Source organism: Magnolia sinica, chromosome 14 (assembly GCF_029962835.1).
Source record: "Magnolia sinica isolate HGM2019 chromosome 14, MsV1, whole genome shotgun sequence".
Taxonomy (NCBI): Eukaryota; Viridiplantae; Streptophyta; class Magnoliopsida; order Magnoliales; family Magnoliaceae; genus Magnolia; species Magnolia sinica.
Window position 1 is genome coordinate 49,665,864 of NC_080586.1, and position 72,089 is coordinate 49,737,952.

At 41.7% G+C, this 72,089-nt stretch overlaps 1 protein-coding gene across 1 annotated transcript; it reads left to right on the forward strand.

Annotated features, from left to right (window-relative positions):
• Nucleotides 1-10,090: 10,090 nt before the first annotated feature.
• On the forward strand, nucleotides 10,091-37,745 carry LOC131225483 (probable 26S proteasome non-ATPase regulatory subunit 3). Its single transcript, XM_058221011.1, has 9 exons — nucleotides 10,091-10,262; nucleotides 18,326-18,412; nucleotides 18,502-18,692; nucleotides 23,415-23,552; nucleotides 23,662-23,798; nucleotides 35,480-35,534; nucleotides 35,611-35,721; nucleotides 36,284-36,523; nucleotides 36,999-37,745. Exons 1-9 carry the CDS (start codon nucleotides 10,238-10,240, stop codon nucleotides 37,509-37,511), a joined length of 1,497 nt encoding a protein of 498 aa, XP_058076994.1. The 5' UTR covers nucleotides 10,091-10,237; the 3' UTR covers nucleotides 37,512-37,745.
• Nucleotides 37,746-72,089: the final 34,344 nt, after the last annotated feature.

Genomic DNA, 72,089 nt, shown 5'->3' on the forward strand with positions numbered 1-72,089 from the left:
ATGCACGATTGATGCGTGCAGGTGGCGCCAGGACGCAGTCGCAGCCATAGTCTCGTTGTAGTTGGAGCGTGCAGCCGAGCTTCTGGAGTTCTGTTTCTTTTGTTACATTGTATTTTATTTTCTTTCAGTCGTATTGTACTTAAAAAGTTTTTGATCATAGTGGATTTTGTAGTGGTGTTCTTGTGCTTATTGATTGTGGGTTATGCTTTTGTTATGCTCATTATGAATCAGACTAATGATTTGAAACCCTCCTTGTAGTATCCCAGGATCGGAACCTGGTAAATGGGTGTCGGGATCCGAGAATGGGGTTCTACGGAGGCTGTCGGCACCGGATTCGGTGATCGGGAATTTTGTGAGCCCGGTTTCCGAGTTCGGGGCGTGACATGTGGAGTTAGAACATAGGGCTTACTGGGCGATCAAAAATCTGAACTTCAATTTAGACAACGCTCACTTGCTACGCAAAGTTCAATTAAATGAACTCGAAGAAATCCTGAATGATGCATATGAGAAGGCGAGAATTTATAAGGATAGGATGAAGGTGTTTCATGACCAACACATTCTTCAGAAATCATTGACACTAGGTTAGAAAGTCCTCTTGTAAAATTTTCGATTACATCTCTTTCCAGGCAAACTCTGATCTCGTTGGACCAGTCCTTTCACTGTTATTAATGTCTATCCTTATGGGGCCGTCGAGATAAAAGATTCGAACAATGGCAATGAATTCAAAGTAAAAGGACATCAATTGAAGTCATTTGATGAGAAATTTGATTCAGAGGACATGTCCATATCTCTTATTGATCCTATTTACTAGGATTGACCTCCTAGTATGACAGAGATATAGGTAGGTTTATCACTTTCATAGGACTAGAGTAGTTTGCTTCCAATGTTTTAGGATAGTTTGCTTCTGCTATTTTAGGATAGTTTGCTTTTCGGTTGTTAAATTTTTGTGCTAACCCACCTTCACGCTAAGATTTTATGGAAAAAGCTTCAAAATTCCTTCATCAGGTACTATCTTTCCATTACTTCTCCCTCAATTATGTTGTCTCTTTTTGCAAATCATGCTTATTTCTTTTACATTGAGGACATGTAGATTTTAGGTTAGGGTGGGACATTAGGTATGTTTTGACCAAATTTGAAATTTTTTCAATGTTTATCTATTTAGAAAGCGATAAGTTGTGTATTTAAGAATGTTTTGAGTATGATGATAAGATAGAGAGTAAATTTTGAATTGTTGGAGTTTGATCATCTAAGTAATGTATCGATTACAGTTCTTGTGCTCAATTGATTAAGAGGAAGTTTGAATATCATGTTAATCTAAATCACAAGACACGTTCAAATTGTTTCCTATAAAAATGCTAGAATTTCTAATTATGAGTGTGTAAATCATTGGTAGATGGTGAGAATCAAGTCTAGAGAATTTTATCCACTTTAAAAGATGAAAAGAACCAGTTAAAAAACAGTGAGATCGACAAAAAGGTCATGTATGGTGAAAAGACCTGAAAAGACTGGAAAAGAATGCAAGAATAAAGCAAGGTCTGTAAAAGAATGAATTTAAAAAAAAAAAAAGATTGACCATTGATATAAAATCAAAAACTGGAAAAAGAAGAAAAATGGGATAAGTTCGAAATCAGTACTCAAGTTCTCAATTAATCTTGATATGCTAAGCATGGCTAGCATGATGTAAGGATAGTATCCTTATAAAAAGTAATTTGATCTTCACCACGCACATTGAAAAACTTGATATGCGAACTATGCTCTGACTTAATGGATAAAGAACTTATTTGATTAATTGCTTATATGATTCAACTCTAGGTTTTCAAAATCTCACTTTCTCATCTTGAGTCTACTCATTCATACTTGATTACATAAAAGATTGTTTTCTAAAAAAGGTTTGAACATTGCGCATTAAAGTGCATTTTTCGCATACTTTGCTCGGCACTAGCAAAATGTTGATTGGGGATTGTGTTGAGGGTCAAATATTGCATATTAGACCCCATGTATTACTTGATTTTATGAACATGATAATGTTTAATATTTTATTTTAATCATGTTTGTGTTTGCAAGGTGAATTTAAGAGATTAGATTGAAAAGGATGCTAAAAGCATGGATTTTACTCTCAAGAATCACCAAGCCAAGGATTGGATCTTAGACGACTAAGAATGAAGAATTCACATGCCAAAGATCCAAGAAAACCAAGTCAAGAATGAAGAGAATTGAAGTTTTAAAATAAATTTTTGTGATCCTCGACTAGTCCTAGCTCCTGCTCAACTAGTCCTGGCTCCTGCTCGACTAGTCCTGGCTCCTGCAAGACTAGTCGAGGCTCCTGCTCGACTAGTTAAGGAAACTTCAACTCGAACTCCAGCAACATCAGATTCTAAATTCACTCAATATTTGACCAGTCGAGGGTGGTCCATGACTAGTTGGAGGTGGCCCTCGACCAGTTGAGGGTGGTCCACGACTATTTGAGGGTTACGCAAATTTTGCGCGAACTGCGTAAATTTGAGGTGATTTTCGAAAATTTCCAACTTGGTGCGAAATTTGGAGTTACAAAACTATAAATAGGAGTCTCGAGGGCATTCCTAGGCATCTTCTAGGGTTTGACGAGTGGAGCAAGAGTGTGGAGAAGCCGTCGCTAAGAGTTTTTCTTCTCTTTCCTTAGTAGTTTTTATGCTTTTCTTAAGAGTTCTTAGTTCAATCATATTATAGTTGGCTAAACCTCTTAGCTAGGGCTAAGAGGTAAAGCTTGCAATGTGATTAAGATGTTTTCTTTCTTTTGATTCATGTTTTATTGAACTCTCTTGGGTTCTAGTTTGATTATGAAGGAATATGTCACGCCCCAAACTCGGAAACCGGGCTCACAAAATTCTTGATCACTAAATCCGGTGTTGAAAGCCTCCGTAGTACCCGTTTTCGGCTCCCGGTGGCTATACGCCAGATTCTGATCCTGGGATCTTATAAGGAGGATTTTTTTTAGGTACATTTATCTCGTAAGAAGCATAATCACAAGTTTACCCAAATCACAAAGGCAACATCATTATCACATATCCACTAATATAAACAGTTGAATACAGTGCTGAAAAGGAAATACATATATCAAAAAATCAAAGTTCCAGAAGACAGCTGCACTCTCTAAGCTCAACGCTACTGCAACCTAACGCCACCTGCACGCATCTATCATGCATAAGCTTATAGAAAGCTTAGAGGATGGTGAAAGTGTGTGCTCAAGGTAAGTGCCAAGTATGCAATATCAGAGCAATGCAGAAACATGCTGGTAAGTCCATAAATAGCATCAGCCTTATCCAAGCTATGCGATGCAAAAACATAATAAGCCAATATCATATATTGAGGAAGCAATGTAGATCAGCTATGCAAGGCGGAGACATAGTAAGCCAAATATTAAATACCGAGGATGCAATGCAATATGTAAATCCTAACGAGTCCACGAATACCGTTAGCTTCATTTAGGACATATAAATGCAGAAACATAGCAATTAAAATGTCATATGCCGTGGATGTAATGCAATATGTGGTGTGAATAAAATAACCAAGTTGGAGTGTGAAGTCGAGATGATAGTACGTAGTATTGCAGACTATGGGGTCCATCACAAGGGACTTCTATCCAAACCAACATCATACCTAAATTTGAATAGCCAAACTCAATATGGTAGACTCCTGATCTCAGGTTGGTCGCGCGCTCCAACCGAAATCCTATCCATTGCGAAGGTATACATAACAATTAGTTGCACACCACCAGCCCGAGTAGATAGTAAATGAATGAATGAATGAGTAAAATTCTGAGTATGCAACTCATGCTCAATAAGTCCACACATTAATATCGTACTTCTTTGGGATCATCATTGGGGTCTAGTATACTCTATGCCACTTGCTGCCTCACCAAGCGCACAACTGGGTAAGTAGAAGAGACCTCACCATCCGCCTACCAATATCCGTCCGGCTCGTCAATAGTGGACCCATTCTTTAAGTTGGTCAGACTTAGCCTAACATTGCCTACTCCCTCAGGCAGGTAAGGCCACAACCCCTCCCAACCGACCACGACATAGTGGGAAGAGTGGCCTCCTAGTATTCGGCACTCGGCGCTCATGTCTTCCACTCGGTCTAGACGTTGGAGCATCCCCTGGCCACGGGAGTTTAGGGACTTTCACCCATGGACATCTAAAGTGCCCATATGCTCAAACCAAACATTTTTGGTGTCCCATCTGGCCATCCATAATATGCCTGTGGAGGCCGCAGCCTTGATGTCGCTAGGGCACCAAATGATCATGCCACAAAATGTGAGACGCATGAGCCATACCATCCAATCATGCATCAAACCTGTGCGTACCGCGTGCTCATATGGAACAACTCCGTCTCTCAGGGAGTCTCATAAATAATCAGCTCAACGGCACATGCTATGCTCAATCACTCCTCATAACAAGCATACGAATGATGCGTATAGGAATGTATCATGAAGTATACTAAGCATGGTTATAATCACCTACATCATGGTGGGCTTGTATAAGGTGGCCCATGGCCCATAATAATGAACGAGTGGCGTGCACACAATCACATACACATGGTGGGTCTCACACATCACAATTGGGCCTCGTACATACAAGGGGCCTCACACAATCACAGTGGGCCTCATATAATCACAATGAGCCTTGTACAATCGCAATAGGCTTCATATAATCACAATGAGACTCATATAATCGCAATAGGCCTCATACAATCACACAATGGGCCCTATACAATCACGATGGGCCTCACATAGTCACAATAGGCCTCAAACAATCACAATGTTATGCTAACACATACTCAGTGTGTATACCAATCATAGTCGTAATCAATAACCAGCCTATATATATATATATATATATATATATATATAGGGGTTTATAGAAGGACAGCAGATCTAATCCATAACATGAGGATCGGTCCTCAACAGTGGATATACCAAACCTGATACCATCGATCTTTCCACCTACGGTGATGATGTACTCTCCTCATATCAAGGATGGGCCTAGATGGCCTACTCATATCAAGAATGGGCCTAAGAACAAGGAGCGAGCTTCCTTACCCGTTCCATCACGTAGCAATCTGGGCTTCCCAAGGGCTCAATAAACACAAGGTGGGCCACATTCCCTATGGAAGGCTTGGTATGAATACAAGATGAGCTCTACGGCTTAGGTGGTCCTACGGGGTATGGTGAAAAGTATAAATATCAAATGGGGGCCCAACGGATTAGGATAGCCTAATCAAGGGAAAGATCGGTAATATAATCATCAATGGGGGGGCAATGGTTTGGGTTAGCCCATTAAGGGGAGGTGAGAATGGGCCTAACAATAGGCCCTAGGGAGAGTTACAATATGGACATCTAACCATCATTGCTCATACAACGTAGACATTAAACCATCATTACTCCCAAAGCATGACACATTTTATATCAACTAGGAACATGGATGGGCATCATAAACATCATTACATACATCTTGGTGGAATCACACATCACAATGAGCCTCATATACATCACCTTGGGCCTCACACAAGGGCTTTATATACATCGCATTGGGCCTCACTCATGGGCCTCATATAGATCACATTGGGCCTCATACTTAGGCCTTAAAATACATCACAGTGGGCCGCATCACATATGCCTAATACACATTACAATGGCCTGCATCACATGGGCCTAATGGGACATTCATAATGGGCCACATACAATCGCAATGGGTCTCACACAATCACAATGGGCCTCATCACGTAGGCCTAACATACATCACACTGGGCCTCATCATATGGGCCTCAGATATCTCAATGGCCATATACAATCTCAGTGGGCCTCAAATACATCATATTGGGTCACACACAAGGACCCATGGGTTAGGCACAAGGGATGGGTAGTGAGCTTGTAATACATACATTAAGGTGGGCCTAATGGGGCAGCCTATAACCCAGGAAAAATGGATGGACAGCCTGAATCATACATCACGGCGGGCCGCACAAATGGACGGCATAGTGAACAGATACATACACCGAGGTGGGTCTCACGTCCAAGGGATGAACGGCGGGGACAAAACAGATACACCATGGTGCATCCCATGGACGGACAACAGGGATAAGACAATTACATCATGGTGGTCCCCACCATTGTCAAAGGCATGGATGGTGTGAATATACATATGCCATCAAGGTGGGCCCTACTCAGCACCGTCCAAATGGATGGTGTGGATACAAGACACATTAATGTGGGCCTCGCCCGTTTAGGACGGACGGACGACTTAAATAAAACACATATATAATGGTGGGGTTCCACAACACATCCATGTACGAACGGTGTGCATACAAAACACTTACATCAATGTGGGTCCCACATAACTTGTTGACGTCATGGGGCCCACTGATGGATGGTATATATGAAGCACATACATTGTGCGGTGGGTCTCACAGAATTTGCTAACGTCCAATACAGCAGTAAGCTGCTGCTGGTGCTGGGCCGTCCATTAGATGAACGGCTAGGATATAACACATCCCTCATGGTAGGCCTCACACACATGGCAGGTGGGTGCCACATGTGCATCACAGCGGGCCCACCGTCCAGCTTATCTGGACGGCAGAGATAGAACACATACATCATGAGGGGCCCCACAGAACTTGCTGACATTATTACACCAGCTATACAAGGTACACCAGCCAATCCATTTTCCACAGCAAGTGGGTCCCACCTGGGGCCCACCAGATATACATTGTATATAGATATTATATATATATATATATATATATATATATTTAAAACTAACGTCCAGCGTCCAGTGTCCAGCAAGCTGGACGGCCTAGACACGGGCATCATCAAGTGGGGTCCACGTATGGACGGTCCAGGTGAAAAACAGATGGACGACATGGAATGGAATACATACATCATGTGTGGCATCCACGCCCAGTTGACTGGATGGTGTGGACTGCCACACATGCAGCGGGCCCCACCGTTCATATCTCACGGACGGCGTGGATACAAAGTATACATCACGGTGGGATTTCCACCATCCATGGTGTGGATCTAATCCATTCTTCAAGGTGGGCCGCAATAGGAAAAATAGAGAGAGAGAGAGAGAGAGAGAGAGAGAGAGAGAGAGAGAAACGTGAGATGGAGGGAACTCCGCCACTATGAGCCCTCCAAGATTACAATCTACACATCAAGATGGGTCCCAAAATAGGATTCATACCATTAATCGGTGGGCCCCACTTGGTTCATCACAAAAATTGAAATCTATTCCTATAAAACACCCACCGATTTCTCTCCTTCTTGGCTCCTTGGACTCCTAAACTCCTTGGCTTTCCCTTTGATGGAAGTTGAAGAGATTTAAAGGGTGGAGATGAGAGTTGAGGGGGTAGGAAGTGGGCCTTGATCTTGGGTTCTCTCCTTAGAATTTTCTCTCATAGTACCTTGGAAATGGTAGAGAGAATGAGATAAGATGGATGAGAGTGAGGAATGGGTGTTCTAAGAAAGAGATGGGTAGTGTAAGGAAGAGTTGACTTTGGGAATGGGAGAGGGATGGGTTGCTTGTCTTTATTGGTAAGAAAGGGATGGGTTGTGTACTTGCTTGTACTTGATTGATTGATGTGATGTTTGGGTAGAGATTCTCTCAGAATTCGCAATGCGCGGCATGTCTTTGGAATATACGCGGGCCCACGACTCCTAGCCTGGGTATCGCATCGGTGCGCAAGATGCGGCGTTGGAACCGTGGCGACGTCGCGGTCACAAGGGTATAAGTTTTGAGTCAAGCCGACTTAGATCTATGAGATGCGACTTAGGATCGTGCGCAAACGCTGTCGACAAGTTGCGAGTTTTTGAAATTTGACAGGGAGGACCGCGCAAGCCTATGGAACGGTACGAGCTAGGATATGAGTCTTATAAAATATTTTTAGTATTTAACAGTTTGTTGTGACAAATTACAATATATCTGCGATAGCTTGAGATATCTTTTTTTCTTGAATTGAGATTGTGAAATTAGAAAATTTCGTTGTTCACCATTATCTCTTGGGCATGTGAGGATGATGGAATCCCTCCTAACCTTCACAATTCTCTTATAATTAGTTGTGTGATTGGTAGATCCTGTTGTTTGCCTTATCTCCTGTGCATGGTTAAGTGATGGAATCACTTCCAAATCCTCACAACTCTCATCCATTGATGATTAAGATCCATGAGAAGTTCAGAGATCTGGCAAATCTCTTCGTCCTTGAATTAAGAAAAGTAGCATCCTAAGAACCTACAAGTGAATCCTTGGAAACCCTAGTTTCCCACCTTTGAATTTCTTAAGTTTTTCATTATATCTCTCACAATTACTCTCTATACTTTCAGATTTAAGTTTACATCTTCTTCTAGTTCTAATTCTAGTTGCTTTCAGAAGACACACAAGTTCAGTCCCCGTGGATTCGACTTCGGTCTTACCAAGATTATTACTACATCGCGACTCTACACTTGGGGATGTGAACAAACAACCATACAGAAATAAACAATGCAGGATGATCTAATTAGGTGTCGGAAAATGAGGTCGGGTTTGTGGATGAAACTCAGGACCAATGGCCAAATTTGGCAGAAGACAAGTTGGTTGCATTAGACGACTGAAATGATTTTTAGATTTATTTTAGGAGTTTTAGTTTTCATTTATTTTAACTACTGACTGTTTAATTAAATTTGAAAATGCTTATAGTTATCACTTTGTTATATGATGATTGATTAATTGATTTGAATAAAGTCTAAAATGGGTGGACTTATATTAGTTTTGATAGTTTATTTGATGAATGAGAATGTCATGGATGAAATGTTATTAAGTGAAGTGGAAATAGTTAGGTCTGTGAATGTTAACGTAATAATGATTTAAAATACATGTAATTGTGCCTCTTTTATAACTGTATGATGGGTGTATTTATATACACTTAGTGTACACATCATGAAATGTAACTCGGGTATGAGGGTACACACTTTGTATCCGTAGTGTGGGGCGTGACATTTATGACTTATCTAATTCTTAGTTTAGCATAAGGATTGGCCCTGACCATTATTGTGTTGGCCTTAATTCAACTATCTATCTTAAACTAAGATTTTATTTATTAGTAGAAGATTTTTTAAGATTTTACCTCTCTAAAGTTTGTCAAATGTGAATACTTAATTATAGACTATACACATTTCATACGTCATCCAAACATACACAATTATTTATGTATAAATAATTTATAAATGTGAAGTGCTTGCAACCAAACAATCCCTTATTTTACAAAGGTATTCATTTGCTTGTAAAAATTATTCACTTATTTGGATGGACGATTAAATGGTAATGATTATATATTTAGAAATACTATGATATTTTGACGGTCCAATTTCACGTTTAGGATCAAAATTTTTCTTTTATAAAATCACTATGTTAAGTGAAACTTGTATTTGGTGAATCATAAAATAGTAATCAAACATATTAGACACGGGACATATGCATGGACTGCCCGGATAAAACACAACACTGGGGCCACGCATGTGGTATATTTCGAAATCCAGGGAATGGATTGACGCGAATATCTTCCTGCTAAAGCCTTTCGATATGCTGGGAGGCTAGGTGGGGCCACAGTAATATCTGTGAGAAATCCACACCGTCCATCCATTGTGGGAGCTCGTTTTAGGACATGCTACCAAAAAAGAGGTGGGTCAAGAACCCAAGTGTGCTGGACGAGAGGTAAAACCGGATAAGAGTTTCCTACCGTTGAAACCTTCCTGAGATCTACCTTCATATTTATATGCCATCCAAACCGATCATAAGGTCGTTTCCACTTGACTGAAGTGAAAACACCGAAAACTTCTTCCGATATGAAACTCTGTGGCCACACGAATGTTTCAAACGGTGGTCACTGTTTCCTCTCGTAAGGCCCACTTGAGTTTTGGATACACTTCATTTTTGGCCGCGTATTCTAAACTGAGCTCCGATAACGGATGGACGGTGTGGATTTATCACAAACATCACAGTGGTACTCACTTAACATCCCAGCGCAGCAACTTCCTGCGAAAGAAATCCCCACCTATTCCCTTCCTAGACTATAGAGATCTATCCACCGTCTTCCGATCTTCTTCGTCGCTTTATTCTCTCACGGGCTTAGCTCTCTCCTACGTTTTCGAATCTACTTCGTCTCTCTCATACACTCGCTCTCTTCCCTTCGCAGGCGACAGCTTCTTGGCAGCCCATCTTCGCGGGCTATGGCTGCTCCACAACCCCCCTCAGGTAAGCACTTCTTCGTTAATTTGCGGGATCCACCGTTTACGTCTGCAAACCGTTTGCACTTTGCACTATGCACGCACATCACAATCTGATTTCTGCACTTTGTTTTTGATTTTCTGATCGCCAACGGTCGCACGTATCCCCCATCGTGAAGGTTCTAGGTTTTCGTGGGGCTTATCCTTTGCTTGTGATATACGGTTTGCCATTTACACGGTTATTGCAGTTCACAGATCCCGGCAATGAAGATGGCTGTTGACGCTGTAGTCCACTCATAATTATAAAATAATTTTATTGGAAAAAAAAAACATGACCTTTTAACATTTATCAATAATTTTAATTTATAATTATATAACATTTCTCATTGAGATAAAAAAGATTCACCCGAATCACTGCTTTGAACAGACCATGGCAAATTTTATCAGTGGAATGAGTTGTGTATGAGTCCTGAGTTTGCCAAACCCTTGATATGACAAGGACCATCATGGATGGTTTGCTCACCTTCCCATCTTGCAATCCTAACATGCCAAATGGTATGGAAATATAAGAGAAATATGGTAACCGTCCGCATTCATCTGAAAGGAGGTCCCGTTTTGGGAGCTATGAGCCAATGGTCTACTCAACCATGATGCTCACTTGTAGAAGCCGAAGACTGATCAATGCTACCCACAACCTTTGGTCAAGGACCGTATTAATAAGGTTTTCTTGCAGCATGCCTCCCTAAACACACAATGCACCAGCACGTGCTGAACATATGACACGTGCATTAGGAGGTGGTGGGTACTATTGAAAATATCAAGCTGGTCACACAACATCTCAACATTTGTACAAAGACAATAGCTAGTCTAAAGGACTTGCTTACGATCACATTGAACACATTGGGGGATTACAATGTGTGAAGGTGAAGGTGCAGACGAGCGATTGTAAGGGGTAAGGGGAGTCCTAGGGATGTGGAGAATGTACGAAGTTCTTTTTTTCTTTTTGAGAGGTAATGAAAAGTTTATTAGAAGCCACAAACAAGGCGGAAAAGAATACAACAGAAAAAGAAACTAAAGATCCAGAAGGGCTACAATGTCACAAGGATCCAAATCCTTCTGACCCGACGCCCATTCTATCATCCAAGTCACCGCCTTTCGAAAAATTCGATTTGCCGGTTCCGACATGTTCTCAAAACACCTCCTATTTCTCTCTCTCTCTCTCTCTCTCTCTCTCTCTCTCTCTCTCTCTCCCCTTTTGAAAAATTCAATTTGCCAGTTTTGAAAATTTTAATGCAGAGAATGTTCCAAGTTCTCAACTTACAAGTTCATAGGTGCCCCTCAGTTAGGCCAACCTTGCCAAGAACAATGCTTTTACTATGTTTGTGAATCATTTCCTGGAGGAATAGTAAGAAACTAATCTTGTACGACACATTGGAAAATCAGGTAGCATATTTGAAGTGGTGATCCCTAGACGAAAATGGTCGATGGAGATTACAGGAAAGGGGTAACTTCTGTGCAGAAGAATGGGGCTGCAAAGGAGTGATTCATGTTGGTAGGGGAGCAATCAATGTTCACTAACTCAATTAGGCAGGGGAAATCCTATGGGGGTAGTTGATGTTGATATTTTGACTGGTAGTGCGGCTCATAATGTTCCTTAGCCTTTATTAAGGTTTCAGTAATGTGGTCTAGGAAGAGTGCCCGGGTGGAGGAAATTGATGAAAAAACCATTGTGATGATCTCTCTCTCTTTTTTGAGGAGTTGTAGGTGGACTTCGACAAGTCTTGTGATCACGGTCCAACATGGTGATTGTTCTCTGTTGAGGTTTTGGCTTGGTTGAAGGAAGATGGGGTTGATGGAAGGTGAGTTCTAGATTTGATGCCCCAATCCCTTTAATTCATGGGTTCAATTGTCTGACCATATTGATTTGCAAAGAATGTTGGCTGTCGACGAGTTCTTTGAAGGTCCAATAAAATTCTTCCGACATTGGATTAACATTAGTGGCATCCTGTTGTAGCTCTGGTTGGAGGAAGTCCTATTGATAGGCTTGTGAGGTTTGGGTCGACAGTGGGTATGTCTTGCTTCTTTAGCTTTTGAAATAGGGGCAAAAATGTCAATGTGAGCGTTGGTTATGCAAAGGCCTTTACAGATGGTTAGCACGTGGAGGGTATATTGGTAGGTTCAACTTTGTTTGAGGGCCATTTTGGGCAATAGTTTTTCTCTTTGGGCCATGATGTGGAAAAGTGTGAGTCCTCTAAGGTGCTAGCGCACCAAACTTGGCGAAGGTGGCAGTTCTATCTAGGTCTCCTTCGAGACTACTTTTTGTTTAATGTCTCTTTTGTAGAATCACAGAGGTTGCCACATTTCTCCCCTCGTTCCGCTTCTACAATAATGGAGGCGATTGGGAGGAGGAGCTCTCCCTTTGTGGTGGTTCAGGAGGAAGATCTTTGCTACAATGGGAGCATTCTCAGGGTGAGTTCTATGCCAACTCTTTCCTCGGGTTAGCTTCTTCAAAGTGACAACCAGGTAAGCCATGACCTTTCTTAGTTAAGGTTGGATTTGGGTAGTTCAATCTCTAGGGGAATCCAATGTTCGCTTCATCGAAGTTCCTCTTCTTTTGAGGGGAAATCGAGGTGTCTTATGGATTTTGCAAGAAAGCTTAGAAGCTTTTTTATTTGCATCCTAATGACTAGGGTTCCATTGCTTACAATAGGAAAAGGCAAATACAATCTCATGGATATTTAGTGGATAAGAGAGTGCATGTAAGAAGTTGGTAGAGGGTTGTGGCGGTTTCAATGGAAGTAACAATGACGACATTGTGGCGATTTTCAAGTTGTTAGGAGAGAGGGGGGAGATAATGAAGAGGAAGTAGGGGAGGAGTATATGTAAAAAAATCCATTTTTTACAAGGTAACGTCCATTTATTAAGAGAGCCTGCTAAAGAAAAACTAAGGCAGGAAAAAATTTACAATTCATACAAAGAAAGAAGATTACAATTATCCATGGCTTTTAATCCAAATGCCCACCACGACATCTAACTTGACTGATGCAGGACACATAATTTAATGCTAGCATGCAACGTGGAGATTTTGAAAGAGTTCATAAAGTAATTCAATTAACAAAAGATGCTAACCTACCAAGTAATTAAGAGTAGACCATAGGAAATAAAATATAATTTAACCTAAGTCACATGCCCGCATGCTAAGAAATCAATTAAAACTAGGCCCGATGGAAGGATAGAACTTCCAATTTAGCATAAGCACGTTCCACACTCAAGAGACAAATTTGTAGGTTTAATGATTAGGGCTAGGAATGTGAAAATCTGAAATTTGGGAAATTAAGGCTCATGAGAATTGGGGATTTTGGAATTGCGGTTTTTAGAAATTGGAAAAAATAGGAAATTGGGGATCTAGGGTTTAAGGTAGGGCTATTAATGTGGAATCAAGGGGTTTTGATGGAGGAAGCAATGATAAATCAAAGGATTGAGCGGTTGTCCATATAGTCAGCCTAGGGGCTCGCACGTGCGGGTCATTGGGTAGGGTTTTTGGGTCCTCAATGGTTGATTTTGGTTGGGATTGAAGTTGGATGATGAAAAGTTGAAGAAAAAGATGATTTGAATGGACTTGGATAGGAAGGGAAGAAGAGGGATGGAGTTTTGAAAAAATTCCTCTTTTTGATAGAAAGGAAGAGAGAAGGAAGGTGGTAGATGGAAGCCTCGCACCTCCGTTGAATGGGGAATGGAATCACACCACACCAAGCTCCAAATCACATAGAGTATTCTTCAAATCACACGAAGAAGAGAAAACACAAGGCTTTTTTTTTTTTAAAAAAAATAGCATTAGGGCTTCGTACACCCATCTTTCTCTTTTATAGTATCAGAAAAGACCTTTTACAAAAAGACGTTCTCAGATAAAATTCTCAATATAAAAACGCTCAATAAATTAAAAGTTGTTCCTAACCCCCCTAATCTCAATACAAATATAAGGTATACCAAAAATAGTGAAGCATGTAACCAATGTAAACAATTATAATATTTCGTGGCCTAAGGGGGTCCACGATTAAGATGTCCGATGATAATAATCCAACAGTCCGATCATCGTGTCCACTTGATCCAACGGTTCAATGTGTCCATCGAGCTCCTATATGCAACCCACGTGCATCTTCCTAGTGTGGCGTCTTCAAAGATGCACGAACATGCACATGGGGTCTTCAACATGACTAGGAATGTGAATTGGGTCAAGTGGGCGCCATGTAATGATCGTCTAGCCATAAGGAGACTGGCTCAACCCTCTTCCTCTGGTATGATGCTCTGATGTCCTCATCATTGATCCTACTAATAACCTCCTCCATTGAGCCACATGTATTTCGGGCTCAAAGGATTGCCACTAGGACTAGCTGCTTAATCATATTTTTCTTCCTTCCTAACTCCATCGCCGTGCCAACCCAAACGAAGGCTTTTAATATACTTCGAAATCACCCTAGTAAAGTTAAAGATATCGTGGAACATTCATTTCTAACAACAAGGCTCGAGTAACTTCAATCAAATTTCTATTTTTGCGCTTAACCACCTATTTTGCTTAGGTGTATAAGCATAAGAGGTTTGATGAATGGTACCCTGACTTTGTAAATAAGATTGAAAATCACAAGACATAAATTTCAAGGCATTATTTGACCTAAAAATACACAGACTTGTACCAAATTAAGTTTTTATTACACTATGATTTTTTTTGAAAGATGACAAATTTTTTTTTTATAGGGAGGCTCACAAAACGAGCGAAAGAATGTATTAAAAATTTTATGAGGGAGGCTCACTATGAAAGTTCTTAAATACAAAAAAGACTGTTGACCTATGTTTCATAAGATGTAACCAAATCATTCTAGAATGATCATAAATAAAAAGAACAAAATACATAAAACCTAACAAACTAGGAACTTGAGCTGGTCCCCACACATCACATTTAACTAATCTAAATGGGATATCACTCCTATCATCAACTCTAAAAGGAAAATGGACTCTACAATGTTTTCTTAGTTGGCATGTTTGATGCTCCATACATGGCATCTTTGGAAGAGATGGAACAAGAGTTTGTAGCTTTTGAAGAGATTTATGATCTAAACGATGATGGCACTGAATTGTAAGACCCTCAGGAAGCACCGTAACAACTATTGATTTTCACTCCAAATAATAAAGACCATTCGACCTCCACCAATCATCCTGCCTGTCTTGATGTCCTAAAAAACACAGTGAAAAGGAAAGAATGTGACAACAATTTAGAGATTTTTACTTACAGATAGACGACTCAAGGAAAGTTTGGGGGCATGTAAGACAGATGATAAGGACACAAATGCATTAGGCTGAGCATGACCAAGTCTAACAATGTTGGATGAAATATCATTAGCTAACGTAACAAACATATTAGATGAAACAAGGTCAATTGAGGAAAAAGAACTATGGTTACCAGAAATATGAGCATGCGCTCCAGAATTGATTATCCAAGGAGAGGAATGATCTGATAGGAGACACGATTTACCTGAATGGGCCAAAGTGGCTGTAGAAGTGAAGGTACACTGTTAGTTGTAGAGCCACTTGAATTCAAATTCAAATTCCATGGTGCTCCGTATTCGCAGCTGGACATGCTCGTTTTCCCATGTTAATTGTCGAGGTATGCAAGCATTTTACCGGATTTAAAATCGGGTCTGGACAAGTCCCTTGCAACATAGACTAGACCTGCCCATTTACTAAATGGGTTCGGGTTGGGTCAGGTCAGGTCGGGCCTAATATAAAGGAAACCAGATCCACACCCGTTTAGCATCTGGTTTGTTCTTGGACCCAGACCTGTACCATTTTACAAACGGTTCGTGTCTGAGTTGGGTGTGGGTACCCCATCAGGTTTGCTGACCCATTTACAGCATCCCATTTCCACTTTTCTCATTAGGAGAAGGGATAGACTCCTACATTAGTTTTGCACCATTTAGAAAATGGTGGTTACTCTTCAACTTCACACGTGGCATTGTTGTACGATAATCCAGACTGTTCAAATTGGTGACCCAACTGTGGATGGAGCATAAATGAAAAATTGCACTGAGAAGATAATATTAACCATCTGATATTTCCTTCAAAATTGCAACACTAATTATTTTACTTTTAACCATCCATTTGCTGGCCATCAGTTGGATTGTTAGGATTGCTACATCAGTGTGATTTTAGAGATGCACTCCATCCACAATGGGACCCACAGTTTGGATGGATACCTGTGCATCAGTGTCACATGTGAGGAGGATGAGTAACCACATTTTTTAAATGGTGCAAAAAACTAGCATAGGAGTCTAATCCCTGGAAAAATGAAGCACAACCCACTCCTTCCCAAAAGATGAGTTATTTGATACCATGCAAGAGTGTGATGTGGATACACATGCTCTTGAATTTGTTCACGTGGAGAGTATTAACTTAAAATAAGATGTTCAAATTTTGGGGCCCAAGTAGACAGGTCACCATTCGTAACTCGTAACCATATTTCATCGAACAATCATAAACACTGATAATTGGCCCTTGTTTGTTAAAATTTCAATGCAGAAATTTTTAAGGGCACACTTCTGATTAGAAGATGAAATCAATGTAATTTGGTTAATGGCCATTAAATAGAATCCACAATTTGAACGGATTAGTTTACCTGTATTTTTCTGTGCAATTTTCTTGTTAGTTGCACACTGCCAGAGGCATATGTTAATTTTCTCCTAAAAATATCTCTTCAACTTTGGAAAGTAGGTTGGGCCGTTAGGGTGACGTCATTGGAAGAGGCATATATTAATTACAGGAGAAATTATCACATAAAGCCATTTCTTGCTAACGTACATGTAGAATATCTGATCCATATGAAAGAACATCTGATCCATGTGAAAGGTGGGCCACACCATGGCGATCACCTGGTATGAGAATCATGCCAATGAACTCATGGGGTGGCCACAACTGTATGCTGAGTCATAGTATCATTTGTCCATTGATTTTGACATTTTTTGCCGCTCAATGAGTGGATTAGCCTGATTTTCATAACAGCTTGTCACAGCAGTGTGGTGCACATGGATTGGATATTTGACACATTGTCTTGGGGGAAAGAAATGGCATTGTATGTGATCAGTTCTCTTGATACAGAGGTGTTGTCTTGGTTGTGCGTGAGGTTAGTTGCCTTTTGTATATTATGGGGCCCACAGGCTGAAGGGTCAGATGATCCCCACTTTTCATCTGGTGTGTTGTGCAGAATGGATGATTGTGCATCAATTGGAGCAATCCTAGCCACCTGATTTTTCCTGTTGAACATGGACCCTAAATTCAAATTGCACGGACACAATTATTGGCCAATGAGATGCTTTTACAGTTGACAGTTAACTGAATGGCCCATTAGATGGATATCATGGATTAACTGTCCATTCAGCTACACAACCATCATGGTTGTTCCTCTGTGTGTGTTGCCAGCCGCCAGAGCCCACATGCTGAGTTGTCTGATGATTTGAACCGTCCATTTATTACCATGCATAGAAGCTACTATCCCATGGTCATGCTTGAGTAATGATCCTAACCTTTGAACAATACAAGCCACTAAAACTGTTCTTTTCGTTGTTCTAAATTCATCTCTACAGATACTGATGGTCATAATCATCCATTCAATCTGATTTTCTTAAGGTGGCCAGTATAGAATAGGGTGCATAACATGGACGGTTCCAGGCATTAGATCACACAGGATGTGGGCCCCAGCGGGTGTCGACACATGCTTGAACTTGAGTTGTGGTAGAGGCAAAACAAACCCCAACCATATTATGGTTCTACTGGCTCTTACCTTATCATTTCTCATATTCCTCTCCTTGTGAAAACCTCTCTTTTCACTTGTTTTATTAACTTTGCCGAGAGAGAGGGAGAGAACAGCTCTAATAAACCCTAGCTGCTGTTCTGCTTCATATCGTGGTCTCTAGATCCTTACCATTTCAACTACATTGCTTTTCTCAGCTATATTGAGGCGAATTTCTCAAAACAAACTTCACCTCCTCAAATTCCCTAATTTTCTTGATTTCCACTTTTTCCCCCCATTTTCTATTGCTGCAGGGAAGACAACTGAAGATGTGGAGATGAAAGAGGTTCTGGAAGCCCCTTCCAATTCTGTTCCTTCCTCTGTTCCGTCTGTCCTACACCGTACTGAAAAATCCATACTTCTCTTCTTCCCTTTTTATTTAAAATTTCCTTTTTTTATTTTGTAGTGAGAAATCAATTTGTTTTTTCAGATTTGAAGGAGATAGCATCTCTTATTGAAATGGGTACGTATGCCAAGGAAGTGCGCCGCATTATGCGTGCGGTCCGCCTCACAATCGCGCTTAGGCGCAAGCTGAATGCTCCGACGCTGTCCACGTTCCTCTGTTTCACACTCATCCCAGGTTCTGATGCGCACTCGAGGCTCTCATCCTATGTTCCTAAGGTAAAATATTGTGAAACCCTTGGGTTTCGTTTACACACACAGACTGGTAGATGTGGCATGTGCAACAGACGTGGAGCGACGTAGTGGTTTGCAGGACATGGGAGGGTTGAAGTGGTTGTGGACTTTGTGGGATGTGATGCTTAAAAAGAGGTTTCCTGCAATATATCCTAACATGTCTGTACATAGGATACGTCTGGACTTCAGCCATAAGATCTGAGGTCCTTTTGAATGATTATATGATGACCCTCTTATTGGATGGGGAATGCCCAAAAGGACTCTCATATTGTAATATTTTAATCTTTTGATTATTGAAAGTTTAAGGAGACCGTCCATTTTCAAAAGGAAAAGAGTTAAATGATCAAAGGGATAAAATATTTTAGTATAAGGTTTATTTTTTTGGTTGTCCTCCATCGAAGATGAGGCCCATCATGTAAGCAGTTTGGATCATTGAAAGATGACCACAGATCCAATTGATAAAGTCCTGACCTATAGCAATAGGCAGGTAGTAAATCTCCTCTAAAATAGTTTTTTTTTTTCCCTGGGAAGGGAGTGAGTTTCTGACAACGGTAAGTATCAAATAGATTCTATCATTTAAGTTGGCTCAAGTGTGGAGACCACTGAATGTTTGTGTGACATCCAGCTCCTCAAAAAGGTGCATTCCACCATGAAAATTGGATGCCCAAAAAATCAGGCCAATCCACTCATCTTTTTTCTTTTGAAGGGTGATACTTTTTATTAAAACAAAAACAAAATACATAAATATATACAACTAATCAGGGGAGAGCAAGGATAACAAGTGGTATATCCACCTCCAGCCCTAATTGGTAAGAGGGAAGTGCTTTGAACTTCTTCTCTAAATCTCCTCTCTTACCCTTGAAAAGGGAACCCCTTGTGCCCAAACTAAATGTAAGCTTTCACCCAGTGGAACACCATTCCTGTTATCATGTTCCTTCCATAGTGACCAAAGCATCCGACAGGATTCACAATCTCTACAAATTATTTCATTTTTATTTTTTACGAAGAAACCATGCTCCCCAGGCTCGAAAAAGAGCACCCACTGACACCCGGATTACTTATTGCATCCCATATAGATTGAGAATCTTTTTCCAGATAGTTGTGGAGTAATGAATTAATGTGGCTAGCCGATTCTTCCATCTTCAAAAAAGGAATGCATGCATATGTTATGGCCATATTTCCTTTCCGAAGCTGATCTATGGTAAGTATTTTTTTTCCTTGGCTGCTAGCCACCCAAAAGTGATTGCTCCTGGCAGTCCCAGAAAATGCCAAATATGAGACGATACCTTCAATCTCCCTTCCCTACCATTTCTCTTGATTTTGTTGTATAAAGACTGTACAGAGAATGCCTGACATACTGAATTCCCATTTCCAACTATCCAATTGTCCTGGGCTTGGATTGCACATCTGCATCTTTTCTTGTAAATCTAGCAAAATCCTCAAATATTCTCTGATAGATTGGTGTGGAAATGTGCAGGCTGAAGCCCATATCCACTCCTCCCCCTCTTGTGAAGAGATATGAGATAAACATGCCTTTATCCAGTGCAATCCTGTATGGGTATCCAAGACTACTTTTAGTGGTCTTTTGCCCCACCCTTCCCAACATCTTATTCTAACCTTCCCCTACCACATGGGACATGCCTTTACTGAATGCTTGCTACCCTTCATAACTGCCTGTCACAGCCCCGAGGCCCTTTATCTCGAAGAATCCTTTACTAATCAACCTCCCTCTTGGATATTGTATTTCCCTGCAAGCACTTGACACCATAAAGAGTCATCCTCTTTCTTGAAACTCCATAGTTGTTTACCGAGTGCTCCATTCATCACACTATTACATATTTTATACCTATTTTGCCTTCTCAATGCACAAGAGTAAATTGTGGTAAGATAATGGTAGTCTTCTCACCTTACATCAAAAGAGATCCTCCATTTCCTGAAGTCCGTCTTCATTTAATCGAATTCCCAACATTTCACTCTTTTGCAAGCTAATCGGCTCTGAAATAATATCAAACCATTTAGTTATTAGTTACCATATATAAACTGGCCAGCTAACCTTTCTTAGCCTTGCATGACAAGAGCGTATCATTGGCATACTGTAGATCAGATATTTGATATTCATCTCCTGCAACCCTGAATCTCCATATCAATCTGACCTTTGATGCCTTTCCAACCATTTTACTTAAAGCTTCGACAATCACCTCAAATGAAGGGGAGAAGGAGTTTCAACACTTGGTCAAGGGTTCAAGTACCCATAGGTGGTGAAATCCCACTTCGGCGTGAGTGTTGGGGGGGGGGGGGTTGGGTTGGGTTTATGCACGTGTGTAATTTTTTTTTCGTTAAATGAAGGGGAGGAGGAGTACCGTTGTTTTTATTTTTATTTTTAATTTTTTTAATAGGGAAATATCCTCTTGTTGATTATCTTTTGAGTCTTTGAACAAACTTTTGGAGAGCTATTTACCATGATCAAGTAATGTGCTGATGATAATCATGATATCCATGTCCAACTTGCATAAAATTCCTAATTGATTTTCTTTTTATCGTGCATCTATTCACTCATACCATGTTTACATGATAAAAGAGAAGATAAAAGGAAAGTATAGAATGGAGAGAAAATGGGAGTAGTCACACATGGAATGCCTCTCTTCTCTTATTAGTTATTACTAATATATTGAATTCCTAATACAACAAGAGAATGGTACTTATCAGGTGTATACACGTAAGTGACACACACACCCTTTATTTGTTATTATTTCCTGTAAGCCCAATACTGCACTTTAGCCTATCTACTAATTTATGCATAAGGGAATTTAGCACCCTAATTTTTCTAGTGTTCAGAGTATCGGTATCATTACATGTATTGATGACCGGAGATACAAAAATATGTATTGATATCGCAGTTATTGTGGTCGGTACTCTGAAAAGTATTGCTAATTGAAAAACATTGGGAAAAAGGGTGGAATTTTCAGTGAAACTTTAGGAGATGTTAAAAGACATGTTTGCACATTTAGGAATCAAAATATTGCAAAAAACAACTAGACATAATAAATTGAAATTTTATTGGGGCTTAAACCATGTTCTACTAGAAAAAAGTAGTATAATTATATCCAAAAGGAGTTCCTATTATTCAAATACCATGCAATGCAAGTAATAAAACATCCATTCTCAATTTTAAGAGGTAAAAATGAGGAAATTAGGAATTTTCCAATCCCCACCACCCCGCCCCCCCCCCCCCCCCACGGCACCACTCAGATTCTGATTTTTGCCACATATCCATGTCAATGCATGAGAATCATTTATAGACATTGCAATGCATGCTAACGATTTTCAAAGAATAAGTTTCTAAGGATTTTTTTTCACCTTTGAGTTCTGATACGTCTCTGCTTCGAGTCAAGATTTCTTCCCAAATCAAAGCTCTGATTCATCAAAAACTGAAAGGAGGGGTCGAAATCACCTAATGAACAAAATCCCCAAAAAATCCCACATGATGAATTTTTGTTGTTGTTGTTATTATTATTATTATTATTATTTTGGGCGGTGGGGGATTTCTTCTGATTTTCTCACAAATTTCTGATGTTTATGGGAGTATCCATGGTATCAACAATATTATCACAAATATTACCCGATGCCAAGTAACTTTACATGCTCAAAGACCAAAATATTGCTTGTATTGCCAATAATATCAAACTTATCAGCGATATTTAGAATTTTCTATATTACTTGGGGTTTCACTGTTGCTGACCTAGCGATACTGATTACATTGGCAATATCACCGATATTTGGTCCACTGGATGCCTTACTGCCACGCCTTTGAATCTATGGTAAAAACTGGATTATTCAAATCCCCTGTAGCACCGGTGTTAGATATGGAAACAGCATAGGTATGGATATGGGAGTATCCATGGTATCAACAATATTACCCGATACCAAGTAACTTTACATGCCCAAAGACCAAAATATTGCTTGTATTGCCAAAAATATCAAGCTTATCAGCGATATTTAGAATTTTCTATATTACTTAGGGTTTCGTTGCTGACCTAGCGATACTGATTACATCGGCAATATTGCCGATATTTGGTCCACTGGATGCCTTACTGCCATGCCTTTGAATCTATGGTAAAAACTGGATTATTCAAATCCCCTGTAGCACCAGTGTTAGATATGGAAACAGCATAGGTATGGATATGGGATACATTCGATAAAGCTCAAGCCCTCGTTGAGTAATTTATATTAAAAATGCTTAGAGAAATATAAAAACATATTTAAAAATATATAGAAATATGCTAGAAATAATTCTTTTTTCCCGGTTATGTTGGAAAGTATTTTAATAACAAGAATCCAAAATATTGTGTCTCCTCGTACAATGGCTTTTGAGTTTGAAACAAATTTGATATCTAGACCCATGCCGTACCTTTGTAATAAGTGGCATGTCTTGTCCATAGCTTGCTACCTGGAATGTTTAGTTGCCCTGGCCTGCATAATGTAGGGTTTTTTTTTTCCTGCTGCATTGTCTTTGACTCTTTATAGATAATAAATAAAGAACTTCAGAAATTGTCATATTCGGATATATTTCGGACCATCTGATGGTAAATTTCACCAGTCAGATTCAGATCCGTGCTTCGCTTGTCATACTGTTGTTTCAACTTGACATCTTTTTCCCTTGATGCATTGTGTGCACAAGTGCTGTATCTGTAATTATTCTGCTTGTAGGAAGATGAGCATGAAATGGAAATTGATACTGCAACATCTGCAACTCAAGCTCCTGCTAAGCATTCTCTGCCCGAGGTTGAGATCTACTGTTACTTGCTTGTGTTGATATTTCTGATTGACCAAAAGAGATACAATGAGGTGAGTCGAAGCTTAGTTGTTTCACCAGTGGCTCTTATATCCTCCACCCTGGATCCAATTGCTCAATGTTTTCTACATTGTACTGGTGCTTGGCTTGGTTTTTCTGCAGGCTAAAGCTTGTTCCTCAGCAAGTATTGCTCGCGTGAAGAACCTGAATAGAAGAACTGTTGATGTTTTAGCATCTAGGCTGTACTTCTACTACTCGTACAGCTACGAGCTTACGGATAGTCTTTCTGAAATTCGACGGTGAGTCGTAACAAATCCACATGGGGATGTATGCATTCATGAATTCAATTTAGCTTTGTTATCTGAAATGACCTAACAATAGACAGGGCTTTCTTAAGGCAGCATCATTTGCATCCATAGACATAAGCACACACCTAACACATGCATAGTGATAGATATTGGTGACTTTGAAAACATTGCTCACTTGATGCTTTCAGAAATTGTCAATGCTGGTTAAATATGATTTTCTTTTAAAGTGAAAGTACGATATTTTGAGAAATACTACGATACTATCAGGAAAAAAATCTTTATATTTAATATCATTTGTTTTTTCCTATAAGATAATTGAAATATAAATAAAAATCTAAATAAGAGGAATAGAATTCCTGATAAAAAGAGAAGCAGCTGACACCGGTCCCGGCCAGCTCATCAGCAATGGAGTTAGCATATCTGTGAATGTGGGAAAACAAAATGTTTGACCTGGCAGCAAGAGATGTATCTTTGTCAAGTACAAAGCTTAATTCCTGACACAATTAGCCCTACATTCTTAGCCCAGTTAGTAACGTTGGCTGAATTCCCATCTACAATGACCAGCAGAATGTCGAAAAGATTGTGAATGATCTTAATTGCTTCCCGAAGAGAGGGCTTCAGCTCGATGAGCAACACACCTGATGCAGGACATGAAAATTAAACATGATATGCAAGATTTCAGGCTTTAGATCATAGAAACAATCACAAAAATTTCACATCTCACATAAGATCAAGCATTCAACCAGGGGAATCTACGAAGGTCCAAGCCTACACATGTTAGGGCTGGATCAATTAAAAATTATAAATCAAACAATGCTCAAAGGAGAGTAGATTCATTCACTCTTGCAAAAGATTATTCCCCAATCTAAGGGATTCACCATGTTTCGATTCGGGAAAGCTTAGGGTTTGCAAAAGTGGAATAAAACTTGGAATTTAAGATTATCTAGGGTTAGGGTTAGGGATTTAAAGCGAGAGAGGAGAGGATTAGAGGAGAGAGAAGAACCTGCAAATAGTCCACACGTGTGGACAGCAATCTGGCCCAGGCGCACATGCGCGGGTGCCTGCCCACACGTGTGTGGGGCCCACGAATTTGGGATTGGCCACTTGGGGTGTGGTCGGCCAGGGATGGGCCACCCACACACCAAATTTGAGGCTGATGAGCGTCCGGTCTGTGCCACCGAAGTTTCAGCCTTCCCGGAGGGCTTGATTCTGCAAATCTACTGTAGAGGAAGGATTGGCTGCAAACAGGGGTGGATTTGAATATTAGATGACTATGAGAGATGATGAATATTGAGGGTAGGAGGTGGGGACGATTTGGAATGGGTGTGGCTTCGCACCACGGTAGTTAGCCCTTCGAAGAAGGGAGGGTTTCGCACCCAATTAGATTCCTCAACTCAGAGAATTAGAGAAGTAGGAAAACGCAAAATTTTATTCCTAATTTTCAATGAGAAAAAACCAACATAAGGTTTCCTATTTATAAGAAAACCCTCAACCCCAAAAGCCGCGCCATGTGTACACACTATTACTTAGAGACGAAGTAACAAAAATAACAACTAATTAATGCAATTAAAACTGTTCATGATGTTCCTACTAATGATAATAACAAAAATTCAAAGTCCTAGATTATCTAGGGTAGTGGGCCATGATCATGAGATCCAATGGTGGGATCCACATGATGATCGGGTCCACTCCAAGGAACCATATCACAACTCTCTAACTAAGAGACCATCCATGGATGTTGTCATCGATCCAGATCGATGGTGGGGCCTTCCTCCTTGCGTACGTGCGTGCGTGTGTGCTTAATGTCCCCATCAACTTCTTCGGCTGCGAAAATTTCGCCACTGGTGAAACAAAACTCCTGAACCGCTCCAAGATGTTAGGATCAATTCGTTGAACCTCCTCCTCAGTGAGCCATGTACTATCTGAAGCTGGGCGTGATTTTCACTTAACCAAGTACTTTTGAAACCCGCCGTCCGACGTTGGTACTATCTAATGGTCCAGAATATCCTCTATCTCCTCTCTGGGTGTGAGAAGGGTAGGTATGGGAGGTAGAGGCTGGGAAGAAGGGTCGGGAAGAGGCCATGGATCAAGGGAAAGGTCTGAGAAATCAGGATGGTTAGGCGAAAGCCTAGACAATGTATTAGTGGCCCCCTTAAATGCAACTAGATCCTCCACATTGAATGTGGAACTAACTCCCATGGAAGGTAAAAGATTTACCACATATGCATTGAGACCGTTTCGTTTTATAATTTTAAATGGTCCAGCGCTATGCGCGTGTAATTTACGAACGGTTCCCTGAGGGTACCGCTCTGGCCTAATGCGGACCATCACAGTCCCCTTAATTGAATTCCTTGAAACGTTTATGCTAGTCTGCAGAAAGTTCATAATGCTCATTACTAGTAATGATCTTTCACCTTATTTCTTGATGCAATGAATGAACGTGATGTGTAAAGGACTTTACAGACTCTAATGGCCTATGGGACAGTGACATAGGGACAAGATCAATATGCTTCCTAGGTTTATAACCATAATGACTTCAAAAGGACTTAAACATGTGGACCTATTGACAGAACTATTAAATGCAAATTCGGCTATAGGTAGTGCGGTGTCCCACGTCCTGGTGTGCTCCTCCACTAAACATCTGAACAAACTCCCTAGGCTCCTATTGACCACCTCAATCTGACCATCGGTCTGAGGGTGGTAGGCAAAAGAAAATTGGAGCCTAGTATTCATTATATGACATGGTGTCTTCCAAAATAACTCACAAATCGCACGTCACAGTCAGACACTATTGTTTTTGGTAACTCGTGAAGTTTGACGACCTCGCTAAAGAACAGCTTGACAACATGAGATGCATCAGAGGTTTTAGAACAAAGAATGAAGTGGGCTATTTTAGAAAAATGGTCCACAACAACAAATATGGAATCGTGTTTCTGAATAGTCTTGGGGAGCCCAAGCACGAAGTCCATACTGATGTCCTGCCAAGGGATGAATGGAACTGGTTAAGGTGTGTATAGTCCCGTATTTTCCCTTTTCTGCTTTGCAAGTTGACGAGTATAACATTGCCCTATAATTTTGGCCACGTCTGGCTTGAGGCTTAGCCAATAGAATCTATCCTCCACTAGGACAAGGGTCTTATCTCGACCAAAATGACCCGCGACCCCTCTTGAATGTAACTCCCAGACAAGAAAATCGCGGAGGGAGGTGTGTGGTATGCATAAGCGATCACTCCTAAACAAATATCCGTTTAAAATCAAGTACTCACTGCTAGCTCCTAACGGACTCTCTAACGACGACACGTATACAACTCCAAAATCCGGGCACTCAAAATAATCTTTCCTGACACGCTTGAGGTTCGTGACTGCGACACTCATGAAATTGAGTAACACGACTTGACGACTCAATGCGTCGGCAGGCTTATTCTCTACACCGGCCTTGTGCTTAAGCACAAAAGTGTACTCTTGAAGGAATCGGACCCACTTGGCATGCCTAAGGTTTAATTTCTTCTGAGAGTTATGATATCTCAAGGCCACGTGATTTGAGAACAAGACGAATTCTTGCGACAATAGATAATGACGCCAGTGGCGCAATGATTGGACTGCCGTGTAGAATTCTTTGTCATAGGTGGAGTATTTTTATTTCGCCTCATTCAGTTTTTCACTAAAAAAAGGCGACAGGGTGCCCTTCCTGACTAAGTACTCCTATGCCAACTCCTGACGGATCGCATGCGACTTCAAAAACTTTCGAAAAATCCGGAAGTCGCGTGACTAGAGTTTCGGTCATCCTGACCTTTTATCTACTTGAAGGCTTTTGAGGCTGCCTTTGTCCATTGAAACTCTCATTTTTTTTTTATGCAATCCGTGATGGGAGCCATAATGGAACTGAAGCCTCGAATGAACCGCCTATAAAAGGTGACCAAGCCGTTAAAGCTGCGCACTTCGTGAATATTGCGGGGTTCATGCCAGTTGACAATGACTTTGACCTTCTCGGGATCCGCCGACACACCCTCAGCTGACACAACAAAACCCAAGAAGATAACACTACTAGACATAAACACACACTTCTTTAGGTTGGCATACAATTTCTCGGCTCTAAGGATTCCACAAACCTGCCTCAAATGGTTGAGGTGTTGTTCCTTGGTCATGCTATAAATTAAGATATCATCAAAGTAGACGACCAGGAACTTCTCCATGAAGGGCCTCAACACTTGGGTCACACGCATAAAAGTACTTGAGGCATTAGTCAGCCTAAAAGGCATGACTAGCCACTCGTATAGTCCATCCTTCGTCTTAAAGGCCGTCTTCCACTCATCACCAGGGCATATACGGATTTGGTGATTACCACTTTTGAGGTCAATTTTTGAGAAGATAATAGTATTGGCCATCATATCCAACATGTCATCAAGACGCAGTATGGGAAATCGATATTTGACTGTGATTTTGTTGATGACCTTATTATCAACATACATCCTCTATGTGCCATCCTTCTTAGGTGTAAGAAGGGCGAGCACGACACACAGGCTCGTGCTCTCTCGAATGAAACCCTTTTTTAGGAGCTCATCAATCTGTCTTTTCAACTGTGCATGCTCCTCTGGGTTCATTCTGTAATGAGGGAGGTTTGGTAGAGTCGCCCCAGAGATTAAATCAATGGCATGTTGTATATCCCTCATAAGGAAAAATTCATTCGGTAGATCCTCAGGAAAGACATCACGGAACTCATTCACTACCGAAATGGCCTCAGTGGGTAACTCTACACTAGCCTTTGGTGCACTTTCCCTAAGCACAAGGGTGTACACCATCGAGTCCGACTCAGTCTCTCGCTCAAAGTCTTTGCCATTTAGAATATGGAGAGGCTTAAGCTTGGACTTCGATTCCTTCAATTCTTTCGAGCCGCTCACACCACTCTTTGTGGTGGACTCCTTTCCAGTCGTGTTCTTTGTGGAAGTGGATTTAACTTGACTTTCTTGCCCTCAAACCAGAATGTACACACATTCGAACGACAAAAAATGGTGACATCTCTGTTATAGTGCCAGGGCCTACCCAAAATAATATGGACCACATCCATGGGAACAACATTACACCAAAGTGTCTTTATATGATCCAAACTGAATAGGAACAAGACAACAGTGCGAGACGGGAATGAAAGTCTCATCAACCCAAGACACTATATAGGTTTGAGGATGGGCTTCAAGCTTCAAGCCTAAACGGCTTACAGTGCCAGTTGATGCCACATTGACATAACTACCACTATCCACGATCATCTTGCAAGTCTTATCACCACATTTTGCATAGGTATAAAATATCTTGTTGTGGCGGCAATCGTCGGTATTCTTTGCTTGAGCAAAGGCGCAACGCACAACTGCTAGGGTCGCAGACTCTTGCGCTCCCTCTTCATCACCACTAGGGGTCTTTGCTGACTCATACTCTTCCTCCTCACCGTCACTTTCCAGGGGCACTACTTATACTTGCCCATCAATAAGGAGCACCTTGGTGCCCTCTTTCGTGCCACATTGGTGGGCAAAGTGACTAAACCCCTGACATTTAAAACACCTAGTTGCATCACTAATGCGCAAGCTAGACCCGACAATTCCTTTACCCTTAACATCCTTGGGCCTAGACTGAGAACTATTGGAAGGTTCGTTTTGATATCCAGTACTAGGCTTAGCCCCAGAAGGGTTGGCCTTAGTGCTAGAATCGCGAAACTCAAACCCCCTTCCCACAGATGCTTTGAGGTATTGCTCAACCTCCAACACTACTTGATACAACTATTCAAGAGTGTCTATGTCCTTGGCAAGCAACTCTCTCCTAATGTCAGAACGGAGGCCTGTCTTAAATCGAGCAAGAGTGAGTACGGGATCCTCATCAACTTCACACCGGGTCAAGTATTCTTCGAACTTTTCAATGTATTCTGCCACACTCATGGAACCCTGTTGAAGAAACTGTCATTCCTCAACCAACTTCAAGTGATAAGGGAAAGTGAGGTATTTTTTCTTACGAGTTTCTTTCATTTCTCCCCAATGAACTATTGGGGGCTCCCTCGACCTTTCTTTCTTCCGCTCAATAGTAGCCCAAAACCTCTTTGCTTGGCTCACAAGCTTCATCTTGGCGAATAAGACTTGACGAGCATCCGACATGTCATACCACACAAAATAGTGGTCCATATTCGCCAACTAATTAAAAAAAACTTTAGGGTCCAAGTGGCCATCAAACGTAGGGGCATCTACTCTAACTCCATTGAGGATTTGCGTATCTTGGTCATAATGATCCTGATGTCCCTCGCAGGGTGGGTGCACGGGTGCACGCCCATGACCGTTTCTTTGGCCACCTGCTTGCGATTGGGCATCTTCCTCAATGGTGGTCTGTAGTTGGGTAACATGCACATTAAGCTGATCCAAGCGTTGGTCAATATGTTGTTCCAAGCGCCTACCCAAAGACTCAAACTGCCGGGTTAGGTCATTCATGGATTCTTGCAATTGCTCCATGTTTAGTATAGGGTGCAAACCAAAACCACGACCAATACGTGTGGGCATACAACCACTCACTCAAAGATCCTCTAATGCAACTATATGCATCTAAATGGGACTAATTGATCCTATAGGACTCTATATGAGGGAAACTACACAACACTGCTAAAATTCTAGCAACATAACTGCCCAAATAGTTTGTTAACAGAAAATTCAGCCATGAAAAATGGGGATTTTTCTGACAACAGAAAATTCAGCAGTCCATGTTATGAATGATGGGTCCTAAACGGTCCTATATGATGAGATTTGATGCAAAATAAACATGAGTAGACTAAACCCTAAACATGCAATGCAATCCCCTATGAAAAACCTACGCTTTAATACCAAATTTGATGCAGGACATGAAAATTAAACATGATATGCAAAATTTCAGGCTTTAGATCATACTAATTTAGAAACAATCACAAAAAATCCACATCCCACATAAGAACAAGCATTCAACAAGGGGAATCTATGAGGGTCCAAGCCTATACATGTTAGGGCTGGATCAATTAAAAATTATAGACCAAACAATGCTCAAAGGAGAGTAGATTCATCCACTCTTGCAAAGGATTATTCCACAATCCAAGGGATTCACTATGTTTCAATTCGAGAAAGCCTAGGGTTTGCAAATGTGGAATAGAACTTGGAATTTAGGATTATCTAGGGTTATGATTAGGGATTTAAGGGGAGAGAGGAGAGGATTAGAGGAGAGAGAAGAACCTGCAAATAGTCCACACGTGTGGACAACAATCTGGCCCAGGCGCACATGCGTGGGTGCCTACCCGCACGTGTGTGGGGCCCACGAATCCGGGATTGGCCACCTAGGGTGTGGTCGGCCAGGGATGGACCACCCACACCAAATTTTAGGCCGATCGGGTGTCCGGTCTGTGCACGGTGCTCCACCGAAGTTTCAACCCTCCTGGAGGGCCTAATTCTGCAAATCTGCTGTAGAGGAAGGATTGGCTGCAAAAGGGGGTGGATTTCAAGATTAGATGACTGTGGGAGATGATGAATATTGAGGGTAGGAGGTGGGGGTGATTTGGAATGGGTGCGGCTTCGCACCACGGTAGTTAGCCCTTCGAAGAAGGGAGGATTTCGCGCCCAATTAGATTCCTCAACTCAGAGAATTAGAGAAGCTGGAAAACGCAAAATTTTATTCAGAATCTTCAATGAGAAAAACCTACATGGGGTTGCCTATTTATAAGAAAAGCCTAAACCCCAAAAGCCGCGCCATGTGCGCACACTATTACTTAGAGACGAAGTAACAAAAATAATAACTAATCAATGCAATCAAAATCGTTCATGATGTTCCCAATAACGATAATAACCAAAATTCAAAGTCCTAGATTATCAAGGGAAGTCGGCCACGATCATGAGATCCAATGGTGGGATCCACATGATGATCGGGTCCACTCCAAGGAACCATAGCACAACCCTCTAACTAAGAGGCCCTCCATAGATGTCGTCATCGATGGTGGGGCCTTCCTCCTTGCGTATGTGCATGGGGGGGGGGGGGGGTTCCGTGTGCGCGTGATGTCCCCATCAACACCTTGGTAGGGGACCTGAGAATGTGAAACGTAAACAACCACAATTATCTCTAAGAATCCAAAACCCCATATGCAAGGACCTTCCACACACCTTCTGCATTCTGATTGGGGAAGCGAATTGATTTGATTTTGTCCAGTTTACTCCTTGACAAGGCTCCCATTCCCTACATAGATCTAAGGTTGATATGCGTCTAAACATGTAGTGGTTTAGAGCCCTAATAATGTTGGTTTTGATCTTCCCGAAAAATTTCGGCACTGGATAGTAATGCTCCGATTTCTTTTGTTCCAAATTTCCCAGCATAACGCTTATGGGAGCAGCTCCTAACGGATCTTCCCTCTTGTTTTGAATTGCCCTTTACCCTGAGTTTCAAATATCTGCTCTTCTCCTGATGGGCCATGCTATTCCAAATAGATTAAAGGAAGTCTACTTGACACTGGATGAATAGGTTATATGAAGGGATTCCTCCTCCTGCTTGGACATTAAGGAGGCTAAAGCCTCTAACATGGTTAAGTGTCAGGATTCATTCTTTAACTGTTGTCCAAGGGAATGCTACCAGTGGGCTTGTTGCTTTCCAAAGCAGTCCACCTTGAAAACTGAAAGCAAACAATCTTTTGCCAATCCACTCATCTTCTCACAAATGATCCCTATCCTCTCTGATGATTTTGAATCTGGTCCCCGTTTGCAAAGTTTTTCTCAAAAGTTTTGATGCATCCACCATAGTGTTGATGCCTTTCCAAACACCCCATCCTGCACTTGTTTTGTTATACCTAGATTCACCCTCTGTTTGAGGATCCACTCTTCACACATGACTCTTCTCTGGTGGACTGACTTTTTTGCTCCAAATCTCCACCATTTACATAGAAGACTCCAGTTCCTTTCTCCGCTTTTTTATTTTTGAATTACATTCTAAATGAATAAATGAAATTCCCGCTTCTTTCTCCTCCCTCCCCTCAAGAAATCCCACTGGATTGATCTCCAGTTTGCTTTTAACAGATGTTGGGATCTTAAACAGGGATAATTAATGTACTGGCCATTGATTATAGTATCAATAATATCGGCTGATATTATTGGTATCGCACGGGGGTGATATTAAACCAGTCTAGAATGTCTCAATTCCTTGGTTTTGGTCAATATATCACAATGATGGATCGCAAGATATCGGCGATGTTCTCTTTGAAAAAATCCGTCGTATCGACGATATATATCAATATCGACAATATCGTCTACATCAAACAGGAGCTGCAGGCACTTCGTCCAAAAGCCCTTTCTACGTCTTTTGTTTTTTGTTTTTTTTTTTTTCACGTTTTCCTTCATTCTTCTCTCTTCTAAACAGATTGTAGGTGGGTTTCAGTCCATCTTTTGCAATCTTTTAGGACAAAAACCAAGATTTCAAAGCCATTATTTTTCCAGATTTGGGGCTGATTCTCATTCGGTGAGTGTTTTTGCATTTCGATCCCTTTTTTTTTTTTGTAAATCATACAAAATCAGTATGAAAATGTTAGAAATTCTTCATTCTTCAAGTTTTGCATGAAAAATCAATGATTTAAATGTTTGATTTTGAGATTTGAGGGTAGGTGATGCAATTTGGGAAAATTGGAGAAAATTCGAAATTTGCACAAGTTCTCCCAAATTGGTTTCAATCTTACACTCCAAACACGAAATCAAACATATATGAGGCCCAATCTACTGATTCATGAAGTTTTTTGCGATTTTTTGGATATATATATATATATTGAAATTTCACTTCTAGCAACGTTCAATTGAGTCCAATCTCACAATATTTAGGAGTGTTTGATGAAATCATCATCACATACATTCTAATTTTGAAATTTGAGGGTAAGTAGTCCGATTTGGAGGAAATTGGGGAAATTTTGAAATTCTCCCAAATTCGTTGCAATCTTACACTCCTAACACGTAATCAAACATGTATAATGCTTGATTTTTTTAATTTTTATTTTCAAAGATATGTATAATCTATAATGCTTGATTTACTGATTCACTTTGAATATAATTGCATCAGTTCAGTCAAACAACACATAGCGTAGGACCCTATACAAAGGGAACCTATTATGTGCACTTTTTTTGTGATGTTTATGTTATGATTTAAAAGTGTATATTAAGGTCTTTTTTAACAATCCTTGGAAGTTTCATTGAAAATTTTGTCCAATTTCCCACTGTTTCCCAAAAAGTGCGATACATTCCCCAATACAAATGATATATCTTGTGCGATAACCGATACGTAGGCACTAGGCACCAAAGGAGAGGAGTCTCTCTTTCCAAAGGGATAATCTTTTCTCAAACTTCATCTTGAAGCTATCTCTTTCTACTTTATCACCTCGGGAAGCTCTTTCCTAAGCTCCTCCACCCTTTTTTGGCATTCGTCATCCAATAGGCCTTCTTTTTCTTGTTCAGGACTATTTGTTACTGCCTCCTATTTTTCTGATGATTTCACATTCTTATCATTTTTTAAAATCAAAATTTTCCCTATTTCATATTGTAGTTATTTATGATGATTTTCCAATCAATGTTCGAAACATTAGTATTGCGTTATATATTGCACCCTTGGGTACGGATACATATCGGTTATCGCATGGGATATATCGGTTGTATTGCGTAATGTATCGTTGTTGTTGGAAACATTGGGAAGTTGGTTTAGTTTTTCAATGAAACTTTAGCGATTGTTAAAAAAGACATCAATACACACTTATAAATTAAAACAGTACAAAAAACAAGTGCACATAATAGGCTTTCTTTGTATAGGGTCTTAATATATGTGTTGTCTAACTGAATTAATGCAAACATATTCAAAGTCTATTCATATAATTTATAAATGTAAGAAGATGTGTGGAAACACAAGCAATGCATTCAAAAGCAAAAGAAGAATCACTAGATCAGATTACATACATGTTTGATTTTATGTTTGGACACGGATTGCAACTGATTTGCGAGAAATTAGGAATTTTGATTTTTTTTTTCAATTTTCCACAACTCAGCCCATCTCCTTCAAATCTCGAAATAGAACCTCTCAATCCATGATTTTTCATGCAAAACAAGAAAAATCGTTTGTAACAATTCGACACTAATTTAACATGATTTACAGGGGAAAAAAAAAGGATCGAAAATGCTCACCGGATTGAACATGTGGGATGTATCCCACTACTCGTGCGTTTTGTATTGCACAGGAGTATTGTGGGATATATTGGCTGATATCGTCGATACTCCCAATATTCCAAATTTTGAAAAATCTCACACTTGTGCACCTACCTTCCCACCCCCAATAAGAAAACGGGAGTTGGTGGTCAACCTATGTAACTGTCAGACAAAGGTGCGAGGTGCTGGATCTGATGGCTTTTAAAATATATCAACATCTTAATTATAAATTATTGTAACAGTACATTGTAATTATTTATGTCAAGAAATCATTAAGTAATAATCGCATCAACATAAAAATCTGTTATGCTAATGCTATGAAGTAACCCAAAAATAAAATCACATTTTATATGTCTGTGTCCAAGTGTGTCAGAGAAATAGACATGTCAAACATGTCCTTGTTACATAAGTATTGAGTATTAACTAAAATTGTATGGCATTGCTAAAATTGATTTGTACATTTTTCCAGGAACCTCCTTGCATTACACCGGATGGCCACGCTACGTCATGATGAGCTTGGCCAGGTTTGTCCCCTATTGAGAAGGGCCTTCATTATGTCTGGATCTAAAAGCTACTTTTAACATTGATGGTTCTATGCAGGAAACTCTGCTCAACCTTCTACTCCGTAATTACCTCCACTACAATTTATACGATCAGGCGGAGAAACTGAGGTCAAAGGCACCACGTTTTGAAGCACACTCAAATCAGCAGGTCCCTCCCTTCCTCCCTTAATACTTCCAATTAGTGCCATACTATTTCCGTCTTTTGTTAGATATGTTATGGTACAGATTCATTGTGTAGCTACTTCCGCCCACCTTGTGGTATGGTGAGACTGTTCTTCGAATGTGCGTCAATCTTGGATGAGGGATTATAAACATAATGCCCTAATGAATCAGGTGGTGAAAGTATCGTAATGCACCTGCTCCACACAAGTGGGGAGGATCTTTCAGTCTGGAAGAATTTGGGGCAATCCCACATTCACCATTGGAACCATCATATAAACAGTCTGGATCCTCCCGACCAAAGGCCCCAGTTGTACGACTGCATGTATCCTGATTCTAGACTATAATTCCTCTTCTTGGATCCCGAGTTCCATCGAATGCAAAGGCATCGTCAGGATCTCTGTTTCTGCCACTAGAGAAACAGGAAGCAGCCACGAATGGCCAGACTGCTATTCAGCAAACAGACCAGAACCCAGTCAGAAAGTGTCTTTTTTGAAGGACTTATCATTTGAAGTTCTGTTAATGAATTTTTTTTTTCTTTTATTTAACAGTTTTGTAGGTACCTTTTCTACCTGGGGAAGATTAGGACCATTCAGTTGGAGTATACAGATGCGAAAGAGAGTCTTCTGCAAGCAGCTCGCAAGGCCCCCATTGCAGCCCGGGGCTTCCGCATCCAATGCAACAAGTGGGCTGTGATAGTCCGTTTACTTCTGGGAGAGATCCCAGAGAGAACTGTTTTCGTGCAGAATGGCATGAAGAAGGCTCTTAGGCCTTACTTTGAGCTTACTAATGTGAGTCGTTCTGAAACCTGAAAATAATTCTGCACACGACCGTGTTTGTGCATTTGGTTGTTAGTTTTAGAGGAAATGTCGATATGTATATTATGTTTTGGTTCTTGGTTTTTACAATTGTGCCCATGGTTGGGCGATCCAGACACTTGATCCAATGGGGCCTTGGTGGACGAATGATGCCCCAAGAAATTTCATCAGTTGGACTATCCTAATCTGCCACTTGATTGGTGGCCTGCACTCAAACGGAAAGTAATGCTGTAATTGTCCCATTAAACTGAAATAATGGTAAAAGATCTTCTGATATGGGAGTCAGCCTGTGGAGACATTGTCAATCCATGATAAAGGCAATCAGATCAGTGGTCTGGATCACTGAACCACAGGCCTACTTGTACAAACTGAAAACCTTGAGACTGCAATGTATCTTATTCCTCTTAGTTTTAGAGAGTCATTGCTGTAACATTTGATCAAAATTCAGGCTGTTCGAATTGGGGACCTAGAACTGTTTCGGACTGTTGCGGAGAAGTTTGCTAGCACCTTCAGCTCAGATCGGACCCACAGCCTCATTGTGAGGCTGCGCCACAATGTCATCAGGACCGGGTTACGCAACATCAGCATCTCTTACTCCCGAATTTCGCTGGTTGATGTTGCCAGAAAGTTGAGGCTGGACTCTGCCAACCCTGTGGCAGATGCTGAGAGCATTGTGGCAAAGGCAATCAGAGACGGTGCGATTGATGCCACGGTGGACCACACGAATGGTTGGATGGTGTCAAAGGAGACTGGGGATGTGTACTCTACAAATGAGCCTCAGCTAGCTTTCAATTCTAGGATCGCGTTCTGCCTGAACATGCACAATGAGGCGGTGAGGGCCCTGCGATTCCCACCAAACTCCCACAAGGAGAAAGAGAGTGCTGAGAAGAGGCGGGAGAGGCAGCAGCAGGAGCAAGAGCTCGCAAAGCATATTGCGGAGGAAGATGATGAAGAATTTTGATGGTTGGATTTTTGCTTTCCGTGCTTGCAGCCAGCCATTGTTCTTGTTGTTTTTCTTGATCCTTTCTTCTTTTCCTTAGAAAACTTAAAAAAGAATGGTTAAGCTGCATAGTTTGGGAAGGTGACCATCTTCGTTGTCGTCGTCATCATCACCATTCATTTTGATTTACGACTAAACCTGACAGACCTATGTATTGTAATGCTTATTGAATTTTACTCCTCTTTTGGTTTTACATATTTGATGGAATTGCTTTCTATTTTTCTTGGTTTCCTCCCATCCTGGACGTAAGTTGACCCTGTGGATAATGATGTTTTGTTGCGCCCAATGTTTTAAATATCGATGATATCAGCCTATATATCCCATGATATATCTTGTATCCCACCTGTGCGATACGAAATGCATAGGTAGTGCGATATATCTCACCTATTTGATCCGTTGAGCATTTTCAATTTTCGATCTTTTTTTTTTTTGCTATAAATAATATTAAATTAGTGTCAAATGGTTACAAATTTACATGAAAAATTATGGATTTGGAGCTTCGATTTCAAGATTTCGGGGAGATGGGCCAAGTTGCGGAAAATTAGAAAAAATTGAAAATTCTCAACTTCTCGTAAATCAGTTGCAATCTTTGTATCCAAATATAAATCAAACATGTAACCTGATCTAGTAATTCTTCTTTTGCTTTTGAATATATTGCTTTTATTTCCATACATGTTTTCTTACGTTTATAAATTATATGAATAAGCTTTAAGTATACTTATGTCAGGTCAATTGGACAATGTATGTACTACCCCATACAAAGGAAACCCCTATTATATGCACTTTTTTTTGTAATGTTTTGATTTCTAAGTGTATATTGATATCTTTTTCAACGATCCTTGAAGTTTCCTTGAAAAAATCCACCAATTTTGTAATGTTCCATGTTTCCCAACAACATAGATAAATTACGAGATACAACTGATATATTCTATGCAATAATACATTACGCGATATTTAAAACATTGGCTGCGCCTAGTTATTTTAGATATTTGGTGGTCTAATTATCTATCTAGACCGTCCATTAAGTTTGCTAGGACATCATAAGAAATTTACACACTGATTTGAAGAACTTTCCTGCCGACCCCAGTTAGTAGGGTAGATGATGATGATGATGATTTTGAAGTAGTCCATCCAATCAGTGATTGGCCCCACAGTACATTATCAAACTCTCTTGCGTGTAAGCCCAACCTCTGTAAGCAAAACTCGGTATTAAAAAAAAAATTAAAAAATTAAAAAAAATTAAAAAAAGAAAAGAAAAGAAAAAAACTCCTATTACTGTTCAAAAAGGTTATGTGTGGGCCCCTTGTATGGTGGTCGGAACCACCACTACAATGTTGATTCAGCTCAGAATAAGTGTGGGTCTCATGTGTGGTGGTGGAACCCACGTGACTACGATCTTGATTCGGCTTGGAATAACCTGGAAGTTCTGAAGATAAAAAGTTCCAGAGGGGTCATTACGCATAATCATCCCCTAACAGCTGTAGTGCAATGACTTAACATACCAGTCTCACCGGCCAATCACTAAGCGAAATCCAAGCCAATCTACACATCAGATGGGGCACATTGTCTGCCTGAAAAGGTAGGATGGACTAAACCAGACCTGTGGATGGTCTTGTTTAATGTACTTGTATTCCCTAGTCAGAGATAGCTTTTAGTGCAAAAATCATGTCAACTGGGTGATCCTAACCCTTTGAATAAGAACAATTTGTTATGACCGTCCATTGTTTATGAGCCCTAAATCACATGGTAGGAATCATCAAATCAAAGTGTTACTTCATAATCATAGTAATACAAAGTGAGATCTATTGAGTAGATGTTTCAAGATGATGATTAGACATCGGAAACATGAGTTTTGCACCATGGCTTGCTCCTAGCCGTACAAATGAATGAACCGTTTGGATTATGTTAACCCTTCTGACCAACTACTCTTTCTTTTTGGTGATTCCGGTTCAATTCAATTGGGGAGCCGTCTTGCTGCCGCATATCTATGTTGGCCTTGATATGTCCAATCGAGAGGAGAGTCACTCCATATTACATGCTTTTATTCGCTCCTACAGTTATTCTCTTTTTCCATCTATTCCTTCATATTCCATCCATTCTCTGGGAAAGATTAATCCCCAACTTTAATCCGGCGACTCGATGCCCTGGAAGTAGTGAAGCAGCCCGAGATCCTTAGTCTGAAAATGCTTCTAGATATGTTTTTTGAATTCTAAGATGCTTGATGTGTTGTTCCATATGATGACGATATTATCAACATATACAATCAGTGCTATCATGGTAGGCTGAGCGGAGATATCTCATTTCAACACTTCAGGTCTTGGTATCGATCCCTAGTGGGGGTGGCTAAGTGTGTACTGACAGTGGGTGTGTACTAACAAACTAACATTAAAAAAATATATAAAAAATAATAAAAAAAAATAAAAAAAAAAAGAAAGAAAGAAAAAAAACAAACAATCAGTGCTATCATACCCTTATCATTATGCTTCACAAAGATTGAGTGATCAACCTTACTCTGATAGAATCTAGAAGTTGCAATTCTTTAATGAACTTGTCAAACTACACCCTTAGATACTGCTTTAAGTCATAAATTGCTTTTCAAAGTCCACATACCCACACAGTCTATTCCTGACTAACAAATCCTAAAGGTTGCTTCATGTAAACTTTCTCGGCTAAGTTTCCTTAAAGGAATGCATTCTTGACATCCAACTGATAAAGGAGCCAATTCCTAGCCAGCTGGAATATTTTTTAAAATTCGAACAGAGTTTAGTTTGGCCATAGGAGAAAACCTCTCCTCATAATCAAGTCCCTGAGCCTACATGTAGCCCTTGGCTACCAAATGAGCTTTCAGGCGTTCAACGAATCCATGTGGGCAATATTTGACGGTAGACCCATCAACATCCCACTGCTCTTTTTCCAGCAGGTAAATCAACTAACTCCCACATATGGGTCTAGTATATAACAATCATCTCATCTTCCATGGCCTTACGCTAATCAGGATTGCTAGCGCATCATGATGATTTGAGGGCACGGACACATGTGACAAGGACATAGCTGAGGCATGCAAAAGGACTTCGATTATAAGAAATAAAGTGAGATATCGGATGGTGGGTGCAAGATAGAATACCATTTCTAAATGCAATAAGTAGATCCAAATCAACAAAAGTGGAGGATGGACTTCCAGGCGAAGGTGAAGATGGAAGGGTACCTCAAGGAGACCAACCTCTTGTCCAACACATTTTGGCTATGTCATAATCATAGTAGTTGAGTCGGTATGTCCTGAAAGATCAACCATTGGGCGGGGAACTACAGACGAAACGTCCATAGAGGGTAACTCTCCCTTACCATCAACAAGGGTGAAGTAGGGAGAGTCCTCAAAGAACGTGACATCGGCACTCACATATGGATGACGAGTAATAGGGTCGTAACACTCATACCCTTTTTGGGTACGAGAATATCTAAGAAATACATGCTTGATTGCTCGATCATTAAGTTCGTCACTGCGTGGTCCAAACTTATGAATAAAGGAAGTGCATCCAAATACACGAGTAGATAGTAGAAAATGTTCTTAGTTAAAAAGCAGGGTAGAAAAATGAGTTATTTCTTTCAATACTGTAGAAGGCAACCGATTAATGAGGTGACAAGAAGTGTGAATGGCATATCCCCAAAAACATTTGTGAACATTCATATGGGTGAGGAGAGATCTAGCTACATCCAACATGTGTCAATTTTTTCTTTTAGCCACCCCATTTTGCCATGGGGTACTGGCATATGAAGTAAATTTCAGATGAAGCCAAGTATGCTTAGGAGGTGGACATATATTCATGTGCATTATCAAATCAAAATATCGATACATTGATACTAAATTGAATTTTGAATTTCACGATGAAACAATCGAAAATGTTAAAAACTTCCGACCGGTCTTCATAAGATACACTAAAGTCATGCACGAATAATCATCAACAAAAGTAATCAAAGATTGAAAATCATTTAAACTTACAATCCGAATGGCACCCTACACATCAATGTGTACCAAATAAAATGGAATGAAATATCTAATATCATGTCTTGGAATAAACGAGGAATGGTGGTATTTGGCTAGTTGACATGACTCACAGTTAAGTGAATTGATTGAAAATTTTAAAGACGCCGAAGAAGGATGAACTAACCAAGTATACCATTGTAGAGCTGATGTGCTACCATGAAGCTCAGCTCCAGAAATCTCGAGATCAAAGTAGCAAAGTACACTTGATTCATGACTCCATCAATTGTCCTCATTACCTGTAGGTCCTAAAACAAATAATAAAAATGATAGAACATTATCAAACAATTTAGACCTTTGGTTAATTGGCTCATATCAAATTCAGAAGCAAGCTAGTGCATAAAGAATTGAAGATAAGGATAAAGCAAGACTAGGGTGGGCAACACCCTTACCTTAGACCTTAGATAAGGATTGATTAGCAAAGGTAACGAAGGAACGTGATGAAAATGTATATAATTGGGAAATGAAATGGTATGTACTTGTAATATGATCCATATCCCCCCAAGTCATTCACCTAAGGAGTGGGACCAAAGGATGCAATAAAAGTATTATCTGTGTTAGCTAGAGTAGCTTTAGAGGTATATGGTATTGTCATCGCTATATGTGTAAGACCCGTATCCTAGCCCGTACCATTCCGTAGGCTTCCGCGGTCCTCCTGGTTGAATTCCGGCGACCCGCGATCTATTATCGACGTTTGTGCGCAATCCTGAGTCGTGTTCCGTATATTAGAGTTGGCTCGACCCGATACTTGTACCAATGTGCAGCGCCGTCACCGCGGTTCCGATGCCGCTTCTCGCGCGCCGAGGCGATAACCAGGCCAGGAGAAGTGGGTCCGCGTTTAGTTCGAGGAAAAACGCCATGCGTTACAATCCCAAGAAAATGTCCCATCAATCATATCAAAAGTCAAGTACTCCATCCCATCAAGTCAAGTAAAACAACCATCCCCCTCTTACATCACCCTTACCTAAAGTTAACTCTCTCCCTTACACAAGTACACCCATCAATCCCTCTCTTCCATCACTCCTCTCACATCATCTCTCTCTCTCTCTCTCTCTCTCTCTCTCTCTCTCTCTCATTTTTCCTCCTAAGCAACCCACGCCAAGCTCCCCATGAGAGAGCTAGTGTGGTCCACTTCCTACCTCCCATCTCTACCATTCAAAGTCCATCTCAACCGTCGGAATCGTTTTCTTAGAGTTCTAGAGACTATAGGCAGAAGAAGGAAGAGAAGATCAAAGGTGGATGATTTTATGAATTGATTTTTTTGATTTGAGGGCCCACTTGTGGTGGGACCCATCTTGATGTACGATTTATATTAAAGAGGGGCCCATAGTGGCGGGGCCCCTCCGCTACTTTATCTCTCTTGCTCTCTTTTGATGTGTGGCCCACCAATGATGCATGTGTTTCATCCATGCTGTGGGGCCAACCGTGATGTTTATGCCTTGCATCCGCACCGTCCAGAGATCTGGACGGTGGAAACCCACCTTAGATGTATGTATTTTATATCCACATCATCCAGACAGTGTTGGACAGCATAGGTGGCTGTAACATCTCAGAAAAATCCGTACAAAGACCCAAGTACCACCTCAAACAGAAATCACTAAGGACCAAATCCTTTAGAAATTAGACGAGAATTATCTAGTGCTGAACCAAATTACATGTGAAATTAACACTAATCACTATAAACACGAACTGCAAGACTCAAAATGTATAGAATCGTTAATGCTACTTTACCCTAAAATCTAGAATCAATCTCTAAACCTGTTTGCTCTCGGGAGCACCTTGAAATTCCATATTGGACCTGGATCGTGCATCGACAGTTCGATTACAGTGAAACCATACGGTTAGGACTGCATTCCTAGACTTGACAACCACCTCGAAAATCAAGTCCTAGTAGTATTCAGAAACGCACAACTTGAGCCTGGAGCGAAGTGTGTGAGAAACATGAATATCTTTAGAAAATGAACTGGGACTTAAGTGAATTGAGTCGTTTCACCTGAAGGCCAAATCTAAGGATTCAGACCGTCAGAATCTGACCCAATTACACCCTCCGATCAGGAAAATTTTTTAACACATGTCAGTGTACTTGTGGCCCTGATCGAGTATCGGTGACTGTTGAACTAAAACTGGTCCGCCACGGTCGATCTGTAAATTCGATCGGACCGAAAACTTAGCTTGACCTAGATCCAATGTCGGGAAGCTTAAGTCCGACCGCATGCAGAAAATGGGCCTCTAGAAGTGTTCCGTTGAGCCGAAATAGATGGGTTTTGGCTATAAGCTAAGTATACCATGGCCCTGGGGCCATTGAGCTCACGTTTGAGCTTATATAAGTGCCTTAAACCCTCTCTCTCATTCCAAACGAATTTGGAAAACCCTAAGAGAGAAAAGAGAAGGAAAGAGGGAGAAAATGAGAGAGAGAGTCGACACCTCTTCCTGAGATTCAATCCCATTACTCCACGTGCTTATCCACCATTCCTGTATCGCTATTCGGGCGATTTCGATCCTGTTCTTGGGTAAGAAAACCTAACCCTAAGCTGTTTTAAGGTTTCAGATAGTGTAAGTGATGAAATAGCTAACCTAATTCATGCTATAGGTTGTCATTCTGCTGTTGATAAAGATTTAGTGTCTAAACTGAATTCGTTACGCGTTTACCGGCATAAGGTGTGGACTATAAATGTTTAGGTTATGGTTTTTAAGGCTTTCAATGTCAGTTAATGATTTATGACTGACTTGAATGCTACCACATGCTTAAATGCGATGTTTCCTACACTTTACACATATATATGAACTATGTTGAATATAGTGAAATCCACGTGTTTGTTGATATGCTTGAATGAATATGGAATTATGATTCGTGCTGCCATGATTATTAATTGTAAATGCATGATTGTTGTATACGTGGCATCTCCTTTGTGAAAGGATTTGCTATAATATGTGTTTTAACTAAGTTATTACATGTATATTATATGTGTAGTCTAAGTGTTTCATGAAATGCCTGAATGTGAAAATGCTTATTTAAATGCATGTAATGAGGGTATTGGGATAGGATTCTCAATCCCTTTAACTATGGTTATAGTATCTTTTATATAAACCTATCTTACCACTATATGCGGTATAGATGAAATGTCTATGTATGATACTGTGTGTAGTATGTGTTTATTAAATTGCTCAAGTACGATTTATATCTAATTTCTATTGTCACATGCTATTTTGGATTACTATATGTGAATGTTATCTTTAAAATATGATTGGGGCTACGAGGTAGTCCAGGTAATCGGTAATTGTCTATGAACGGTGGTTGAACTACTTAACCACCATAGGCACGCCCGATGAATCCGAGTCGTACGTTGCTTGTCGGCAGTGGTTAGGCCACGCAGAGTGCTTGCGCGGTCCATGTCGATTGGCTCGACGTATGCTCGTACCAGTCGAGCTTGTCAAGCAACCCGATGGACCCGATGAATGTTCACCATGTATGAACGTTACTGCTTGAACCTAAGGTACCAAACTCACCAGTGAAAATCCCATTAACCTTGGTACCTCGATCCGCTAAGACTCATGAGCAGGACATGGTGGTATGGGACACCATATCGAGCTGTCGGCCTACACCGAGGTGACGAGCCCACCCATAGTAACCAGTGAGCAACCCAAGCTCATGAGCCGAATAAGGTGGTATGGGACACTATATTCGAGCTGTCGACATACGACTAGGTGACGAGCCATTCGTAGTAACCTCAAGCATACTCTGAGACTGCGCTGAGGCGACGAGCCTTTTCGTAGCAACAAGAGTATAAACTAGGCCTATGCTGACGATGACGAGCCTCTCCATAGCGACTTAGAAAACCATCTATCGTATATGACTACTAGGATTGACGACCCTAAATGGATCAATGTTTGGGTTATGATATAAAGGGAGGTGCCTTAGCTTCCCAATCCTGCTATATGAAAAGGATTAATAAGAACTCAGTAATCACGCTCATAACATCGCACTTCATGTGCCTTTGGTGTTGGTGTTGAGTACAGAGGAAGGGGTGCACGCCGCGACCGTAAGAGGAAGATCGTAGAGGGAGTGCATGAGAGGGCATGCATCATTAATACATATCATAATTGCATTAACCAGAGTACTTAGGGATGTTTGGTTGTATTGCTTTATCATTACTGCTTAATTGAATTGATAACATGTTAACCTTTGCCTTATAGCTCCACTGAGTTGATCACTCACTCCCATGTTCTGGGACGATGTTATACACACCAACCAGACTCTGTCTTAGCTGCAGGTGATGACGATGCTTATGAAACAAAGCCGGACTATTTTGATGACGAGGAGGAGTTCTCCTATATGCAACTCTCTGGCGAGTCTATGTAGACCTGGAGTTGTGCTGTCGGGGGGCTATGAGATTTTGGACTAGATGACATTACACATTACCATCTTGTATATTTTAAGAATTTACATGTAATTACTGACCTGGTAAAATGATCATACTCTGGAGACATACGATTACTTATACGTTTTATATATCTATTACAGTCTTCCGCTTACCTAAATTAATCGTATCTGGAGTATGATATGTTGTTTTGACTTAATCTCATTCATGTTTAATGTGATAATACAGACAACATTTAACCATCATTATCTATGTTGCATAAGTGATGCGTTAGAACTCAGGAGTTGAGCTCATGTTCGACCCTCGATTTTCAGGGCGTTACAGTGGTGCTGTGTAGGGCCCACCACGATGTATTCATCCTTAATGTCCATCAGTGGGCCTCATGATGCAGCAAGTTTTGTAGGCCTATCACGAGGTATGTGCTATATCTAACCGTCCACCCATTTTGACGTGGGACGCACCTTAAATGCATGCATTGTATATCCAGACCGTCCATCTGCTGGTGGGCTATCCAGATTGTCCATCTGCTGGTGGGCTAGCAGCCCAGTCAGATGGGTGTTGCATTGACGTCATCAAGTTGTGGGCCCCACCGTGGGCACGTGCTAGATCCTAGCCGTCCGTCTTCGGGACGATGGGCCTGCAGCAGCTGAAGCAACTACCCATTTACGTCAGCAAGTTCTGTGGTCTCAACGTCCTGAGGACGTGTACCGACACCAGTAGATGTATGTGTTTTCCACCGCCCATCCATTGGCGTGCTCATCTTAGGTGGGCCACGCACGTGAACCCCACCTTGATGTATCCGTCCTAATCTAAACCGTCCGTCCAGCGTCCAAAAGGTCTGGACGCTGGACCCTTTTCAAACAATAAACTAGAATATTATATAATATTATATATACATAGATATGTTATATAATATTATATTATATTATATTATATATATATACATATATATATATAGACCCACCTGCTGGATGATCGGCTGGTGTACCTCACTTGGGCCATACATGATAGATGTGTTTTATCCCTGCTGCATTGTAGCCGTGGGACCCACATACGTGTGGATACCACCATGATGTATGTATTTTATCCTTCCGTGGGTTGATCACGAGGGATGTGTTATATCCCAGCCGTTCATCTGGGACCCACCACTGATGAAAGTGATTCATCCAAATCGTCCATCCATTTGTTGAGCTCGTCCTAGGCCTTGAGAAGAAAATTGAGGCAGATCCATCAGGTTGACCACACTGCAGTAAACAGCGGGGAATGAATGCCTACTATTGAAATTCCTTTCGGGAGTACAGAAGTTTTGGATAAGTATGAAATTTGTTTTCCTCTTTATCCATATCTTTGTGACCTTGTGAACAGATTGGATGGAAAATAGACATTATGGTGGGGTCCACCTTGATGTATGTGTTGTACATCCATGATGGGCCCATTGGGGAGGTGCAGGCCCACCTGCTGGTTGTGCAAGACCCACCTGCTGTATGGCTCAATGTGATGTATGTGAGATCTAGATGGAGAGGCCCATTGTGATGTATTTGAGGCCCATGGGATAGGGCCCATTATGATGAAATTGTGGCCCAGATGGAGAGGCTCATTGTGATGTATATTGGGCCCATGAGTGAGGCCCAATGTGATGTATACAAGGCCCATATGATGGGGCCCACCTGCTTGAATCTGAGGCCCATGGGCAAGGCCCATTATAATGTATTCGTGGCCTATGGGTAAGGCCCACTGTGATATGTATTAGACCCATTAGTGCGGCCCACTTGATGTATATTGGCCATTGGTGCGGACCATGTGATGCGGTCCATTTGATGTATATGAGGCCCATATAGTGTCCCATTTGATGTATATGAGATCCATGTATTGTGGCACACCATGATGTATGTATTGTATGTCTATGTTGTCTACTCGTGTGGCTTGCCGTGATGTATGTATTGTATATATATGAGGTCTATGTGATGAGGCCCAATGCGATGTATGTATGGCCCGTTACGTTGTGTATGAATCTCTTGTATGGGCCACTCTTTGGGAGCAATGTTGGTTGAATGTCTACGTTGATGGATAATGATGGTTGGATATCCACATTGTGACATTCCCTTAGGCCTTGTTAGGCCCATTCTCACCGATTGTCGATTTCGATTTGTTGACGCCAATTGTATAGGCCGATTCTGAATGTCGAGGCTAAGTATCGAGGCTGATTCTGATCATTGAGGCCGCGTATCGAGGCCGATTTCGATTTGTCGAGGCCGATTGTATAAGCCGATTCCGATTTGTCGAGACCGATTGTATAGGTCGATTCTGATGGTCGAGGCCAATTCCAATCGTCGAGGCCGCTATTCGAGGCCAATTTTGATTTGTCGAGATTGATTGTATAGGTCGATTCCGATTGTCGAGGCCGAGTATCGAGGCCGATTCCGATTTGTCGAGGCCGATTGTATAGGCCGATTCTGATTGTCGAGGCCGAATATTGAGGCCGATTTCGATTTGTCGAGGTCAATTGTATAGGCCAATTCCGATTGTCGAGGCCGAGTATCGAGGCCGATTTCGATTTGTCAAGGCTGATTGTATAGGCCGATTTCGATTGTTGAGGCCGATTCCGAGGCCGATTGTACAGGCCGATTCCGATTGTCGAGGCCTAGTATCGAGGCTGATTTCGATTTGTTGAGGCCGATTGTATAGGCCGATTTCGATTGTCGAGGTTGATTGTATAGGCTGATTTCGATTGTCGAGACCGATTCCAATTGTCGAGGCTGATTCCGTTTGTCGAGGCTGATTGTATAGGCCGATTCCGATTGTCGACGCCGATTCCAATTGTCGAGGCCGATTGTATATGCCAATTTTGATTGTCGAGGGCGAGAATCAAGGCCGATTTTGATTTGTCGAGGCCGATGTATAGGTCAATTACAATTGTCGAGGCCGAGTATCGAGGCTGATTCCGATTTGTCGAGGCCAATTGTATAGGCCGATTCCGATTGTCAAGGCCGAGTATCGAGGCCGATTCCGATTCGTTGAGGCTAATTTTATAGGCCGATTCCAATTTGTCGAGGCCGATTGTATAGGCCGATTCCGATTGTCGAGGCCGATTCTGATTTATCGATGCCGATTGTATAGGCCGATTCCGAATGTCGATTCCGATTGTCGAAGCCGATTGTATAGGCCGATTATCGAGGCCGATTCCGATTATCTAAGCCTAATGTGATGTATATGCGGTCTGTATTTGAGGCCTATTGTGATGTGTATTCAGCCCGTGTTTAAGGCCTAATGTAATGTATATTAGACCTATGTGATGAGGCCCATTGTGATGCATTTGAGGGCCAGGCGATGGAGCCCATCGTGATTTACCTTAGGCCCACATGAGAGGCCCATCGTGATGTGTATTGAGCTCTTGAGTAAGGCCTATGGTGTTATATATTAGGCCCTTGTGTGAAGCCATGAGTCCGCTATATGTTAGGCTCTATGTGGGTCATTCCTTGGGAGCAATTGATGTTTTATTTAAACCAACATGATTTAAATGATTTTTAAACTTGCAAGTACACGAATCAGATGTAGATACGGTACGTATTACGAGATCGTTCCCACGAGAACTGGTCGTCACAATTCAAATCTATGATTCTCCTTAACTAATCCAACAAATAATGGAATGAATTACTAAGCACAATTTTATGAAAAAAACAAGTAATTAAGAACAGGGAAGAAAATTCAATCAGAGAGAGAGCACTAGGACTTTCGAATCCACCCCTAATTATCCTAACCCTTGTTTTGTCTGTTGATTCACCTTGATCTAGATTGATACCACTTATATAGAGAAAGCACAATCTGTGTCCTTAATCGGGCATACAGACTGTCTAATTCCTTTAAGCAATGCCATGAATGACATATCCCATGTCCTTGGTCGGGTACATGGAATGTACATTCATTAAAGCACCCTGTTTCTTCCTCTATGGGAAACTTGTTCTTGATCAGACACAAGCACCTATAATAAGCATCCAAACAACATCCATATATATACTTTAATCAAGTTCATAGATGGAGAAGTATAGAATTTAAACCTATAAAGCCCACTTAGAGAAAGAGACAAATTAATTAATATTCAAAGTAAATCAACCAATACAAGAGCTAATCAAATTAGGGGCTTCATCTCAGCCCTAGCTGAGAGATTAGTGACCCATAAAATCCATAAAAAATATTAAATAAAATTCATAAAAAAAACGTCAAACCAAACAATCTCTCTCTCTCTTCTTTCTTCTCTTTCTTCTCTTTCTTGCTTCAGATCTGGAATCCCCTGGTTCTGAATGCCTTTCCCATGTCCAAAACTCCTCTTTTATAGCTGCTGGATGGCTGGGGTCGGTGGCAGAGTCGTAGAAGGACTCGGAGTACTAATTTTCGCAGCCGTGATCGGTGGGCCCCACAGAGGTATTTTCTGGAAAATCCACCCCGTCCATTGGATTCAGAACGAAATTTCAGTCAAGAATGGGTGGATTCGAAGGTCCATTAGCGCGGCCCACAGAAGAAATCTCAAAAAAAACTCAGTTTTGAACGTCCCGGGGCAGTCTACTTTTGGCCTCTGTACCGCACACGTGTGTACGCATGGGCGAGGAATATCAACATGGTTTTGAAGCTCTCGAAGCCCTTTACACGATGGACGGATCAGATCTTCCGGAAGGTTGACGAGTGGGGCCCACTAATTTCTGCAAAAACTGGCAGCGTCCGTGCGTTTCGCGGACGCCAAACCAACTTCCGTGGCAATGGTGGGTCCATTATTGGACTTTTCACAGGAATCCACGCCGTCCATTGGATGCAGGACGGAATTTTGACCGCATATGGGTGGTTTTGAATTTGCATGGACGCGGCTCAGAGAAGGAATCATGCTGAGATCTTTTTGAACGTTATAGGGCAGCCCGCTTGTAACCTCTGTAGCTCACACGTGTGCACGTATGGGCATAAACGGAAAACATGGTTTTGTAGATATTGAGCCTTTCTACACAATGAACGGTTTAGATTAACCGTACGTGCTACCGGTGGGGCCCACAGCTGTCCGTAAAAAAATGGATTTTCGTCCATTACGCGCGCTGAAACGGAAACTTCCGTTTTTGAAATAAGAAAGTCGGGTCAGCGCTGCTGACCGACTTTAGTCCGTTCGGTGCTCAGGCAGTGCACATGTGCACTGTGTACACACGCTATAGATATAGGTCCACTGTGATGATTTCGAGAAATTCAATCCGTCCATCCTATTGCTCATCTTCTTTAAACCGTTTAAGTCAAATTTGAAGTATATCCAGATTGTAGGTGGGCCTAAAATTGGAGATTAATGGGCTGATGTGTCCATTGACCCACTTCTCGAGATATCCAATGGTTGAAATTTAATATGTACGGTTTATTTATGGCATCCAGGCTATGCATGAAGTTTCGAGTCAATCGGATGGCGGGAACCATGTGATCTTGCATTCTGGACCATTTTCGGACCTTTTTAATGTGAACGGCTTGATTTCCTCGGGTCCCTGGCATGTGAATTCTTCAGTCTTAGTTCTCTGGAGTGCGTCCCTTACTCTGGTGACTTTGGAACATCAAATCCACGCTTGTAGTACTCTTTTTCCATCAACGCTCCTGATTTCATCCTGTAACAAAAATATAATTAAAATATTTCATTAAGCATTATCATGTATGTAAAATCATGCACTAATTAGGGTCTGATATGCAATATTCGACCCTCATCAGTAATGTTGGTTAAATGTCCACATTGTCGAGGCCGATTGTTGATGTCAATTATTGACACCGATTATGAGTATGTGACAGCGTAGCATCATGATATATACTCATACGCATCATCTGCATATTTGCTATGAGATGTGGTTGACCATTGCATATGTCATTGAGTATGTTGTTATGAGACTCCCTGACAGGCGGATGAATCTCATGTGAGCGGATGGTATGTGTATGATTGATGCATGACTAGGTTGTATGACTCATGCATCTTGCATTGTGTGTTGTGATTACTATACACCCTAGCGACATCAGGATCATAGCCTCTACAGGCATATCGTGGATGGCCAGATGGAACACCGAAAATGTTTGGTTCGAGCATCGGGCAACCATAGATAGCCCTGGGTGAAAATTTCTAAAACCTCTTGGTACCAGAGGACGCCCCAATGTCGAGACCGAGTGGATATATATGAGCGCATGAAGGCCATATACCAAGAGGCCGCATCTCCCACTGTTTCGTGGTCGGTTGGGAGGGGGTGTAACCTTACCCGCCTAAGTGAGGAGGCAATATCTAGGTTGAGTTTGACTAGCTTGAGGAATGAGTTCGCTATCGACGAGCCGGGCCTAATATTGGCAGGCAAATAGTGAGGTCTCTTCCACTTACCTAGTTGTGCGCTAAGATAGGGGCGGCAAGCTGGCGTAGAGTGCAATAGACCCCGGTGATGATTCCAGAGATGAACAGTACTAATATGTGGACTTATTAAGCAGTAGTTGCATATTCATTCATTCATTCACTATCCACTCGGGCTAGTGGTACGCAACTGTTTATTACGTGTACCTTCGTAATGGCTAGGATTTCGGTTGGGGTGCACGATTAACCTAAGATCAGGAGTTTACCACATTGAGTCTGATTATCCAAATTTAGGAATGAGACTGGTTTGGATAGAAGTTCCTTGTGATGGACCACATAGCCTGCGATACTACGTACTATCATCCTGACTTCACACTCTAGCATGGTTATTCCATTCGCACCGCATATCGCATTACATCTGCAGCATATGGCATTTTGGGTTACTATGTTTATGCATTTATACGGCCTAGACACGACTGACGGTATTCATGGACTCATCAGGATTGGCATATTGCATTGGATCATTGGCATCTGATATTTAGCTTGATGTCTCCGCATTGCATAGCTGATACACATTGCTTCATCTGCATATGATATTGCTTTTCTTATATTTCTGCATCGCATAGCCTAGATAAAGTTGATGGTATTTATGGGCCTATCAGTATGTTTTCGCATTATTTTGATATTATATGATTTATGAGCTTGTCAGTATTTCCGCTCACTTTGATTTCTCTGATATTGCTTACTTAGCACTTACCTTGTGCACACACTTTCACCACCTACTAAGCTTTCTATAAGCTTATGCACGATAGAATGAAACGGTCTTCTGGAGCTTTGATTTTGACATATGTATTTCCCTTTCAGCATTGTATTCAAATGTTTATATTAGTGGATATGTGATGATGTTGTTGCCTTAGTGATTTGGGTAAACTTGGTTATGCTTTTACGATATAAATGTACGTTAAAAAATCTTCCTTGTAGGATCCCAGGATTGGAATCTAGCGTATGAGTACTGGGAGCCGAGAATGGGGTAGTACGGAGGTTGTCGGCACCGGATTCGGTGATTGGGATTCCTGTGAGTCCGATCTCCAGGTTTGGGGCGTGACAATATGTGTCCTAATCATCCTCTCATAGTCATCTCGAGAGTGTGATGGTGATTGAATCACCTATGGAGGTCAGGTTAGTAGAAGAATCAATAGAGGGTTCACCCTCTGAATGCATTGCTTGAGTTACAAAGAGAGGCATGGGGGTCAACCAAGAAGTAATTAGCATTTGTCAATAATGTGATTCATCCTCTTATAGTGTGTACAAATGTGAGGGTTGCGTTAAGTTTGCAATGGTGGTGGCAAGAGGCCGTGTGGAAGACGACGGAGACAACCATAGTGGGAGGGGTGGGTCTCAATGTTGAGTTCACAATGGAAGTGGCCATAAGGCTAGCTTTAGTGTATTGATTGTCCAACATTGTGAGAGAATAAAGATATAAGCAATTAATACTAAAGGAAGAATCAAATATGAGATATATGGAAGATGGCGTGGCTACACCATTAGCTTAAACAACATACGGGCTTAGGGATTTGCACTCATACTGATAATATATACAACATTACGAGGGATGGCATGGCTTTTCCTTACTATTGAGGGTGTAGCGCGGCGTTTCCTTCAAGTTGGGAAGGTTGCGTGGCTGCGCCTTCACTGAAGATGGTGAAAATAGTGTGTTTCCTCTGAAATTTCAGTTGGAGAAAGCATTGCAATTTTTAGAGCTCAAAACTTAAGGGGAATGAAGAAATGGTGTTTAAAAGAGACCTTAATGGGGGTATTTATAGACTACTTCAGAGGTCAAACGATGATGTGTCACTCCCATATCAGTTGAAGGTCGTGCCAAGTGGCAAATGCACCCTTTGGGATGGTGTATGGATGATATGGCATGAGATGGGTCTAGGTCGATCCACGTGGCAGGGTGATGGCACAGACATGACCATAGGGCGACGCCACCGCAACCTCGGGTCATGCATTCATTAGTTTGAGTTGTGCCTTATGTTGACTTAGAATTATTTTACAATTTTCTTCACTCCAAGAAATGCCCCCGCTCGCATCTTTCACGGTCTTGCCTTTAATGTTGATTCAAAACCAAACAAAGTGTTGGATGTGAGTTTACAAACCTTTTTCTAGCTACCGTAGAGTCCATGTTTTGTAATTTTGACTCTCTGTATTCCTTTGTAGAGTTTTCTATCATCATTATAAATATTGGAGCCACACACAACTTTTGCATTTTTAACTCAATTCCTTGATCCTGTCAAGGTGTGACTTTTCTTAGATGCTGGTTAATAACGCGACTTTTCTAAATATGTTCACGGCCATGCCATCCCTTTACTTGGAAAATTTTGCAGTTTTTCTCTTTGTAGTTGGTCTATGGCCGCACCATCATTCAGTTGATGCTAATATGGACTGTGCTTCCTCTTTTCTTAGAATAATCTTTTGCCCTTTTCTTCTTAACTAATGTCATGAGGAATGTTTGAAATGCATTCATTTCCTTTGATGCAGGAAATGGTTCGAAAGAAGTGTATTGCTAGAAACAAGGGTGGATTTGATAAGCCTCCTCCACCTATTCTTTGAGGGGAAGCCTTTTTCTTCAAGGCAACCCAAGAGTAGTCATTCGCACAGTTCAAATGAGGCCTCACCCAAGAGAGAAACAAGGACCCTCACGCACTCCACCCCTAAACGATCATCTCGCTTGTTGCAAGCTCAGTCTCCTCCCCAACCTAGCTCTCTGACGACCGAACCAGAAGTGGAGGTCGTCATAAAGAAGGCTAAGAGGGATAAAAGGAGTGAAATAGCTTGGAAAAAATCTATGGATGACATGTTGGGGAAGAAGAGTCAAGCGCTTTGGCATAGCGTGGGATGGAAACAGGAGTCGACGAGTCTGAAGATGCCCCCTAACGTCCAAGTCATTATCTTAGAGAAAGAGTTCCAACATCATCATCCATTATCCAGAAAGGCTCTCTGGACGTTGAAGATGCCTCCCATTGTAGGATTCCCCGGTCATGGTTTCATCGAGAACATAAGCTTCTCTTTGTTCATTGAAAAATGGTGCAAGGGCCCAAGTGATACAGGATGTCCGTGAGGCGCTCCTGCTTCTACCATTCTATAATCCTCACGAGGTGAATCTCATTCATTATTTTAAAACATTCTGAGAAAGATACCAGGAGGCCAGCGAAGATGAATTTCAACGACTTTACAAACTATAAGGCCGCCTAAAATGTTTGGGCTGATGCTATTTTGGAGAAGTACGGAGATAGGTTGCAGGTCAGGGGTATATACAATGTGAAAGTGACAACTAGTCAATCTTTTGAGAGAGAAGTTACCATTATTAAAGGTGTAATATATTTTTAATTCCCGATTACTAATTCTTTCCACTTCCCTATTGGTTAGATGAGTATAACTCTTTAGGACCTATATCAGATCACCGGGCTTAATTCTACTAGTATTCTTTATAAGGAATATGTCTCGTGTAATGTTGAGCTAAATCATGAGTTGTAAACAGATTGTCTTCCTCACACGAAGGTTACCTTGGAATTGTTCGCCAAGTTCAACTATTTCAACACTGGAAAGATCCTCCTTAATAAGTGACTCGAGTACTTTACTCAAGGATTGAGGTAAACTCCTAACTCTACTTTCTTTAACTACCTTTTTCATTATCCTCCTTTCTTGGTGTAGCCTTGATTTTATTTTATTTTATCTCTCATTTATTCACAGTTTGAACTTTAATAAGTTCTTCGTAAGCCAGGTAAACAGGGATAAACTTCGAGATTTACAAGCCGACTTTGATGCTCCAGAATATTCTAATGACTTCAAGCTTGTAACTTTTCTAGCCTATTGGCTAAACAAAATAGTACTCTCAAGTTTGCAACAAGCAGACATGATATGTCATTCCACTTTTTTCATGATAGGTATTATGGCGAGTGGTTCCAAGTTTTCTCTTACTCTTGTTGTACTGGCTTCTATTTATAAGGGTTTGGGCTACCTTTCTAGTTACGAGAGAGGGCCAACCTAGACCGCTTCATTTTTCCCTCTTCAGTACTTATGTGGTTGGATCGGGGTCTACTTCCTATGGGTTTATAACATGAGTGAAGAAGCATTTTTGGGCCGAGGTCCTATGCCCCCTTGTTATTTTCAATTAGGACTGATGGTGAAGATATACTACATGGATGTTATCAAGTGATTCCTGAATCTTGATAATGTTGTCCTTTACTGATTTTGAAGTTTTGTATGCATCCGAAGACTTAATTCACGGAGATTCTTTGAGGTTACTAGATTGGGAGCGAGAATACTTGGTGTCTTTCAGGTCTTGTTCTCTACCAATTTGCAGGGGGTTAAGGTTTTGAAGGGAACTATACTATCCCAACCGCTTTGCAAGCAGTTCAGGTTAGATCAAGTAGTTTCGAAGACGTGAGGACCTGTTTCACGAGCAACAAGAGAAATCAACATGAGCCCAACTTATTGGGGCTATGTATGGTAACTCATTTTAATGACCAACATCAATGCTTCATTTATTCTTCCCAAACGCGGCAAAGTCAGTTCTACAACTTATCAATGCATGAGATTGTGGGTACATCATTTTGACCGTATTCTCAAGAAGTGAGCTTCATATTCTCATGTCAATGTGTCCCATCTGTGTTCCCTTGAATGGGTGAACATTCTAGGGGATATTGGATTGTGGGTTAGTTATGGGGTTTTCCCTTATAGAATTAGTGGTTGGTTCCATGACTAGCTATGGCTGAGAGCTGGACTGTTACTAGATTCCCTGACCCTTCCTTGGAAGACTGGTGCTAGATGGGGTGATGCCCCTTGCAAGATGAGGGGAGGAAATTCTTGGTCATAACTCAGGGCCAAGGTTGACTAAAAGACATGGGGAGGATAGTCTCCTTAGATTATGTTGATTGAGGGATTTTCCTGATGTGTTGGGTCCAACTTAATGCCATGGCACTGGGTTTTTAAGAATGTTGTTGTTGTTAGTAATGGCCATGTAGGGTGTCATGATTGTTATTTTCTTTTGATTGATCAAATTTTGAACTACAAGTTTCAAGGAGAAACAATGCTTCGTTGTGTGACCCATGCCTTGATAGAATGTGCAATACTCATTTTTAGTATAATTTGGCAGTAGAGGATCTAAAACAAGGGAATCAATGCCCATCATCTCTTGCCACAATGTCAAGCTCACCACAGAATTTGGGTACCTCAAGATTTGGTGGTACCTTGGCATCTGGAAAGGGATAGAGGTCCTTGAATTTGGCGGATGGGAGATCCACCCCATGTTGTTTATGAAGTTTGCACCTCGTGGCCTCGGAGTTACTTCTTGAAATGTTCCCGAAGCCTATCAATTTTGGAGGGTTCATATGGAGGGGTTCATGCCCCTTGCATTGCACGATTCATTTCCTCCTTATAATTGTCAATTTCTTTGACATTTTTGTGTTCTTTAGCAAATGACTTTTGTTAGATTGGAACTGTGAGAGAAGGGAGTTTAATGCAGGGGCATTTAACACCGGGCTCGAGTGGTGTAGCCCGTGGGATGCGGGGACACACTCCGGGTGGGCGGCCCATGTGATTTAGGGCCCATGAGCCCATGAGGGGGGGGGGGGGGGGGAGGGGAGGACAGCCGAGGTCCTAACCCATGAGGTGTGGGGCCTAGGCTATGAGATAAAGGAATTAATTCGCCATACTTTAACAGTTCGAGCTTTTAAAGTAAGTGATTAATTGTTTTGCATCAAATTGGTATCAGAGTGGGAGGTCTCGTGCTCGAGACTCCTCACTAGGAGTAAATTGATGATTTTGCACTAGAATTTTAGCGGGTAAGTAACAGAAGAAGTTACCAAGTTAGCAGGCAACCAATGTTCATAAGAGTGTCGTAAATGCAAGAAAGTAAACAGGACCAGTTTCACACTGGAGTAGGCTGAAGTCATAAAATCTTCGAAAAATCTAAAAGACTTGTGTTTTGCCCACACCACATTTCGTAGGGTTTAAGACCTCGGGTAGGCAAAATATAATAAATAGTACCTAGCCTTACTTCACAAGATTTAAGCCCTTGGTAGGTAAAAAGTACATAAGCAGTACCCAGCCTCACCTTTAAGCCACGGGTAGGTAAAAATGAAATAAACATCACCTAGCCTTACTTCATAAACTTTTAAGCCCTATGTAGGCAAAAAGAAAATAAACAGTACCTAGCCTTACCTTACAAGGCTTAAATTCTAGGTGGGCAAAAAGGAAATAAGCAACACTTAGCTTTTATTTCACCGAATTTAAAGCCCTAAGTAGGTAAATAAAAAAAGGATTATAGATAGCAAAGAATGGTAAAAAAAATAATATAAAAAAGTGAGTGTTTGCTATTAGTATTATTGAAATGCGTGGAATAGAATGTAGATTGTTTGGATGTGAGAAGGAAATGGGAAAAACCAAACACCCTTTTTCTGTGAAAGGGATGGTAGGATGTCCCATATTCTAACTCCACTCTTATTTTTAGTGGTTACATTGAGAATTGTCTCCCGAGTTGGGCATAGTTTCAGTGAAGTTAGGACTTGTAATGCCCTAAATTTCGAGGGTCGAGTAAAGCTCTACTCCCGAGATTCAGCACATCACTTATGCAACATGGATAATGATGTTTAAATGTCATCCATATTAATGCATTAATCATGAGTTGGATTACACTAAAAGAGTATATCATACTCCAGAGATAATAAAATTAAGCAAACACAAGTCTGACATATATGTATTCCAATAAGTAGACAGTTAACAACCTCCAGAGTATGATGATATTACAAGGTTTAATATATACAAGATTTGTTTCAAAATAAATAAAAGGTAGAAATGTAAGAAGTCCAACTAGACAAGTATCCCAGTATCCCGACGAATTAGCTCAGGGTCTACGTAGACCCGCCAGAAAGCTGACAGTAGGAGAACCCCTCCTCCCTGTCCATGAAATCATGCTCTGCAGCATAAGCCTCGTCATCATCTGCATCTAAACCAGTGTCTGGTTGGTGTTTTAAAACACCGTCCTAGAGTGGGAGTGAGTGATCAACTCAGTGGTACTATAAGGCAAATGTTAACATGTTATCAATTCAATCAAGCAGTAATGATAAAGCAGCGTAACAACCACATCCTAAATACTCTTATTAATGTAGGAATGAAGTGTAAATAATGATACATGACCTCACATTAAAGCTCCCTCAACAAGCAATACCAACACCAATATCACATATGACCACACTGCCTCCTGTGCGACTTCCACGCCCTTAAAGCACATCCTAGCTAATGCAATGCGATGCATGACAATGTTAGTAGAGTGCTTAATTAAGCTTATTCATACAGCAGGTTTGGGGAGCTAGGGTACCTCCCTTTATATCATTGACCCAAATTAAAGGATCCATCTAGGTTCGTCACTCCTAGTCAAGCACATACGAAAGGCAAGTTGTGGGATCATCACTCCTAATGGAAAGCAGTCGATAGGCAAGTTCATAAGTTTATACTCGCGGTCACTATGAGGTGGCTAATCACCTCGGCGTAGGCCGATACCTTGAACATAGTGTCTCATACCACCATGCCCGGCTCACGAGTCTGAGTTTACTCACTGGTCACTACGAGGTGGCTGATCACCTCAGCGTAGGCCGACAGCTCGAACACGGTGTCCCATACCACTATGCCCGGCTCATGAGTCTTAGCGGATCGTGGTACCATGGTTAAGGCAGGGCCTTTACATCGGAGGAGGTTCCTTAGATTCAAGCAGTGGTGTCCATACATGGTAAACACACAATGGGCCAATCGGTTTATTAAACAAGTTCAATTAGTACGAGTACACGCCTCATGGCTTAACCACTATCGATAATCATCGTGCGACCCGGAACTAATTCGACCACCCGAACAGAGACGGTTACCGATTGCCTGGACTACAGCGTAGCCCCAATCCTAATCAGATGTAACAGGTAAACACATGTGATAATCATTTCAGCATTTGACAACAATCCAAGCAAAATTCCTTATTTGAGCATTTCATTGAACACATGGTCAATGTTACCAAATGCTTGCATTTCATCCATAGATCGCGTAAAAACAAATAAAATTTCATGAAGGAAAACTATACATATGCATAAGTAATTGAGAATCCTATTTTAATACTCTTAATAAATATAAATCATCACAATTTCTCATTCATATAATTTATCAAACACTTAGGCTATGCTTCATCCAATACATAGACTAGGTTAGTTACAACATATATTTTAACAAATTCTTATACAGAGAGGTTAGCATGCATATTACAACGATGAATCCTAGATTTGTAGACATGGCAAACATAAATCATATTTAAATATTCATTCAAACATTTTAACAAACACATGTAAAATATTAAAGACGGCATATCTAAGTCAACATGGCAGTAATCAAGTCAGACATAAATCATTAGCTGACATTGAAAGCATTGATAACCATAACCTAAGCGTTTATAGTCCGCACCTTTTGTCGGAATACTCGATTCGGACGAGGTTCGAATTCTACGTTCCCGAAAATGGAACGTCAGTCACCTAAACAACGAAATAGGTTAGCTAATTCGTCGATTACGATATCTGGATTTCTAAATCAAGATTAGGGTTAGGTTTTCTTACCCAAATCGTAGCTGAAATGGATTGTGAAGTGAAAAAGAGAGGTGATTCAGTACGTGGAGTAGCGGGAAAGAATCACAGCAACGATCTCCCAAACTTTCTCTTCTCTCCTCACTCCTTTTTCTTCCTTTCTCTCTTCTCTCTCCTAGGGTTAGAGAAATTCGTATGGAATAGAAATGAGGTGGTTTAAGGGCTATATATAGGCCCATAAGTGATGTAAATAGCCCCAGGGCCATGGTATACTTAGTTCATAACCAAAGGGCGCCTGTTTCGGGCAAACGGGGCTCATATGGAGGTCCATTACTCACTTACATCATAGTGTAAGTTTTCTGACAATGGATCTATGCCAGGATGTGATTTCGGTGCAATCGGATAAGCAGATCGACTGTGGAGGACCTGTGTCAGATCAACTGTCAAACTTGCTCGATCGGGGCCACAAGTATACGGACATGTGTAGGAAAATTTTCTTTTCCCATGGGTGAAGTTTGGTCAGAAACTGACGGTCTGAAATCTTTAATTTTGCACGTGAGTGAATGACCCAATTCACTTAAGTTTCATTACATTTTTTAAAGATATTCGCGTTTCTCACACACTTTACTCAGGGCTTAAGTTATGCATTTCTGGACACAATCTGGGCTTGATTCCTGCGAAGGTTGTCAAGCCCAGTAGGACAGATATAACCCTATAGTTTCGCGGTCATCGGACTTTCGACGTACGGTCCAGGTTCGATGCAGAGTTTCAATGTACTCTTAAGAGCGACGGGCTCACGGGATTTCTCCTAGGTTTTTAAGAGTGTTGAGTTAGCCGTATTGATGGTTTTAGGTCTTGCCATTTGTGTAAATGGTGGTTTGAGTTAAATCCACTGATTAATTTAGTTTAGTACTTAATTAATTTTTATTTAAATTACTGCAGAATACGGTCCTTAGGTCTTTTTGCCTGAGGTGGTACTTAGCCTTTGTACAGATTTTTTCGAGACGTTACAATCTACCCCCTTAAAGAAAAATTTCGTCCCCGAAATTAGTACCTTTTCATACTCCTCGAGGATCTGAGGGTAGTTCTTACGGACCTCGGCTTTCGTTTCCCAAGTAGTCTCTTCCTCAGTGTGGTTTGTACACAATACCTTCACGAGCGGGATCACTTTGCTGTGTAGCACTTGTTCCTTCCTATCTAGACACGCGTTGGTCGCAGTACATAGGTAGCATCTTCACTTAACTGCACATGCTCCCATTTGATAATATGAGTAGGGTCAGGAACATATTTCATCAACATTGATATATGAAATAGGTTGTGCACGCCTGCGAGTGGTGTGGGCAAGGCAAGACGGTATGCCACCACACCCACTCGGTCCAGAATCTGAAATGAGCTAATAAATTACGGCGTAAGTTTCCCTTTCTTACCAAAACAAAGGAATCCTTTTATTGGGGAAACCTTAAGGAATACGTGGTCTCCAACTTCAAATTTCAAAATTCCAACTGTCGCCATCTTATATCAGTGTAACTCTTCTGCCAACTTTGAGCTGCAAAAAGTCGACGCTAATATGTAACGCCTTGAAAATCGGGGGGTCGAGCAGGAGCCCAACTCCCGAGTTCTAACGCATCACTTATGTAACATGGAAAGGAATGATTTAATGTTGTCCATGTTAGTGCATTAGACATGAGTGGGATTATACCAAAACAGCATATCATACTCTAGAGACAGTTAAATTCCGTAAGCGGAAGATTGCGATAGATATATATAAAACATATAAGTGGTAGTGCATCTCCGAAGTATAATCATGTTCCAGGTTAAACAATTACATGTATCATTTCAAATTTTAAATTATCAAAAGGTGTAGGTCCATCTACATCATGAAATCCCTGTAGCCTCGACAATCAGAATACGGCCTACATGAACCCACCTGAATACTGCATATATGAGAACTCCTCCTCATCGACATCAAAATTAGGCTCTGCTTCATAAGCCGTGCCGCCATTTGCAACTAAGACAGAGTCTGGTTGGTGTTTTAAAACACCGTCCCAGAACGTGGGAGTGAGTGATCAACTCAGTGGAACTATAAGGCAAAGGTTAACATGTTATCAATTCAATCAAGCAGTAATAATAACGCAGTACAGCAACCGGGTTCTATATTACTCTTATTAATGCAAACATGTTATATGATAATGATGCATGCCCTCGCCTACACTCCCTCAGTGACTTCATCTCACGTTCGCACATGTCATCCTCTTGAAACGTGCGCATCCTCGCCAAAGCACATGCAATGCGGTGCAAGATCATGTTAGCCAATACTTAATTAAGCATATTCATACAGCAGGATTGGGAAGCTAAGGCACCTCCCTTTATATCATTTACTCAAACAATGATCCATCTAGGGTCGTCAATCCTATTTAAATCACATATGATAGTAGTTCTAGGTTACTACGGAGAGGCTCGTCACCATCAGCGCGGGCCTAGTTTATACTCAAGGTTACTACGGAAAGGCTCGTCGCCTTAACGTAGTCCTAGTGTATACTCGAGGTCATTATGGGCTCGTTACCTGATTGTAGGCCGACAGCTCGAATACAGTGTCTCATACCACCGTATTCAGCTTATGAGTTTGGGTTGTTCACTGGTCATTATGGGGAGGCTCGTCGCTGCAGCGTAGGCCGACAGCTTGACCACGGTGTCCCATAACACCATGCTTAGCTCATGAGTCTTAGCAGATCGACGTACCAAGGTTAAATGGGCTTTTTCACTGGTAAGTTGGTACCTTAGATTCAAGCAGTAGCGTCCATACATAGTGAACATACATTGGACAAATCGGGTTACTTGACAAGCTCGACTAGTACAAGCGTATATTAAATTAGTTGACATAGAATGCATATGCACCCCTCGTAGCCTAACCACTGTCGGTAATCACCGTACGACTCGGATTCATCATACGTATCCGTCGTGGCTAAAACAACTTGGCCACCAACAACGAATCATTACCGATTACCTGGACTACATCGTAGGCCCAATCACACTTCAAGAAATGGCATTCACATGTGATCGTCAAAGACAGCATGTGACAACCAATTCAAATATAAATCTTATATAAGCATTTTAACGAACACATAGAGTACATGTTATCATATATAGGCATTCCATACATAAATTGCATTGTAGTAAGATAGATTACATAAAGGAAACTGTAACTATAGATGAGGGAGTTGAGAATCCTATCTCCACACTCTCATTAAATACATCACATAAAGCATTTTCTCATTCAGGTATTTTATCAAACACTTAGACTACACATATTACATACATGTAATAAGTTAGTTAAAACACATATTATAGCAAATCCTTTCACATAGGAGTTGCCACACGTACAGCCATCATGTGTTCCCAAACATCCATCACAACAAGCACAAATCATAATTCCATATCCATTCAGACATTTCACCAAACACATAGGATGCATTTAAAATAAACATAGTTTAGATATATGTGAAATATATGGAAAACATTGTATCTAGGCATATATGATAGCGATCAAATCAGACATAAATCATTGCTGATATTGAAAGCCTTGAAAACCATAACCTAAACGTTTATAGTCCGCACCTTACGCCGATAGACTGGTAACGAACTCAGTTCAAACACTAACTCATCGTCTATGGCACAACGACAACCTATAGTATGAAATAGGTTAGCATTTCACCTTTTTCTCTACTTGAATCCCTAAAATAGATTAGGGTTAGGATTTCTTACCTAAGAATGGAATCATAATCGCTGGAATAGCGATACGGTAACAGTGGTTAAGCACGTGGAGTGGCAGTGAAGAATCCCAGGAACGATCTACCACTTTCTCACACACTTTCTCTCTCTTTCCTTCTCTCTTTGCTCTCTTCTCTCTCCCAGGGTTTACAAATTCGTATGGAGTGAGAGAGGGGTAGGTTTAGGTGCTTATATAGGCCCAGAACTGATGAGATTGGCCCCAGGGCCATGGAATACTTAGGTTATAGCCAAAAGTCGGCTGTTTCGTTCCAACGGAGAACATCTGTAGGCCCCTTTTTTGCGTACGGTCTGGAAAAAGTTCCCTGACAATAGATCTATGCCAGGTTAATTTTTTGATCCGATCGGATTTACAGATCGACCGCGGAGGATCAGTTTCAATTCAATGGTCATCGACACTCGATCAGGGCCACAAGTACATCGACCTGTGTTAGAAATTTTTCCTGATCCGAGGGTGTAGTTGGGTCAGAATTTGACAGTCTGAAACATTTGATTTGGTCTGCAAGCGAATGACTCAATTCACTTAAGTTTCAGTTCGCTTTCTAAAGGTATTCGCGTTTCTCACACACTTCGCTTCGGGCTCAAGTTGTGCGTTTTGGGATACTATTAGGACTTGATTTTCGGGATAGTCGTCAAGCCCAAAAAGGCGGTCATAACCGCGGTCGTCGGACTTTCGACGCGCGATGTAGGTCCGATACGAAGTTTCAATGTGCTCCCGAGAGCAACCGGGTTTAGAGGTTGATCCTAGATTTCAGGGTAATATAGCATAAATGACTCTACAAGTTTTGGGTCTTGCAGATCATATTTAAAGTTATCTAAGCTAATTTCACAGATAATCTCGTTTAACACTTAGTTAATTCTCGTCTAATTTCTAAAGGATTTGGTCCTGAGTGATTTCTACCTGTGGTGGTACTTGGGTCTTGGTACTGATTTTTTCGAGGCGTTACAATCTACCCCCCTTATAGAAAAAATTTTATCCTTGAAATTAGTACCTTTTTATACTCCTCGAGAATCTAAGGGTAGTTCTTACGGGCCTTGGCCTCTGTCTCCCAAGTAGCCTCTTCCTCAGTGTGATGCGTCCATAATACCTTCACCAGCAGAATAACCTTATTGCGCAACACCTGCTCCTTCCTGTCCAAGATACGTGTTGGTCGCAATACATAAGTAGCGTCCTCACTCAACTGTACCTGCTCCCATTTGATAATGTGGGAAGGGTCAGGAACGTATTTCTTCAGCATAGATACATGAAATACGTTGTGCACGCCAACGAGTGGTGTGGGCAAAGCAAGGCAGTAAGCTACCACCCTCACTCAATTAAGTATCTGGAATGGGCCAATGAATCTCAGCGTGAGCTTCCCCCTCTTGCCAAACCGAAGGACTCCCTCATCAGGGAAACTTTCAAGAATACGTGGTCCTCAACCTCGAACTCTAGCTGTCGCCGCCTCGTATCGGCGTAACTCATTTGTTTGCTCTACACTGCCAAAAGTTGACGCCTGATAATGTCGATCTTCTCTGAAGTCCCCTATACTAACTCCGGGCTAATCAAACTTTTCTTGCCAACCTCTGCCCAACAATGCGGTGCTCGACAGGGACGCCCATACAAGGCCTCATAGGGAGCCATGCCAATACTCGCCTGAAAACTGTTGTTATAAGCGAACTCGGCATAAGGATGACAGTCATCCCAACTGTCCTTGAAATTAAGCACACAAGCTCATAGCATGTCTTCCAACACCTGATTTACTCGCTTCGTCTGCCCGTCAGTCTGTGGGTGGAATGCGGTACTAAACTTCAGTTTCACACCCATTGCTTCCTGGATACGAGTCCAGAAGATAGATGTGAATTGTGTATTTCGGTCCGACACGATCTCCATAAGAACTCCATGCAGCCATACTATCTCTTTGATGTACAGCTTGGCCAAATCATCTGCTGAGTTCGAAACTCTAATAGAGAGAAAATGAGCCGATTTCGTTAACCGGTCCACGATCACCCATATGGAGTCATGCCCCTTCCTTATCTTTGGTAGCCTTGAGATAAAATTCATGGAAATGAAATCCCATTTCCATTCAGCTATGGGCATGGGCTGAAGTAAACTAGGAGGTTGGTGATGCTCTGCCTTGACCTGCTGGCATGTGAGATAACGGGACACATAATCTACTATGTGGGCCTTCATGTTGTCCCACCAGTACGAGCGCTTCATGTCTCGGTACATCTTCATACTGCCAGGATGCAGTGCCATCCTTGAATTGTGAGCAGCTTCAAGAACTTCCTTCCTCAAGTTATGAAGATTTGGGACACATAGGCGGCCACGATAACGTAAACCCCCATCCGTACCAACTCTCCATTCTGAGTCTCCACCATCACTAACCCGCTTTCTCAACTTTGTCAACCCTTCATCTTCCTTCTGAGCCACAATGATTCGGTCATCGATAAGTGGCTGAACCCGAATATGTGCGATGCTCTTAAACGGCTCCTCTACCATAAGTCTCTACTCAAAGTCTCGCACAAACTCTACCATATCCCACTCGACTATCATCAGCAGAGCGGCAAATGCTAACGCCTTCTTGTAGCTCAACGCATCTGCCACAAGGTTAACCTTGCCAGGATGGTAGGAGACCTTAAACTTGAAGTCCTTCAAGGTTTTCATCCACCGCCGCTGCCTCATATTCAAGTCTCTCTGTGTGAATATGTATTTAAGGCTCTTGTGGTCGCAAAAGAGCTCGAACTCCTCTCCGTAGAGATAATGTCTCCAGAGCTTCAATGCAAAGATGACGGCCGCTAATTCCAGGTCATGTGTAGGGTAATTTTCCTTGTGTTTCCTCAACTGTCGTGATACATAGGTAATAACCCTGTCCTTCTGCATCAAAACACAACCCAAACCCACACAAGAGGTGACGGTGTATATAGTATACTTGACCCCTTGCTCTGACAATACTAGCATAGGGGTGGACGTCAACTTGTCCCTCAGCTCCTTAAAAGCTGCTTCTGCCTTCTCATCTCAGGTAAACTTGAGATCCTTCCGAGTTAGTAAAAATCCCTAATGAAGCGTCGAGAGTAACTCGTCAAGCCAAGAAAACTCCTCACTTCAATAATTGAACCAGGCTGATCCCAGTCTTGGACTGTGGCTACCTTTACAAGGTCCACAGCTATGCCTTCCTTGGACACCACATGTCCCAGGAACTTGACTTCTTCCTTCCAGAAGTCGCACTTCTTGTACTGCGCAAACAACTGGTTCTTTCTGAGCGTATCGAAGACTGCTCACAAGTGCTCCTCATGATCTTCTTGACTCCTAGAGTATATCAGGATGTCATCTATAAACACGATGATGAATCGGAACAGATACAGCTAAAACACCCTGTTCATCAAGTCTATGAACACGGGCGGTGCGTTTGTGAGTCCAAACAACATCACAATAAACTCGTAGTGCCCAAAACTAGTCTTGAAAGCCGTCTTCTGCACGTCCTCATCCTTGACGCGCAACTAGTGATACCTTGACTGTAAATCAATCTTCAAGAAATACTGTGCCCCCTTCAACTGATCAAACAAGTCATCTATCCTGGGCAAGGTATACTTTTTCTTCACCATCGCTTGGTTTAGCCTGCGATAATCAATACACAATCGTAGAGATCCATTCTTCTTCTTTACAAACAACACGGGTGCTACCCAAGGAGACACACTCGGTCATATGAAGCCCGACTCCAACAGATCATCGATCTATCTCCTTAGTTCCTCCATCTCACATGGAAGCATACGATATGTGGGTAGTGAAATGGGTATCGCACCAGGCACTAGATCAATGGTAAAAGCGATCTCGCACTGAGGAGGCAATCCAGGTATCGTCCTGAACACATCCGAGAAATCCTGGACCACTAGCGTGTTCCCCAAGGTCGGACCATCAACATGCTCTAACAGGGTAGCATAACAACTAATGTGGTAGTACCAACTGACCTGCACTAGGAATGTAAAAGTCGTGCCCTCCAGTCCATGGACTGTCACTACCCTAGTTTCACAATCGATCTCTGCCTTCACCTCCGTGAGCCAATCCATACCAAGAATCACATCGTAATGATAAAGCGGTGCAACCATTAGGTCAACGAGCACTGTTCTGCTCCCTAGGTCTATCAAACAACCCCTACATATCTTGGTAGAATCTGAGAAAGTCCCTGTGGCGGCAAGGAGTCTCAACCCAATCATAGGACTAGTTTCCAACCCTAGTCGCTTAACTGCAGCACATGATATTATAGAGATAGTCGACCCGGTGTCCACCAATAAAAAGACTAAGTACCTTGGACGTGAGCTGTGACTTCGAAAGCCATAGGTGTTGTAGGTGCTGTCTCAGATGCCTCAGTTGCAAGTGAGTGCACATGAACCTGTTGAGAACGGTTCGGATGCGGTACCATAGGCCGTTGTGGCGGCCTAAATCAAGGCACATGCGGCCAAAATGATGGATGTGCTAGTGCTGACCGCAGAGGTGGGGCTGAAATAGCCTGAGGAAGCTGGTGGTCCATCCTCTGAGGCGGTGAGAAACCGCTATCACTCATCCTGCTGAAGTAATATCTATTTGTGTGGCCTGACCTCTCGCAGTAGGTGCACCGCAAGTCTACTCGCCTCAGCTGAGTCGGTGGTGCCGTAAGCCTAGGAGGTGAATCTGCACATGGCCTCTTACCTAGGAACGGTCTGCTTGGCAGATCTGGTTGGGGCTTCTTACCCATGGGTTCTCGCATACGGGATTGCCTGTCCCCGTCCTGCTCAGCTCGCATAGACATGCTCACTAGCTCAGCATAGTTAGGTATGCTAGCGTAGCACATCTTCGAGTGGATCTCGGGTCGCAGACCCTCAGAAAATCGTCGCATAAGCATCGGCTCATCAGCTAGTATCAACGGAGCATACCTAGCCAGCTCTGTGAATTTGTTCTCGTACTCAGAAATGGTCATCCCTCCCTATCGGAGGCGAAGGAAGTCTCCCTCATGGCGGTACGTGAGGGGGAAATACTTCTCATGGAAGCGCGTTTTAAAGGCCTCCCACGTCCATATGAAGCCAACAACAATAGTCTGAAGGACGCTGTCCCACCAAAGGCTGGCCTCCTTCTCGAACATAAAGGTGACCAACTCCACCTGCTCTGTTTCAGTGCAGTGCAGCAGCTTTAGCATCTTAAAGATGCGGTCAAGCCAATACTCGACCTCCTCGGTTCTGTAAGTACCCGTGAAAGTAGAAGGCCGAAAGCACTGGAATCGTTCGAATGTGCCGCTGGCACTTGCGTTCCCAGCAGGGTGCACAGGTGGTGCAGGTGGGGCCGTGTGCATATTCTTGGCAAAAGCCCCTGCGATGGTGGCCAAGAACTGTTGTTTCTGCTGCTGCTGCTGCTGCATCAATAGTATCATCTGCTCCAACCTATTAGGAGGAGGAGCAGACTGTGGTATGTGAGGCGTCGAAAAGGATGCATGGTTCTGCTCAGGAACCGATGGTACCACAGGTGGGGCAGCCGGTGTCGGCCCATTAGTGGGCCAGTGGTCTGCTGAGAATCTGGCAGGGTCTCGTTAGTCGGGCCCGAACTGGGGTTCATATGGCTATCGCTGTGAGGAGGTGACCCATCAACCGAGTTGCCAAGTGTGAGACGTGTCGTACTCCGCGTGGCCTTAGGTCGCATTCCCTATATACAACATAGGGTGCAACCCATGAGATTTAGCATATAACACTCAATTCTTCAAGCATTCTATGCAGTCCATAACAAAAGGAGTCACATGCATTTCATTAAACAAAATTTGTCACCATACATGAGATATAGTTTTACATGAATCATGACAAGAAACACATGTGAGCTAATCTAATCAAGCCTTAAATACAACACACCATTAACCTACTCTACTACTAAGCCTACCAAGGCTAAAACATAAAAACCAAGAAACAGCAACCAAGTAGACTAAAAGACAACTGCATGTATGACTAGTCGTCGGAATCTGGCGATGGTGGTAGCGCACCCTTGTCTTGCAGACAACACAGGACAACCCTCAAGGTGCGAGACACCTTTTTGAATATTTGCTTCATGAAGGCTCGGGTCTCACCAACCTCTTGCCTCAGGGCAGCCTGACCCTCCTCAAGTCGAGCCAATCAGTCTTCTATAGGAGCCCAATCACTGCCATGCTCCTGTGTAGCAGGAGGAGAGCCCTCGTCAGTGTCTTGGGCCTCCTCTTCTTCTTTATGCTCTCCTTCTTCATCTATCTCGTTCTCTTCCTCTTCTTCCTCACTCCCCTTATCTTTGCTTTCTGTCTCATCCTCACTCTTGTCGAGTCGGGCTTGATGCTGTCATGGCCCAATCTCCATGTTGTTGCAAGTAGTGTCGTTGATGAAATAGATCTGCACAGGAAGTTCTGCGCCAAGTTTGTAGGTGAATTCAAGTGCATGCTTGCATATAAGTTAACCAAAGGGGAGCAAAACAGAAGTCCTAGAAGAGCGCATAGTTTGCACTATCTGTAGTAGTACATGTGTAGGCATGCACAGCTTCTCTCCCTGCCCAGCTCGGTATAGAAAGTCTATCATCAGGCACGTGCACTCGCTGCGATTGCTCCACCTGGGGTACACATTGTATGTGAAGATGTGGTAGAGCAGGCGAAAGTTGTCGATCATATTGGATGCTAAGAGGCTATTGTTTGGATTCCAGTGGGCCAGTTGGCCATAAAGGAATCGCGTGCGACGATCCCTTTCACGTGCACTCTTAAGACTCTTCTCACTAGCATGGACTTCGCCAAGCGGTATCCCCATAAGTCGGGCTATTAAGCCAACATCAACCGTGGCCTCCCGCCTTCCCACGGGAATCTTGAATTACAAAGGCTCCAGCATTGGCTCTCGAATATGGGCATAGAAGGCTTGGACAGTGCCCACATTCGTACGAGACTTGCCCTTAAATATGAAACCCCACCCGGCATCCACCAGGCGGTCCATCACCAAATATTCTCCAAAGAGCCTCTCATCTACGTGTTCTTCAAAAAGGACCCTATGGCCCTGAAATCTTCCATGAGACATATCCGCCGATAGAGCTCTCTTGAGGGGAGCTTGGGGATCGAGGTCCCGCTTTGACCTTATCTCTCGATCAACGCTCGTACTTGTGGTGGCGCTTTTCGACCTCCTCGAACGAGTAGGGCGGCTAGGCCCGGCCTCATCCGTGGAAGCCCTCTTCTTCCCCATGAGAGAAATAAGTGTGGAGATGGAGAAAATAGCCGTTACAAGCTCGAAAAGAGCCATTGGAGTGAAATAATGTGGAGGGATAGGATGGGTTGTTGGACTTTGTGATTTTTTTGAGACATAAGGAGTGTTTGTGTACTCAACTAAGAGGGATTAAGGGAGATAGGTAGTTGTGGAAGATGGATTTGAGAGAAATGATGGTAG

Coding starts and splice junctions, on each gene's coding strand:
- LOC131225483 (XM_058221011.1), top strand. CDS start 10,238: ATGGCTGCTCCACAACCCCCCTCAG. Junction 18,413..18,501: donor TGTTCCGTCTGTCCTACACC/GTACTGAAAAAT, acceptor TTGTTTTTTCAG/ATTTGAAGGAGATAGCATCT. Junction 36,524..36,998: donor CTTACTTTGAGCTTACTAAT/GTGAGTCGTTCT, acceptor ATCAAAATTCAG/GCTGTTCGAATTGGGGACCT.